We start from the raw sequence: 68,721 nt of genomic DNA on the forward strand, positions 1-68,721 counted from the left end.
AGGTCAGGCCCTGGGATGTCATCTCCCCCCCCCCCAGATGTCTCTATTATATCTGCTGCCTTCGTCTTCCCGGGGCTTCACAATCCGCCTTTTGTTGGCCAAGGTCCCCACAGTTATCATGTTATGGGAAGCTGGGGTGAGACCGGGTGGGGAGGGGGGGAAGCCACTGGGGAGGGGAGGTCCACCAAGGAGAATGAGAAGGTGGTGGGGAGGGTCTTTGGCTCAGCCCCTGCATCTGCCCGGCTGCAAAGAGCCAGCGGAAGGAGACCCTTCCCCTCCTTCATTTACCAAGGCATCAATTCCGGGGGGGGGGTGTCTGCCTTCCTCCTGCCCCCCCCCAGGAGAGGAATACAGGCAGTCCTTGACTTACAACGGAGCCCCCAAATTGATGTTGCTTAAGTGAGAAATTGGTTAAGTGATTTTTTTTTTTTTTTGGCTCGATTTGATGACTTTTCTTGCCCCCGTTGTTAAGCAAAATGCTGCTGTGGTTAGAAGTTAAAACTTAAGTTGTTAAATAAGTAACGTGGTTGTTAAGGTAATCCAGCTTCCCCCATTGACTTGGCCAGTCAGAAAAGGGGATCGCGTAGCCCTGGGACACTGTGATGGTCATAAGTAGGAACCGATGGCCAAGCATCTGAAGGTGGATCGCGTGACCTCCCGGGGATGGTGCAACGGTCGTGAGCATGAAAAGTGGTAGTAAGTCACTTTTTTTCAGTGCCGTTGTCACTAAGCGTGGTTCAGTCAAGGACTACCTGTGTCACTCAAGGCCTCCATCATTAAATAAAGAACAGGTTGTCTTTGACCAGGGGTAGGCAACCTTGGCTCTTTTATGACTTGTGGACTTTAACTCCCAGAATTCCTGAGCCAGCATGAGGCAAACTTTGGCTCCTTCAAGACTCGTGGACTTCAACTCCCAGAATTCCTGAGCCAGTTGAGGTCCACGAGTCATAAAAGAGCCAAGGTTGCCTACCCCTGTCCTTTACTTACGACCCATAAGGTAGCCCAAAATTTCCATCGCTAAGCGAGACATTTGTTAAGTGAGCTTCGCCCCATTTGACGATCTTTCTGGCCACCGTGGTTAAGCGATTCCCTTCACTTTCGGGCTACCCGGTGGTGGTTGAGGTCCTGCTGTGTTTTGCCTTCCAACACACGGAAGTGACCTTCCTGTCTGTCGCTTTTTCAACTGTTCGTTCTTGCTGCTGTTTAGCATTCATTGAATTGGCTTTTTTAATGCTTCATTTATTTATTTATTTATTTTAAAAAGCTCAATAAAACCCAGAATTGCAGGTTAGATATTTTTGCTACCTCCCTGATAGTTATCTTGACAGGATATAAAGATTTCAAATGAATAAATAAACAGATAATTAAGGCCTGGGCACAGCACATTTTTTTATAATTTAATTTATAAAGCCTATTAGTGGCTTCTGGGCTTAAAACACACATATACCCCAACACACATATACGCACGCTATGCGCCCACACACGTCATTTTAAGACCCGTCTTTGCCTTGACAGCCTAACTCTCTTTCGATGTGTCTTTTGTCTGTTGCTTTAAAGCAGTGGTTCTCCACCTGTGGGTCGGGACCCCACTTGGGGTCGAACGACCATTTCACGGGGGTCGCCAAACAACGCAGTCTGCCATTTTTTCCCCCCTTTTCCTTAGCTGTGCTACTCCCTTTTATTCTATTGGCTTTTGAAAGCCAATAGAAGAGACTCTCTTGAAGAGACTCTAATTCTATTGGCTTTCAAAAACCAATCGGAATTGTCCAGGCTGTCTCTGCCCTGCTGAGCCCGCCAAAAGTCCCAACAGTGCTGCACCAGTTGAGTAGTCCTTGACTTACGACCGGTTGAGTAGTCCTCGACTTACGACCGGTTGGGGGTTGTGGCATTAAAAGGGTTGAGAACCACTGCTTTAAAGGGATCTTACCCAAGCCTAGGGATGTTTTCTGGCTGGGAATCGTGGGGCTGGTAGTCCCAATGTCTCCCTGGGGAGAGGACCAGGTTGGATCTGGGCCAGAGTAAGGTTGGAGGTGAGGACAATGAATGGGTCTGCTCAAAACCAAGGATGCGTCTGAAAGTGAGAATAGCAGATAGGAAGGTCAAAAGCACAAAGGAAAGTCTGTTTTTGCACCAGACTCAGCAAAATTCAGCTATTCTTCTGGATTCACCTAATAGATGTCATTAATCTGATTTTAGAGCAATGTTTCTCAGCCTTGGTCACTTTAAGCAGTATGGACTTACAGTTTAATGTTGCCAAGGTTGAGAAACACTGCAAGTTTGCAAACCTAGCTGGCTGAGGAATTCTGGGAGCTGAAGTCCAGCCAGTTTACTTTTGCAGACCTAGCTGGCTGAGGAATTCTGGGAGTTGAAGTCCGTCCAGCTTGTTTGCAAACCTAGCTGGCTGAGGAATTCTGGGAACTGAAGTCCAGCCAGCTTACTTTTGCAGACCTAGCTGGCTGAGGAATTCTGGGAGTTGAAGTCCACCCAGCTTAAGTTTGCAAACCTAGCTGGCTGAGGAATTCTGGGAGTTGAAGTCCAGCCAGCTTAAAGTTGCCAAGGTTGGAAGCTCTACTTTAGAATGTAGTGTGTTTTCCAGTCCAATCTCCACAGTGGCAGCAACAAACTCACAAACAAGGCAAGAAAGCCCGTCTCCTTTTCCTTGCGTTGATCCCCTGACCTTCAAAGGTAGCTTGCTCTTAAACTCGGAGATCCCTTTTAGCCCCGGCAGCAAATCCAATCTCTTCAAACCCCAGAGAGGCTTCCTGTTTTTATAACACACAGCCCCGGGTAGGAAACAGCATTAAGAGTTGTGCTGCAGGGCACAAAACCCTTCCAGTTGCTCGGTTGCATCTGTTAAAAGAAGCTCCTCGTTCGTTTGCTTTTCTCCCTTGGAGCGCTACTACATCGTTCCTGGCAGCCATCCTTCCTCCAGGGAGTCCGCCTTGGGCGATGTAAATAAATAGCAAAAAGGGATGTATAGATCTTGCCTTTTCATTGCTGGTCACCTCCACCCGAGGCCGAGGTTTCATCTTCCAGTAAGCCTGCATTTTTATCCCTGCGGAGAGATCAACCAGGTTTCCCAGCTCCAGGGGCGCATCCTTCCCAAAGGTGCAATAGTAATAGTAATAGTAGTAAAGTTGGAAGGGACCTTGGAGGTCATCTAGTCCACCCCCCTGCTCAGGCAGGAAACCCTACACCATTTCGGACAAATGGCTGTCCAGTCTCTTCTTAAAAACTCCCAGTGTTGGAGCATTCACCGCTTCTGGAGGCAGGCTGTTCCACTGGTTAATTGTTCTCACTGTCAGGAAGTTTCTCCTTAGTTCTAGGTTGCTTCTCTCCTTGATGAGTTTCCATCCGTTGCTTCTTGTCCTGCCTTCAGGCGCTTTGGAGAATAGCTTGACTCCCTCTTCTTTATGGCAGCCCCTGAGATATTGGAAGACTGCTATCATGTCCCCCCTTGTCCTTCTCTTCGTTAAAGTAGACATTCCCAATTCTAGCAACCGTTCCTTATATGTTTTAGCCTTCAGTCCCCTAATCATCTTTGTTGCTCTTCTCTGTACCTCCAGGGGTTAAAGTATTAATACCACTTTATGAAACGTTAGTAAGGCCACACCTGGAACACTCGTTTTGGTCACTGCATGGCAAAAAAGAGAGGTTGAAACTTGGGGAAAGTGCCACTAAGATGATTAAAGGCCTGGAGACTAAAAGATGGGAAGAACAGTTGCAGGATTTGGGAATGGCCAGTCTAGAGAAAAGGAGGAGTAGGGGGAGAGGGACATGATAGCAATCTTCCAATATCTGAGGATCTGCCTCAAAGAAGAAGGGGTCAAGCTATTCTCCAAAGCACCCGAAGGCAGGACAAGAAGCAACGGATGGAAACTCATCACGGGGAGAAGCAACCTGGAACCAAGGAGAAATTGTCTGACCCTGAGAACAATAAATCACAACAGAGTTGGAGGTCATCTAGTCCAACCCCCTGCTCAGGCAGGAAACTCTCTACCGTTTCAGACAAATGGTGGTCCAATCTCTTCTTAAAAACCTCCAGTGTTGGAGCACCCACAACTTCTGGAGGCAGGTTGTTCCACTGATTGATTGTCCTCACAGTCAGGAAGTTTCTCCTTAGTTCCAGGTTGCTTCTCTCCTTGGTTAGTTTCCATCCGTTGCTTCTTCTCCTGCCTTCGGGCGCTTTGGAGAATAGGTTGACCACCCCCCTCTTTTTTGTGGCAGCCCCTCAAAATACTGGAACGGGCAAAGGAGACAGAGGATTCCTGGCACCTTGACTGAAGCCACATTAACCTCCAAGGTAGGTTAATAATGGAGTCAACCACACACACATACACACACATGTTTCTGCTCCGTTTCGGCTTTTTCAGAAACCCACCTGGAAGGCACCAAAGCTACCAGAACCGGTTCCAAGTGTCCAGTTTTTCTAATTTGGCTTTTCTTGGGAGCCAGCAAGTTTTACCTTTTGCAAGTGAGGCTGAAGTTTTGGGTATCAAGAGCTCGGACTGCGGTCTGTAGATGGGCCTAAGAGATAGCATGGTTTCCAGGCGCCCCCCGGTGGCTAGCAGGAGAAAAGCAGCCTGTTCCTAAAACTCGACGGTGGTCGTCCGAACTAACTCTGGACCCCGATGTTGGGCGAGAGTACTTGGGGGAGGAAGAGTTGTGAGCCTGGTGACCCAAAGCAGCTTGTATATGAGGGGGGTCCTTGGTGGTCTCTGAGCTTGGTTGTTTTCTTGCAGACGTTTCGTGACCCAGCAAGGGAACATCATCATTGTTGAAGATAGTAGGGGTGTGGGGGGGGAGGAGGGGAAGGAGGAGGAAGAAGAGGAGGAGGAGGAGGAGGAGGAGGAGGAGGAGGAGGAGGAGGAGGAGGAGGAGGAGAGGAAGGGGGAGGAGGAGGAGGATTGGGGGGTCCTTGGTGCTCTCTGAGCTTGATTGTTTTCTTGCAGACATTTCATGACCCAACTAGGTAACATCACCACTGCTAAAGGGAGTGGGTGGCTGTGGAGAGGAGGAGGAGGAGGAGGAGGAGGAGGAGGAGGAGGAGGAGGAGGAGGAGGAGGAGGAGGAGGAGGAGGAGGAGGAGGACGACCATGGGGTCCTTGGTGCGCTCTGAGCTTGGTTGTTTTCTTGCAGACATTTCATGACTCAACTAGGTAACATCATCATCTCTGCTAAAGACAACAGAACATTTTGTGACTTCGCAACACAAAGGATGGCCAACATCCAAACGGCTCTTGCAGGCCCAGAGATAAATGTCCTATTTTCTATCAGTTTGTATTTGGGCTTTCTCTGAATTCCCCCCTTATCCTTTACAAGCCATGGTTTATTGCTTTGAAGAGTTAGGGCAGTCCCAGTTAACTGGGGCTGAAGCCATCAACTGTGGTTTAATTCAAAGGGCCAAGGAAAGCCTGAAGCAGAAGTTCCATGAAATGGCAATTTAGCCACCAAAGACCTTGGATGCTCTGGGCCCGATGGAACGCAGGGCTGTTGTGAATGTCAGAATGTCGCAGGGTAAAAAAAAAAGGGGGGGGGCTCCCAGCAGGAAGGCGGGAATCCAAATATAAGTTGACGGGCTGGTCCTTTGATTACAAGAAGGAAAAGCTGATTAAACCACGTTAAGCGGGATTAATGTGCAATTTGTTGAGATCCACTGAGATTCTCCAGAGTTTAAATGATGCCCCAGAGTCTTATTGCCCTGTTAATATGGGAAATTAAAGAAAAAGAATGGGGGAAAAAAAATCTGTTCACAGTTTCATGGGTATTTGGGCTGGAAGAAAGCATTCCGCAGCATTTAAAGCCTTGGTTTAATTTATTTTTAAGTTTGGCTGGAAATCCCCAAATCACCCCTTTGGGGCACAAATCAGATCCATTGCCAATTTATCACCTTGGAGAGGGGGGGGGGGTCTTCTTCTCTAGAGAGTCAGCTCTGAAAGCGGTCCCCGTCTTGCCTAATTCTATGTGACACCCATGACCAAAAGACTACCTCCAGGATAGGCAGTTTCTCCGCCTTTAATTGGGGACATTTCTTCCTTAATTCTCTTTAATTAGACAAATTGGCCGTGGCCTCCAGCAGTGGCAAAGAGGCCCTAATGGTGGAAGTCGGGAGGTTAATAGCAGCTAAAAATAGCTCCTGGATAAGGGCCCCGGAGTTGCAACGGGGAGCAAATTACATTCTTTCGTACTAAGAGGTGGAAGGGTGGTGGCTTGTGAAGTTCCGGAGGGCATGTTGGGATTGAACCCAATGCTCCTCGTTTTCCTGACGGCCAAGTAAACAGGCCATCTTCTCAAAAGTTTAGCCGAACGGCTAGCCAAAGTTAGACAGGTGCATGTTGGCTAGCCAAAGTTGGGCATGTGCATTTTTTTGAACATCCAGAGAGGTTTACGTAGAGCTCTCTCTACATGGGGTTGACCAAGTGGGCCTCCTCACTAGAGCAATGTTTCCCAACCTTGGCTGGGGAATTCTGGGAATTGAAGTCCACCCATCTTAAAAGTCGCCAAGGTTGGGAAACAATGCACTAGAGCAGTGGTTCTCAACCTGTGGGTCGCGACCCCATTTGGAGTTGAACGACCATTTCACGGGGGTCACCAAACAACGCAGTCTGACATTTTTTTCCCCCCTTTTCCTTAGCTGTGCTACTCCCTTTTATTCTATTGGCTTTTGAAAGCCAGTAGAATAGACTCTCTTGAATTGAGTCTAATTCTATTGGCTTTCAAAAGCCAATAGGAATTGTCCAGGCTGTCTCTGCCCTGCTGAGCCTGTCAAAAGTCCCATTCTGCAAACGGTGCTGCACCAGTTGAGTAGTCCTCGACTGACGACCGATTGAGTAGTCCTCGACTTACGACCGGTTGGGGGTCGCGGCATTAAAAAGGTTGAGAACCACTGCACTAGAGCGATCCTATCACTTTTCGGGATCTGGACGCTGTCTCTCTGTGGATGCAGCCTAGGACTCAAGCCAGGTCTGACTACAGGCAAATCCTTGATTTACAACTATTTGTTTAGAGACCGTTGTAAGTTATAACAGTACTGGGGGGGGGGAAGTGACCTGCGACCCATTTTTTGCACTTAACAACTGTTGCCAGGTCACACGATCAAAATGTGAGTCTCTGACAAACTCTAACTCGCTCTCTGAAATGATAACAGGGTGAGCATCGGAAAAAAAGATTAAAAAAACCCCAGTTTTCCTTTGCAGAATTGTCCATACCGCATCTACAGCTGAATTTGGAACATCATTTGACGGCTGTGGCTGGGAGGACCTTTGCACAAGTTCGTCTGTTGCACCAGTTGCGACCCTACCTGGACCGGGAGGCTCTCCTTACAGTCACTCATGCCCTTGTCACCTCACGTCTGGACTACTGCAACACGCTCTACCTGGGGCTACCCTTGAAAAGTATTCGGAGACTACAGTTGGTCCAGAATGCAGCCGTGCGAGTGATAGTGGGTGCTCCTCGATACACCCACGTTATACCTATCCTCCGTGAGCTGCACTGGTTGCCTATTGGTCTCCGGGTCCAATTCAAGGTGTTGGTTATTACCTTTAAAGCCCTATATGGCTCAGGGCCAGGCTATTTGTGAGACCGCCTACTATCTCATAGTTCCCTTCATCCAGTTAGATCCCACAGGCTGGGCCTCCTTCAGGCCCCGTCGGCCAAGCAGTGCCATTTGGCGGGGCCGCGGAGGAGGGCCTTCTCTGTGATGGCGCCCACGTCTTGGAATCAGCTCCCCCCCCCCAGAGATTAGGACCGCTCCCACCCTGTTGGTTTTCCGCAAGTTGCTTAAGACCTGGCTTTTCCGGCAGGCCTGGGGTTTTATAAAATCTGACCCCTGGATGACTGTTCTTGTACTGTTTGTTTTGTCATGTTTTATGGTGTTTTTATTGTTAGCCGCCCAGAGTCCTGCGGGAGTGGGGCGGCTTATAAATTTTAAAAATAAAATAAAATAAAATAAAATAAATAAATCTAGTAAGTAGGAGATTTTCAGCCGGAAGGCAGAAAACCATCACAACCGGTGGCCGGCCCATCCTATTGCAAACTCTTCAGGATGATTGTTATATGTTGCCTACTTTAGAGCCATACGGCCGTGTTTTTCCACCTTGGCAGTTTGAAAAGAGATGCCTGGCCGGCTGGGGAATTCTGGGTGTTGAAGTCCTCCCACTTGCAAGGTGGAGAAGCCCTAGGCAATGGGACAGAAGCGAGGCAAAGCCCTCCTTGATTTATCTCTGCCATTATTTGCCTTCCTGGGAGACTTTCAGCCCTTCGTATTTCTGCCTGAAAAGGAGGCCACCAGGTGCTGTCCTCCGCCTAGCGGAAGGCCTCTTCCCAGCCACCCCCCCACCCCAGCCACCCCTTATCTTTGGCCAGAGTCGTGATGGATTAAGGCAGGGACAAAGAACCGACTCCTGAATAGAAACGCGTCTTTGTCTCCGAGGGTCCCCGGAGCAACGCAGCATCGCTATCTACTGGTTTGAGATGCAGCGCTGCTGTCCAGTGATAAAAAAAAAATTAAAATTAAAAAAAAAAAAAACAGGCCCCTGGAGCCGGAGGCCGCTGCAGAGATCCTGTCCCGACAACAGCCCGGCTGGCTCTGGATACAAAAGAGACAGCTTCGCCCTGGGAGCGGATCTCAGGAGTGGCGTCTGCAGGACTATGCTGGGATCGCCTGCAGGACCCTGGACAGCTCCTGCCGGCCGGGGGGGGGGTGGAGCGAAGCCGAGAGAGCCCAATTCAGCCTTGCAGGGGTGCGAGGGGGGGGGTTCAGGGGTGGGGGGTCCGACCAGAATTGCTGCTCTGCTCTCCACACCACCCGTGTTTTCTCCTCTGCCTTCCAGTGCTGGGAACGGGGATACCAGCTGCTGAGCTGGCCGCCGATCTCTTCCCCCCCCCCTGCAAAAACTAGTTCTTGAATGGAATAGAGCTGGAAGGGACCCTGGAGGTCTTCCAGTCCAGCCCCCTGCTCGAGCAGGAGAACCTATGCCAGTGGTTCTCAACCTTTTTAATGCCGCGACCCCCCCCAACCGGTTGTAAGTCGAGGACTACTCCACCGGTCGTAAGTCGAGGACTACTCAACGGGTGCAAGCACCGTTTGCAGAAGGGGACTTTTGGCGGGCTCAGCAGGGCAGAGACAGCCTGGACAGTTCCTATTGGCTTTTGAAAGCCAATCGAATTAGACTCTATTCAAGAGAGTCTATTCTATTGGCTTTCAAAAGCCAATAGAATAAAAGGGAGTAACACAGCTAAGGAAAAGGGGGGGGGGGGAAATGGCGGACTGCATTGTTTGGCGACTCCCGTGAAATGGTCGTTCGACCCCAAATGGGGTCCCGACCCACAGGTTGAGAACCACTGACCTATACCATCTCAGACAAGTGACTGTCTAGTCTCTTCTTGAAAACCACCAGCGATGGAGCGCCCACGATTTCTGGTGGCCAGCTGTTCCACTGGTTGATTGTCCTGTCAGGAAGTTTCTCCTTAATTCCAGGTTGCTTCTCTCCTTGGTCAGTTTCCAACCATTGTTTCTCGTCCTGCCCTCTGGTGCTTTGGAGAATAACGTGACCCCCCCCCTCTTCTTTGTGGCAGCCCCTCAGATACTGGAAGACTGTTATCGTGTCTTCCCTATTTCTTCTTTTCTTTAAACTGGCCACACCCAAGTCCTGCAGCCGTTCTCCGTACGTTTTAGTCTCCAGGCCTTGGATCATCTTAGTTGATTTTCTTCAGAAGTGTCACCCTCTGGCCTCACTTGCGAGGGGTCCACTGTAAGGCAATCCACAGTTTGTGTTTGTGTGTCTGGGTGTGTGTGTGGATGCTCAGTCATGCTGGATTCCCTGCTCCTATCCGGAGGGGCTCCTTCTGCATCCAGAGGTGCCGACTGAGACCCGTGCAGAGCAGGGGGAAGTGGGGGTCCCGCTATCTGAGCTTCCCGTTCTTGCTTGGTCCCCAAGTCTTGCCCGGAGACACTCCTCAGAGGCGTCACAAGGGGTCGCTATGAAGAGAGGCAACACACACACACACGCACACACAAACACAAACACACATCTCTCTGCAGCCTATAGAGATAAAAAAGGATAGAGCTGCACACTCAGTTGCTTTCTCAGGATTACTCAAACGCCCAGAATTTCCCAGCCAGCTTGCTTTAAGATGGGTGGACTTCAAGTCCCAGAATCCCCCAGCCGGCCTGCTTTAATACGGATGGGGCATTCCAGAGCTTGCAGTCCATCCGTCTTAAAAGTCACTGAGGCCGAGGAACCTTGCTCTAAGCTTAACATCTTGTAATTTCTGTTTCTAAAGAGGGCAAGGTTGGTGTCTGCAGAGAAGTTCCACCAGGACCGAGGCGAAAGTGAAATGTTTTCCAGCTATGCAGTCTCCCAGTCTGGAAAGGCGGCAGAGGGTGCCCACCAGTGAAGCGTACCTAATCCGGAGCCCTTTCTGAAGCCGGTGGGTTTCTGGAACGACCGGCGGTGCCCAAAATAACCCAATGAAAAAGAATAGCAAATAGCCTGCCTGGACCCAAACATTTATTAAAACAAAACCAAATTCCGGAAACGACGAACAAACAATCAGAATCTCACCTGCCCTGCTGGTAAGGATTCTTAGTTTCTCTACCGCTCACATTTCTTTTTTTTAAACGGCGACCTCCTTGTTTAGTTTCACTCTGTAACAATTCCCAGCATCGAGATACGGAACTGCACCATCCGAGAGAGGATCGGGATAAAGAAGTACAATTTTTAGAAAACAGAAGGGAAGGGAAACCGGTGGCCTAACCGTAATAAAATACCCTAAACGAATTCAGGTTTGTAAGCGGCCCGAAGTCACCTCACGGTGAGCTGGGCGGGAAACAAAACCTAATGAATAAATAAATATAATAAAATAACAAGATCCGCTCCTGACTTGACCGTTCCACCCTCAACGGAAAAAAGATGCTTCAGTTGCGGTTCAGGAGGCTGTGATAGTTGGCTGCTTTGGCGGTGCCAGTTTATAGGTATGGTACGGGAGGGAATGGATGATTTTGGAATCCTTGGCAAGATTTGCTTTGCGAAGGCCTCAACCAAACAATTTGCTCCTCGGCAAAAGACAAATATCTGCCGTCTCGCTGCCTGGCACAATCTGCAGATGCGTGGCGCGGCCTGTCTGGGTCCCTTGGCCCCAAAATCAGACAGCTGGCGCTTACTATGTACAAGTAACGGTGAGAAAGAATCCGATCTTTCTTGGACAGTTGCCACAGATGAAGGATAACGCACGCAGGCACCAGAAAACCGCCCGATCCGATGAATTTGGCAAGTCACGGCGGGTCTACTGTGTCCCATGGTGGTGTGGCCCCTTTCTGGAGTGGATGTGGGAGGAGAAGGGGATATTAATGCTGGGATCCCCCTGACTGAGATCAGAAGGCAGCTTTTGAAGGGAGCTTTGACTGCTGAAGGAAGAGGAGAAGGTGAGGCTGGATTCTGGTAAGAAAAAAGACACAGGGAACAGACACCGGAGTTAAGAATTCGCTGGCAGAGCTGGCTCCCAGTTGCCTGTTACTTATAATTTTGGAAAGCCACCCAGTTCCATAAAGGTGGCCTAGAACGTGTAAAAGAGTCAGATTAAAAAACAAGAAAAGAAGAATATATATCCCATATTGCACTAACATAGGATAAAATCATCCTACGAAGCAGTTGGGTCTAGTACAGGGGTAGGCAACCTTGGCTCTTTTATGACTTGTGGACTTCAACTCCCAGAATTCCTGGGCCAGCCTGGCTCAGCTTGGAAACCTCTCCCTTTCCCCTCAGCATGGCTGGCTCAGGAATTCTGGGAGTTGAAGTCCACAAGTCACAAAAGAGCCAAGGTTGCCTATCCCTGGTCTAGTAGTTAAGATCCCGGGCTAGAAATCAGAAAACTGTGAATTCTAGTTCCACTTAAGGGATGAAAGCTGGCTGGGTGATTTTGGGCTAATCACCAAGTGGTTGTGAGTTCTAATCTCACTTGAGGCATGAAAGCCAGCTGACAGGAGAGAGCTGTGGTGGCACAGTGGTCAGAAGGCAGTATTGCAGGCTAACTCTGCCCACATCCAGGAGTTCGACCCAGACCGGCTCAAGGTTGACTCCAATCCTTCCGAAGTCGGTAAAATAAGGACTCAAGATTGTTGGGGGAGTGATATGCTGACTCTGTAAATAATAATAATAATAGTAGTAAAGTTGGAAGGGACCTTGGAGGTCATCTAGTCCAACCCCCTGCTCAGGCAGGAAACCCTACACCATTTCGGACAAATGGCTGTCCAGTCTCTTCTTAAAAACTTCCAGTGTTGGAGCATTTACTGCTTCTGGAGGCAGGCTGTTCCACTGATTAATTGTTCTCACTGTCAGGAAGTTTCTCCTTAGTTCTAGGTTGCTTCTCTCCTTGATTAGTTTCCACCCGTTGCTTCTTGTCCTGCCTTCAGGTGCTTTGGAAAATAGCTTAATTCCCTCTTCTTTATGGCAACCCCTGAGATATTGGAATACTGCTATCATGTCCCCCCTTGTCCTTCTCTTCATTAAACTAGACATACCCAATTCTACCCAATGCTGTAAAGCATTGTGAAGCGGTATATAAGTCTCTGATTGCTATTGCTAGAAGCTATGGGAGATGGACAACCCCCTCCGATAACTCGTGCAGTAAGGGCACGGAATATCCTAAATCCCAATTCTAGGACGGCAGGGGAGAAGAGCAGAAGATAGGTGAGATCCTGTGGACTTCAGCAGAAATGGACCAAGCAGAGTCATGTAGCGAGAAGAATCGGCGTTTCCTTCTTGACCCAGGGCGGGAAAGACGCAGCTTGAGCAAGGTGCCAAGGGCCAGGGAAGCAGAGTTGACTCTGGAGACACAACGCCCCACCTTCTCAAAGGTCCCTGGCGAGGCATATCGGCCACAAGTGGCCTCAGTGGCCGTCAAGCTCAAGATCACCTTTTGGTTGGCTGTAGGGTTGGGTGCAAGGTCAAGGAAACAGTCCAAAAAGGCCTCTCCAGAAGGACTGGACACTCACCAGCCCGAAATGCGATGACTTCCTCCAGTTTCCGCACCAGCCTGTTGCAGTGCTGTTTAAGCCAGGGAGCCACTACGTCTACTACGATGTACAGAACGACCAGTCCGATCACAGTAGCCATTGAAATCTGAGAGAAGGAAAGAGAGAAAGAAGGAGGGGAGGGGAATTCTTCAGCTAAGCTGGGACCTCCGCCCCCTTTGTCATTTTCTGATTATCCTGCTGGCCCAGGAATGCTCAGCCTTCCTTTTAGTTAGAATGGGGAGAAGAATTTGGGGTGGGGGACACACACACACACACACACACACACACACACACACACACACACCAGGTGAGATCTGGACAGACCCTTTCGGTCGTCTGAAAGCGGCTAAAAATCTAATCCTGCTAACTTGCCTCAACAGGAGCGTGTCATTCTGAAGGTGGCTAATGGCCTAAGACAGGGGTAGGCAACCTTGGCTCTTTTGTGACTCGTGGACTTCAACTCCCAGAATTCCTGAACCAGCATGGCGTAGCTTGGAAACCTCTGCCTTTCCCCACAGCGTGGCTGGCTCAGGAATTCTGGGACTTGAAGTCCACGAGTCATAAAAGAGCCAAGATTGAGAAATACAGGCCTAGGCCAGGGGTAGGCAACCTTGGCTCTTTTATGACTCGTGGACTTCAACTCCCAGAATTCCTGAGCCAGCCACGCTGAGGGGAAAGGGGGAGATTTCCATGCTGAGCCATGTCGTAAAAGAGCCAAGGTTGCCTACCCCTAGCCTAGGCCTGTATTTCTCAACCTTGGCCACTCGGAGATGGGTGGACTTCAACTCCCAGAATTCCTGAGCCAGCATTTATTTATTTATTTATGAGACTTATATACCGCTTTAAGTGCAAGCACTCTCTAAGCGGTGTACACCAGTAAGCAATGTATGTATATATATTTACATTGCCCCCAACAATCTGGGTCCTCATTTTACCTACCCCGGAAGGATGGAAGGCTGAGTCAACCTTGAGCCGGTGAGATTTGAACCGCTGACCTGCTGAACACAGTCAGCTAAAATGGCCTGCAGTACTGCACTCTGACTGCTGCGCCACCTCAGCATGGCTCAGCTTGGAAACCTCTGCCTTTCCCCTCAGCGTGGCTGGCTCAGGAATTCTGGGAGTTGAAGTCCACGAGTCATAAAAGAGCCAAGGTGGCCTACCTCTGGCCTGGGCCCAGGCCGCTTTATAACTTGTGGACTTCAACTCCCAGAATTCCTGAGCCAGCCACGCTGAGGGGAAAGGGGGAGATTTCCATGCTGAGCCATGTCATAAAAGAGGCAAGGTTGCCTACCCCTGAGGCTAGTCAAAGCCCAGCTATCTTACCTTCATTACATACAGGGCACGGTCAGGGCTGAGACGCAGGCCGTGGATGTGAATGATGAACTCCAAGGCATAGTCGCAGTAAGTGGTTTGATCCACCCCCCTGTGGAAGCAGACAAGACGGGAGACAGGTGGAACACCGGAGCAACGCATCCATCCTTTTTTTAAAAAAAATTCCCTCTCGACACAGAGATTACATCTCAGTGCAGGCTCTTCCTAGTTTTCTCAGCCTTGGCGACTTTAAGAAGTTCGGCTTCAACTCCCAGAATTCTGGCGCAAAAGACTGAATCCACACATCAAGATCCAACAGAACCAATTTACTGCTAATCAGGCCTATGCAGAGGAATCTTCCCAGCTAACATTGAGCACCTGCTTGGAGTTAGATCAGGGTCAATGGAATTCAAGGGAGAGTTGGACTTAGTTCATTCGTGGCTGCGTAGAGATTCTAGGCTGATTCCTCTTTTAATTCCGCCCTCAGGTTCTGCCACGTCTTAAAATTACTGAGGATGAGAAACATTGTTCTGCATAATTAATCCAATAGATTCCAGATCGTGGCCCTCAACTCTTGCAGCAGGCTAATAATTCAATAACGAAACGCTACACACCAGATGCACACGCGCACCCACACAATCCACCCTTAGAAAAAGCTCTCCCGGGCAATCTGGCCTGATTTTACCCCGCTGAGTAACCCATTTCGCAATCGCAAGTACCTGTTGGATACTTTTATCACAAAGTAATAATCGGGAGCAGCCATACTTTGGGGGACGATATCGTAACATGGAGAATCTTTTTGACAAATCCACCTAAAAGGAAAAAAAAGAGAGGATTTGCGCCAAGCAAGATCATACGACGGGCTGCTTCATCTCTCTCCGGGTGGAATCCCGTTTTTTAAAAGATTGGTTTGGGATGGGTGTGCAATCCAGTAGGGGAAGTTAACAAGGAAGTCTGTGTTGAAGGAGTCCTGAATGGAGACAAGGCAGGATTTGCACGTGGCTCTGAACTACAAAGTATGGCACCCTGTGTGAGCTAAGCCCTTTTCATTTATCCCACAAACCCAAATGTAAAATCTTAGGTTAAAGAGAACCCAATCTGTGGGGTCCTTGATGCTCTCAGAGCTCGGGGGTATTCTTGCAGACGTTTCATTACCCAACTAGGTAACATCATCAGTGCTAGAAGGGAGTGGGGGTTTCGATCTCTCTTTATATACAAGTGGCTTTCCTTGCCAATACTGGTGGGGGCAGGGCTTTTCTCTTTGACAATTCCTTGATTAGGGAACTATTTAATTAGGGAGCTACCTAATTAGCAAACTTTAGCTGTTGGAGCCTGTGGTACTCTCTGATCTGGGTTGCTTTCCTGCAGACGTTCCATTACCCGACTAAGGAACATCATCAGGGCTACAAGAGAGTGGGGTCTGCTCTCTGTTTATAGACTTGTGCTGTCAGTGTTGGTGGGAGAGGTCTTGGTGGTTCCCTAATTAAGCTGTTGTTTAGAGTTTGATGGTTGGTCTGAGTTGGTAGATTCTTGATTGGGGTGTTGTTTCCTTCTTGATCGTTGGTCTAGCCCAGGGAGAGGAAACCTTGGCTCTTTTATGACTCGTGGACTTTTAACTCCCAGAACTCAGGAATTCTGGGAATTGAAGTCCACAAGTCATGAAGGGGCCATAATTCCCCCATGCTGGCTCAGGAATTCTGGGAGTTGAAGTCCGCGAATCATGAGGGGGCCATAGTTCCCCCATGCTGGCTCAGGAATTCTGGAAATTGAAGTCCACGAGTTATGAAGGGGCCATAGTTCCCCCATGCTGGCTCAGGAATTCTGGGAGTTGAAGTCCTAGAGTCATGAAGGGGCCATAGTTTCCCCATGCTGGCTCAGGAATTCTGGGAATTGAAGTCTGCAAGTCATGAAGGGGCCATAGTTCTCCCATGCTGGCTGAGGAATTCTGGGAGTTGAAGTCCACTAGTCATGAAGGGGCCATAGTTCCCCCACGCTGGCTCAGGAATTCTGGGAGTTGAAGTCCACGAGTCTTGAGGGGGCCATAGTTCCCCCATGCTGGCTCAGGAATTCTGGGAGTTGAAGTCCATGAGTCATAAAAGAGCCAAGGTTGCCTACCCCTGCTCTAGCCCAATCTCTATCCAAGCCTCTTTCACTGGAGGGGAGAATACGGAGAGTCCGGTCAGAAACAGATCTGCACACCCCAAACAGATAGCACGTCTTTCGCAGTAGAACTTACACAATTCCGGAGTTGGTTCCAGAAAGGACTGGAAAGCCTTCGTCGTTGGTTTGATTAATTTCTATGTCGGCTCTCGCCCATATCAAAGCGGACTCGTTACTAGGGAGATTCAGATCGAGACAGCTGGTCTTCGCAAAGGTCTACAGGGGAGTCGAGAGCCCCTTCCCCCTTTTGCAGCAGATCCCCCACTCCCTACTGCCCCACGCTCTACGTGGGGCTACCCTAGAAGACTATTCGGGAAGCTACTGCCGGAGCAGAACACAGCGGTGTGCACAGTTGGGGGGGGTAGGGGGGGCGACGGCTACACGTATAACACCGTTTTGCACGAGCGGCACTGGTTCCCCGTTTGCTTCAGACCGGGGCTACGCAGCAGCCTGGTGGAAAGTCACCTGTTGGTGTTGTATTTCACGATCTCTTCCTGAGTGAAGTATCTGATGTTGCTCTGCGAAAAGGCCCCTCCGCCAATGATGCTAAAGAGGTAGCTGTCAAGAGAACGAGGAAGAGGAAGGGGATGTTATGCAGTCCTCTTACACCAGTGGTTCTCCACCTGTGGGTCGGGACCCCATTTGGGGTTCAACGACCATTTCACGGGGGGTTGCCAAACAACGCAGTCCGCCATTCCCCCCCCCCCCTTTTCCTTAGCTGTGCTCCTCCCTTTTATTCTATTGGCTTTTGAAAGCCAATCGAATAGACTCTCTTGAATAGAGTCTAATTCTATTGGCTTTCAAAAGCCAATAGGAATTGTCCAGGCTGTCTCTGCCCTGCTGAGCCCGCCAAAAGTCCCATTCTGCAAACGGTGCTGCATCAGTTGAGTAGTCATCGACTTACGGTTGGGGGTCGTGGCATTAAATAGGTTGAGAACCACTGTCTTACACAATCCCCCTTTTGGTAGAGAGAGAGAGAGAGAGAGAGAGAGAGAGAGAGAGAGAGAGAGAGAGAGAGACCTAGAACTAAGGAGAAACTATCTGACAGTTAGAACAATCCATCAGTGAAACAACCTGCCCCCAGAAGGTGTGAATGCTCCAACACTGGAAATTTTTAAGAAGAGACTGGACAGCCATTTGTCTGAAATGGGATAGGGTTTCCTGCCTGAGCAGTGGGTTGCACTATGACCTCCAAGATCCCTTCCAACTTTATTATTATTATAAAGAGAAAGAGAAGAGAGCCAGCCTTGATCCAGTCTTCTTCCCCTTTGCCCTGGACACCCCCTTGTGAAGCAGATTAGCTCTTGAGGACACATGCCCCTGTCTTATTGCCCAAACCCCAAGGGCAATGCCCGGAGGGCCCCATTCTCCACCCCGCTCCCAATTCTCAGCTCTACCAGGCCTGAGACCCTTCCCCCACCACGCTTACCTGCCATGGAATTGTCCCGAGTCGCCTGTCACCATGTCTTGGATCAAGAAGGATGGGAAGAACACTGCAAGGAAAACAAGGAAGTGTCTTGCTTCAAGCTGCCAAACTAGAGTAGACTGGAACACAGCAGGGGTACTAGCAGCATTCCCAGCCTGACTCTGGAAAGGTTTCCAGCAGGTGATTGGCTCAAATCCAACACCAAGCCTTGAAGCTGGCTCTGGAGGAACTGGATTCACACATTTTTGCATCTCATGGAGGAGGAGGAGGAGGATTGGGGGCTCCTTGGTGCTCCCTGAGCTTGATTGCTTTTTTGCAGACGTTTCATGACCCAACTAGGTAACATCATCACTGCTAAAGGGAGTGGGTGGCTGTGGAGAGGAGGAGGAGGAGGAGGAGGAGGAGGAGGAGGAGGAAGAGGAGGAGGAGGAGGAAGAGGGGGAAGAGGACCGTGAGGTCCTTGGTGCTCTCTGAGCTTGGTTGCTTTTTTGCAGACGTTTCATGACCCAGCTAGGTAACATCATCAGTGCCAGAAGGGAGTAGGGTTGCAGTGTGGAGGAGGAGGAGGAGGAGGGGGGGGGAGGAGGAGGAGGAGGTCATCCAAAGCCACTTACCATCGCTGAAGAAAAAACAGGGCATTTCTGGATCTGGCTCAACACAGTCAAAGTAGCGCTTGTTCTTCTCCGTGGTGTAATTCTTTGTATACGTGATGTCAAACGCCAATCTCTTGCCTGGGGGGCACCCAATATAAATCCCCATGGTATCAGTACCCTGCGGGCCAACAAAGAAATAGGTGAGCTATGAATTTATAAACATTCATGTACAGAATCCATTTTACAGATGTTCCAAAGTAATGGTAAAAACAACTCAGATATGAACGGTAGTGCATGATCGGAAGGGAGGGGATAAATACTTCCAAAAAACAGAGGGAGAGAAATATTTATACAGTTTCAGGATGGGGTTTTAGGTCAGTGTCCAGAATTGAGAAGAGGGTTGGACTGGAAAACCTCCAAGGTCCCTTCCAACTCTACTATACTGTTACTACCAAGTTCCTCTATGGCAGGGGTGTCCAAACGTGCAGATTTCAGCTCCCAGAATTGACCAGCTAGGAGATTCTGGGAGTTGAAGTCCACAAGTCTTAAAGTGGCCAAGCTTGGATAACCCTGCTCTACGGGAAGAAATTCTAACTGGGCAGTCTTGAAGATCGGATATCCATTTTGTTACTCATTTTATTCTGTATTTTACAGCACGCAGGTTATTTTCCACCGCTTTCAGGTTCAATTGTTTAGAATAAATCAGTCCTTCTGCGTCGTCTCCTTGCTGTTTGCCTGTTGGAAGGAAAAGGCAATGGGAAAGAAATGAAATTCCTTCTCCGGGAATTCATATTACCTTCAACTGTGGGGCCAGGGTTGTATGGTGATAACAGGACATTTCCGAACGGACAATCTAAGAAAAGTGGAAAAAAGCAGAAAGAAACAGTTTCACCAGCCACAAGTAAGTCAGAACAGGCCACTCTTCGGTAGAGGTGAGAAGTAAAATGGCTGCAGATTGAATGGTTATGGCACTAGGGTAGAAGCTGGCAGCTGCGAGTTCTAGTCCTGCCTTAGGCATAAAAGCCAGCTCCGTGGCTTTGGACCAATCACCAGGAGACTGGGAGTTCTAGTCCCGCCTTAGGCATGAAAGGCAGCTGGGTGACTTTGGACCAATCACCAGGAGACTGGGAGTTCTAGTCCCGCCTTAGGCATGAAAGCCAGCTCTGTGGCTTTGGACCAATCACCAGGGGACTGGGAGTTCTAGTCCCGCCTTAGGCATGAAAGGCAGCTGGGTGACTTTGGGCCAATCACCAGGAGACTGGGAGTTCTAGTCTCGCCTTAGGCATGAAAGGCAGCTGGGTGACTTTGAGCCAATCACCAGGAGACTGGGAGTTCTAGTCCCGCCTTAGGCATGAAAGGCAGCTGGGTGACTTTGGACCAATCACCAGGAGACGGGGAGTTCTAGTGCCGCCTTAGGCATGAAAGCCAGCTGGGTGACTGGGGTTGGGGCAGTCACTTTTCCTCATCCCAACCCACCTCACAGGGCTGTTGTTATGGGGAAAATAAGAGGAAGAAGGAGTACTAGGTATGTTTGCCATCTTGAGTTACTTAATCTAAAGTGATAAAGGGGGGATGCAAATCAAATCAATACATTAGTAAACCAAAAAACAAAGCTAACATATATCGAATAGCGATACGTAGATTTTTGGAACTACTGTCAACTCACCTTTAAGCCAGCTGAGCTTTTCAAAAGGTTCTTCCCACTGAGCTGCTGTATTGGGTACTTCCCATTGTCTTTAATGGTTACCTGTTTTTTTTTTTGGGGGGGGGGAGAAGTCAGGTGTAGCTTAAATTGCCTAAATAAAGATGCTGATTCTTTCTGTCGTTCTCGAACCAGGCGCCAACGTTCTATACCATTGTTTCTCAACCTCATATATGGGTTCCAGCTCCTAGAATTCCCCAGCAGACATGGGAGCTGAGGTCCACCCATCTTAAAGTGGCTGAGGTTGAGAAACAATTGCCCCACACTAAAAGAATAACAGAGTTGGAAGGGACTCCATACCCACACTGGAAGAGACTGGACAGCCTTTTGTCTGAAATGGGGTAGGGTTTCCTGCCTGAGCAGGGGGTTGGATAGATGACCTCCAAGGTCCTGTCCAACTTTATTATTATCCCCTGCTCAGGCTTACCATTTCAGACAAATGGCTGTCCAGTCTCTTCTTAAAAACTTCCAGTGTTGGAGCATTCACCGCTTCTGGAGGCAGGCGGTTCCACTGGTTAATTGTTCTCACGGTCAGGAAGTTTCTCCTTGTGGACTTCAACTCCCATAATTCCTCAGCCAGGCAACTTTAAGTCCACAGGTCTTAAAAATTGCCATGTTTGGAGATGCCCTGCCCTGGGAAGCAACCACGCCATTGGCTCGGTCATCTCTAGATGATAGGAAGTGGTGGGGATGTTCGTTCCAAGTTCAATTTTGTAGGTAATAATAATAATAATAATAAAGTTGGAAGGGACCTTGGAGGTCTTCTAGTCCAACCCCCTGCTCAGGCAGGAAACCCTACACCATTTCGGACAAATGGCTGTCCAGTCTCTTCTTAAAAACTTCTAGTGTTGGAGCATTTACTGCTTCTGGAGGCAGGCTGTTCCACTGATTAATTGTTCTCACTGTCAGGAAGTTTCTCCTTAGTTCTAGGTTGCTTCTCTCCTTGATTAGTTTCCATCCATTGCTTCTTGTCCTGCCTTCAGGTGCTTTGGAAAATAGCTTGACTCCCTCTTCTTTGGGGCAGCCCTGAGATATTGGAATACTGCTATCATGTCCCCCCTGGTCCTTCTCTTTGTTAAACTAGACTACCCAATTCTAGCAACCGTTCCTTATATGTTTATCCTCCAGCCCCCTAATCATCTTTGTTGCTCTTCTCTGTACTCTTTCTAGAGTCTCAACATTTTTTTTACATCGTGGTGACCAAAACTGGATGCAGTATTCCAAGTGTGGCCTTACCAAGGTGTTTGATAAGCATGTTGCGAAACCCAAATCCCCAACTGCGCAAGGAAGGGAGACATATCAATAAACGAATAATCTACAGACCTGCAGGCTAGGGCAAATGAACAATTATCTGGGCTTACGCGATATAACACCGATCCTCTGCTGATGAGTTCCTGCCTCTGCAGTTCTGTCTGGACGTACTCGGGATGGGCCAAAATGATAGCCAGCCAGATATAGTGGAGGGAATTTTCTTCGGCCGTCTCTCCCACTGTAGGCAAAAAAAGCACAACGGTCGAGGATGTGCGTGCGTGCGGCACCCACAAACACCTACACACGCTGTCTGGGACCTTCTCACTCTCCAACGAACCGTCTGGGACCACGCCAAAAGCAAAGGCAGAGAGAGAAATGGCCCCTTCTGTTCCCAAGGCCATTCTACCGCTACATTGGGTAGGGAGGAGAAAGAGACAGGTATAGTCCTCGACGTAGGACACAATTCAGCCCAACATTTCTGTGCTTAAGTGAGACGTTTGTTAAAGAGAGTTTTTGCCCTCATTTTATGGCAAAAATGGCTATAAAACGGGCAGGGGGGGAAACTAACCTAATAACTGACTTACTTAACAATGGGAATTTTGGACTCAGTCGTGGTTGTAAGAACCTGTACATTTAAATGCAGTAACTGAGGAACAAGCGTTAATATCTTGAATCGTACACAGATAAAACAGGTTAGGCCTTCTAGATTAAGCAAAGACAGAGAGACACAGACCCTTCACAGACACAGACAAACCCACATTCCCCCACCCCAAATAACCAAGGTGAAACTAACCAAGCTCTGCACCATCCATAAATGAAGACTTTAAGTCTTCTTACTGATCTAACTAAGCAGCTAGTAGATCCAACTAAGCAGCTAGTAGGTTCAACTAAGCAGCTAAGCAGTTAGATCTAAATAAGCAGCTAGTAGATCCAGCTAAGCAGCTAGTAGATCCAGCTAGGCAGCTAGTAGGTTCAACTAAGCAGCTAAGCAGTTAGATCTAAATAAGCAGCTAGTAGATCCAGCTAAGCAGCTAGTAGGTTCAACTAAGCAGCTAAGCAGATCTAAATAAGCAGCTAGTAGATCCAGCTAAGCAGCTAGTAGGTTCAACTACGCAGCTAAGCAGTTAGATCTAAATAAGCAGCTAGTAGATCCAGCTAAGCAGCTAGTAGATCCAGCTAAGCAGCTAGTAGGTTCAACTACGCAGCTAAGCAGTTAGATCTAAATAAGCAGCTAGTAGATCCAGCTAAGCAGCTAGTAGATCCAGCTAAGCAGCTAGTAGATCCAGATAAACAGCTAACAGAATTCAACATCACAGCTAGGTTAAAACACGGATTGCCTTCTTGGTTTTTATTTTTCTTCTCCTGTGGCTTTTAATCTTGTTTTTAAGTTTTGTTAGCCGTCCAGAGCCATGAATCTGAGCTGGGAATTCCTATAAATTGAATGAGGGAGGGAAGGAGAGAGTGAGGGATGCTCCCCCCAAGGAGCCACCAAGGTCCTTACGGCTCTCTCGGGCTGTCCTGATGGTCAGGAAGACGTTAAAAGAGTAGGCTGTATTCTTGTCCAGGTAGATGGTATCGGGTACATCGTTATCCGGCATCAAGTTGTAAATTTTGGCATAGTTGGCCATGTCAACATAGATGCCCCCCAATGATTTCCAGTTGCTTGCCTTATAGTTGAAATATTCCTGGGGGGGGGGAAAGAGGGAGAGGGAGGGAGAAGCCAAGTAAGTTCCAGAAGGATCGATTGTATGGTTCACCTTTACGTTCTTTTGTGGTCACGAAGCACAAGAGAACAGGAGAATTTAGCAGCCTCCCACGACAACCCAACCCACAACTACACTGTTGTTGCACGTTTTACTGTTTTCCCATCATTCCAATTTTGCGGGGCTTGGAAAGAGGTTTTAAGTAGTGCAAAGGCTGAGAAAGGATGTGCAGGGTTTTGTTTTTTCCTTACGGCCTCTTCTTTCTGGTTCTTCCACCAGCGCCAGGTGGGGTCGTGGACGGGGTCTGCATAAGACTGAGGAGACAAGATGAAATGATTAAGTGAAGATGTAATATATCACCTATTCCAGCTCAAGTCTATTACTGTTATGTAGGGGGCCTATATCAACAGTATATTAGTTTTTAAGGGCTTCTATTTTTGCCCTGATCATTTTTTAATTTTTTTTCTTTTTTGTTTCTTTTCACACTGCAATCTAACACAGGTGGTCCTCGGTTTACAACAGTTCGTTTCGTGACCGTCTGAAGTTACACCGGCCTTGAAAAAAAGCGACTTATAACCATTCTTCGCACGACCGTTGGAGCATTCCCCCATAGTGACGTCATCAAAATTCGGACCTTTGGCAACTGACTCGTATTTATGACCGGGTCACACGATCCCCTTTTGCGACCTTCCGGCGAGCCAAGTCAAGGGGGGGGGGAAGCCCGGTTCCCTTTACAACTGTGTCACTAACTTATCCACTGCAGTGAGTCACTTCACAACTGTGGCAAAAAAAAAAAAAGTCGTAATGTGGGGCAAAGCTCATTTAACGAATGTCTCACTGAAAAACAGAAATGTTGGGCTGAACTGCGGTCGTTAAGTCAAGGACTACCTGTGTTTCACCCACACCCACACACCCCTTCTCTCTGTGTTTCTTTCCACCCAGCGGGTTGTCAGAACGGGACGCCTCCCTTTTTGCAGAGACGTCCCACGAATTTCTCCCCAAAGGCTGCTGCAGTGAGCCCGGAGGCCAGGCCACGCGTCTCCCCAGCCACGGACGACCCTTCCCGTGCCCGGAAAAAACGGATTCGGTCCTCACTCTGTGATAGGAGGTGTGCAGCTGAAGCAATTGGTAGACCAGGCCCTGGTAGACGGTGAGCGACCTCTCATCGTGGAATCCGGATTTCTCCATGACGTCTGGAGGCGTGGCCCAGTAATGCTCCACTCGAGTAAAGCGCTGTGGGTGTGGCAGATCCAGCACGCGCAAGGCAGCAAAGGGGCAACGGTGGGTGAACCGGATGTAGTCTTTCCCGCTGGGGAGAGAGAAGCCGTGGCCCCCGTTTGGCAGGCCTTCCGAAGAGGAATGCTACAGTAGGGGAGGCACCGTGACTGGCAGGGTGGAGGAGGGATCAAGGGCAGAGCTAGTCTAGCATCACTGGGGAACCACAAAAGGACTAGAACCGACCCCAACCTCAGAGAGTTCCTGGGAACTTTATCTATCGGTTCCCAAGAGAAAGCTGTCCAACTGGGGAGACTCCCATATTATACGCAGAATGTAATAGAGTAGTTAGTGGGAATTCTGCACCTGTGGCTCTAGTCCTGCCTTTGTCGTGAAAGGCTGGGTGACTTTAGGCCAAGCACCAGGAGACAGTGAGTTCTGGTCCTGCCTTTGTCATGAAAACCAACTGGGTGGCTTTAAGCCAATCACTAGAAGACAATGAGTTCTAGTCCTGCCTTAAGCGTGAAAGCCAGCTGGGTGGCTTTAGGCGAATCACTAGGAGACAGTGAGTTCTAGTCCTGCCTTAGCCATGAAAGCCAGCTGGGTGGCTTTAGGCCAGTCACTAAGAGCCCGACCCCCAAATGGAGAACCACTGCGGTAGGCAAAGGGGTGAAGAACAAGACCTGTTACGACACTCAACCACATTCACCGACTTCCCTTCAGCTTCCTCACGTGCTTTTTCTCTGCGGATCGTCCTGGTTTCTCAGGGTGGGGGTGGGGGGAAACGGGGTCCACTCTAGACGAAATCTAACATCCAGCTGTACTTGCTGAGAAGGGCCAACGGAGGGAGGAAGCCCAGAAGTGGTCAAAGGAAGGAGAGCAGGGCCAGGGCTGTTCCCCAGCAGCCTTTCTTCTCCCGTCGGTTGGCTCCGCCGGACGCTGGGAAAAAAAGGCCGAGTCGCTGGTCTCCCACTCACTTGAACGTCATCTTTTTGTGAGGTGTGCTGATCAGCAGATCGTACGTCAGGACGGTATCCTGAGGGAAATCCCTCTTCAGGAGCCTTTCTTTGCCAGGACCAGCTACCGTATAAACCAGCTGCAAAAAAAAAAAAAAGAAAAAGAAAAAGGACGCTGATTTAACAACAGCAGAGGCAAAAGACAAAAGGCACAATCTCCACCTCGCTTTTGCCTTTACGGGCAGTCCTTGACTTGCATAGAGAAATCTAACTCCTTCCGTTCCCCACCCTCCAGCCAGAGCTGAAGAAGCTCCTTGGAGGAGAAGCGAAACCTCTTCAGAGAAAAACAAGGAAGTCCAGTGGCCTCATGGAAAAAAAAAAAAAAGCACCTTTGGGATAATGATGACCTGGACGACGGAGAATCTCCACGGACAAATCCATAAGGACCTTGCCAGACCCCTTTGCTTCTGAGGAACTTCCCGGAGGCCCCACATTGGCCTGTCTCACCCACCTCGTGCAAGCCTTCCTTGTTGTAGAATATGCTGACGATGGCCTGTTTGGCTGACTGGGGGTATCTCGTAGACCCTCTCATCGTTTGGAGAGCAACAAACTTATTCCAGGCATCCGAAGGATAAACCTTTCTAAATGCTATGCCGTTTTCATTCGACACCCAGAGCTATGAGGAGAGGGAGAGAGAGAGAGAGGAAAAAAAAAAAAGGGGGGGGGGGAGATAATTCATGCAAAACTATTTGGCAGACACATATCTGAGCTAGAAGATAAGAGATTTAACAACCCCAGATTTGGAGACTAAGGGCATTATCCTGAAGGAAACCCCTCTTCATCATTCTTTATTGGCCACGAATATCCTTGATATAAATCAGCTGCCAAAAAGAAAAAAAAGAGAGAGCCCAGCGAAACGGACACCGGTTTAACAAACATAGATTCAAAGACATAAGTCATATTCTTTAGTTCTTGGCTTACAACCGTTCGTTTAGTGACTATTCTGATTCTGATAATAGACTTACCTCCTCCCTGTCTGTCACAACAGCAAAAGGCCCTTTAAAAGAGAGAACAAAATCCTTGATGGGAGAGTCACTTGGGAAATTGGAAAGGTAGATGTAATTCGTCATATCTTGGCTGGAAAGGAAAGCAAAAAAAAAAAAGGGGGGGGGAATGCCGTCATTAGGTTGACCAGTGGGCCAACTTCAGTTTGGAGAGCCACTTTGGGATAATGGTTAAAATGCTGGCCTAGAAATCAGGTGACTGGGAGTTCTAGTTCCAGTTCTTGTCTGGCCTCAGAAGGTAAAAGCTGGCTGGGGGACTTTAGGCCAATCACCAGGAGTCAGTGAGTTCTAGTCCCGCCTTAGGCATGAAAGCCGCCTGGGTGACTGCTGAAAGAACCGTATTGAAATGAGTCTGAGAATAGAATAGAATAGAATAGAATAGAATAGAATAGAATAGAATAGAATAGAATAGAATAGAATAGAATGTTGAGACTCTAGAAAGAGTACAGAGAAGAGCAACAAAGATGATTAGGGGACTGGAGGCTAAACATATAAGGAATGGTTGCTAGAATTGGGTATGTCTAGTTTAACGAAGAGAAGGACAAGGGGGGACATGATAGCAGTATTCCAATATCTCAGGGGCTGCCATAAAGAAGAGGGAATCAAGCTATTTTCCAAAGCACCTGAAGGCAGGACAAGAAGCAGCGGATGGAAACTGACCCAAGGAGAGAAGCAACCTAGAACTAAGGAGAAACTTCCTGACAGTGAGAACAATTAATCAGTGGAACAGCCTGCCTCCAGAAGCAGTAAATGCTCCAACACTGGAAGTTTTTAAGAAGAGACTGGACAGCCATTTGTCCGAAATGGTGTAGGGTTTCCTGCCTGAGCAGGGAGTTGGACTAGATGACCTCCAAGTCCCTTCCAACTTTACTACTATTATTATTAGAATAGAATAGAATAGAATAGAATAGAATAGAATAGAATAGAATAGAATAGAATAGAGAATAGAGAAAATAGAATAGAATAGAATAGAATAGAATAGAATAGAATAGAATAGAATAGAATAGAATAGGGAATAGAATGGAGTGGAGTGGAGTGGAGTGGAGTGGAATAGAATAGAATAGAATAGAATAGAATAGAATAGAATAGAATAGAATAGAATAGAATAGGAGTTGGAAGGGACCTTGGAGGTCTTCTAGTCCAACCCCCTGCTCAGGCAGGAAACCCTATCCCATTTCAGATAAATCTCGTCCTTCTTATATTCCTGTTTGGTTCCACTGGCTAAATGACCCCTTCTGACTCTGTGACAGTTCACCCTAGGAACGACAAGCTTACCTTTGCAAGATCACGTTCCCCCAAATATAAAAAGCCTTGCTGAAGGGGTTGTAAGCCAAGCCTCGTGCGATCAGGCGTTTTTTGGTGTACACCTCGGTGCCCAGGAGCATCACGAACCCTTTATCAGAGGCTGTTGAGGAGAAGAGAGAGCTGCCAAAAGGTTTTCCGCAGGGTTTGCAGGAAGACTACAAAAGAAAGTAAGAGCCATCCCTTCTTCCTCTCTTTGTTTGGTGTCCCCCTGTTTATCTCAGGAGCATCCCTCATTTGAAGGCTGCTCTTTCTGAACCTCAAGTCCACCTTACTGATTAAAGAGAATATTTGCAGCTCCGGGTTGAACTGGGGTGTGTGTGTGTCCTTGGTGCTCTCTGAGCTTGGTTGGTTTTTTGCAGACACTTCATGACCCAGCTAGGTAACATCATCAGTGCTAGAAGGGAGTGGAGTTTGCACAGAGGAGGATGAGAAGGAGGAGGAGGAGGAGGACTGGGGGATCCTTGGTGCTCTCTGAGCCTCTTGTTTCCTTGCAGACTTTTTTTAAAAATAAGTTTTATTGGTTTTTAAAACATAAATCACCTGACAGTTGGTTAACCGTGAGTTTGCTTGCTTTACATTTGTAAAAAAGAAAAACCGTTGACAATTGATTTCTATCATTCATAATCCACAAATTCAAACAGACGTTTCTTTTCTTTAAAATATTCGCTCTGACAGATCCCATCATCTAAATCAGTGGTTCTCAACCTTTTTAATGCCGCGACCACCAACCGGTCGTAAGTCGAGGACTACTCAACCGGTCGTAAGTCGAGGACTACTCAACTGGTGCAGCACCGTTTGCAGAATGGGACTTTGGGCGGGCTCAGCAGGGCAGAGACAGCCTGGACCATTCCTATTGGCTTTTGAAAGGCAATAGAATTAGACTCTATTCAAGAGAGTCTATTCGATTGGCTTTCAAAAGCCAATAGAATAAAAGGGAGCAGCACAGCTAAGGAAAAGGGGGAAAAAAATGGCGGACTGCGTTTCTTGGCGACTCCCATGAAATGGTCGTTCGACCCCAAATGGGGTCCCGACCCACAGGTTGAGAACCACTGATCTAAATACTTAATTTTCATTTTAATATTTTAATATTTTTCCTTTGATCAGTATCTTCCTTGATCAATGTATTTTGCTGAATCAGAGAGTTTTTCCATCTATTTTCCCCCAACCAATTATACAATTTGTTCCAGATTTCATAATATTCTGTTTCACTCTTATCCTGGAGTTCTAACATCAGCCTATGCATTTCAGCACAGGATCAAATCTTGTTTATCACCTCTTCTTCTGAGGGTGTCTCATTATCTTTCCATCTCTGTGCAAAGACTAATCTTGCTGCTGTTCGCATGTGTAGTAATAGGTGTAGGGATCCTTTATTATATCCATCCTTAGTAATACCCAACAGAAAGAGTTCTGGCTTTAACTCGATACTCTGCATTAGTATCTCTTCTAGCCACCGTTTTATCAAATGCCAAAATGTTTGTACTTTTGAGCATTCCCACCACATATGGTAGTAGGTCTCTAGCGATTCTTTGCATTTCCAACATTTCGGTGAGGTCTTTTTGTCCAAGTTTAGCTAATCTCACAGGGGGAAGGTGCCACCTATACGTTGTCTTTGTACACAGTAGCTAATGTGAGCTTCCTATTCCTTTCCCATAATTCTTGCCAGTTATCTAAATCCATACCATAACCAAAAATTTTACTCCCAATTAACATTGTGCCTTTTTCCTCGCAGACTTTTCACCACCCAACTAGGTAACATCACCAGTGGGAGTAGGGCTTGCTCTCTTTTTTACATGCTAGCGGCTTGTCCTGTCAGCGTGGTCCCTTGATAAAGCTGTTGTTTACTGTTACACATTCAGACAAACAAGCTGACAGCATGGCCGGCTGAGGAATTCTGGGAGTGGAATCAACACATCCTAATGTTGTCAAAATTGGAAAAACCTGCATTAAGCAGGGGCCAGAAATGCACCCTCTCTGTTGCAGCACCTTCACTCTGGAACAAAATTTCCTCTCCCCCCCCCCAAAAAAAGACCCAGATGGCCTCCATTTTGCTATTGTTTAGAAAAGCAGTGAAGACCTGGCTCTTCTCCCGGGGAAGAGGGAGGGAGACGCCCCTCCCTCCTTTTTCACCTGCTCTGTTATTTTTGCATCTTTTCCTTGGTTCTGTTGGAATTGGATTGTTGTGAGCGGCCCAAAGTGACTGAGAGTTGGGCGGCATAAACGTTGAATCGACGGGTGTTACGATGTTTTGTCACAGAGTCGGCCAGACGTTTGGACTGGGTTGGGCATTCGTATCCACCCACCGCATCCCTCCCAAGGACCAGGTGAGTTTCGTAAACCGCGAGCAGTATGGTTCTTACCCTTAGGTACATGGGAAGGGATGTGATACAGTGCTTGAAATTTTTTGTACTCTAGAAACGGAAGAAAGAGAAGCAAGGTCAGAGTGTGAACACAAACACGTTTCCTGACAGTGAGGACAATCAACCAATGGGACAGACGTTGCCTTCAGAAGTTGTGGGAGCTTCACCACTGGGAAGCTTCCAAGAAGAGTTTGGACTGCCATCTGTCAGAAATGGGGTAGGGTCTCCTGCTTGGGCAGGGGGGTTGGACTAGATGACCTACAAGGTCCCTTCCAACTCTGTTATTCTAATTCTATTCTATTCTATTCCGTCTTTATTCTATTCTATTCTATTCCATCTTTATTCTATTCTATTCTATTCTATTCTATTCTATTCTATTCTATTCTATTCTATTCTAATTCTATTCTATTCTATTCTGTCTTTATTCTATTCCATCTTTATTCTATTCTGTTCTGTTCTGTTCTATTCCATCTTTATTCTATTCTACTCTACTCTACTCTACTCTACTCTACTCTACTCTCTCTATTCTACTCTATTCTATTCTATTCTATTCTATTCTATAATTCTATTCTGTTCTGTTCTATTCTATTCTATTCTATTCTATTCTATTCTATTCTATTCTATTCCCCTATTCTATTCTATTCTATTTCTATATTCTGTTCTGTTCTGCTCTGGATATACATAAATAGTTTAGAGTCCCAGTTCAACAGCCAGCCATGTAGTTTTTCTCCCTAGCCTGGGGAGCTGGCAAAGATAGTATTGACCGTGCTAATATCGAACAACCTCTTTTCCCACATGTCTTGAAAGGGTTGCAACTAATCCTGCATTGTACAGGTAGTCCTTGATTTACAACAGTCTGTTTAGTGACCATCCAAAGTTGCAACAGCACTGACAAAAGTGATTTGTGATCATTTTTCACACTTTAGCTGACTGTGTTCAGCAGGTCAGCAGTTCAAATCTCACCGGCTCAAGGTTGACTCAGCCTTCTATCCTTCCGAGGTAGATAAAATGAGGACCCAGATTGTTGGGGGCAATGTAAATATATATATACATTGCTTACTGGTGTACACCGCTTAGAGAGTGCTTGCACTTAAAGCGGTATATAAGTCTCATAAATAAATAAATAAATAAACTTGCAACCGTCCCGGCCTCCCCACGGTCACATGATCCGAATTCAGACGCTTTGCAACTGACTCACATTGAGGATGGTTTGCAGCGTCCCGGGGTCAGGTAAGCCCCTTTTGTAACCTTGCGACAAGCCAAGTCACAACCGGGTTACTAATTTAGGAACCGCAGGGATTCTCTTAACCAGAAAGGTCGTAAAATGGGGGCAAAGCTCACTTAACGAATGTCTCGCTTGGCGACAGGGAGGGTGGCCTCCATTATGACCCTACATCGAGGAGTAGGCGTAAAAGGAGTCGAGCATTATTACCTCTGTCGTATGAAACGACGAAGGATGCATTGGTTGACTTCCGCATCACCAGCAAATGGAACTTGTTCTCATGTGTCAGAGAGGCCCATAAGATGGAGCAGGCAGCTCCTGCAGAAAAGAACAGAGAGGTCAACATTGGGAGAAATGCGTGGAAGTGTGTAAGGCCACACCTGGAATACGTCATCCAGTTTTGGATGTAAAAAAACACCATGTGAAAAAGAGGTTGAGATGTCTAGAAAGAGCGCAGAGAAGAGCCACAAAGATGATCAGGGGACTGGAGGCTAAAACATATAAGGAACGGTTGCTGGAATTGGGTATGTCTAGTTCAGTGATTCTCAACCTTTCTAATGCCGCGACCCCATAATACAGTTCCCATGTTGTGGTGACCCCCAACCACTTATATATCACCGGGTGCCAGGGGCGTGGCCAAAGAAAAGGGGGAAAAATGGCAGACAGCCTTATTTGGCGACCCCTGTGAAATGGTCGTTCGACCCCAAATGGGGTCCTGACCCACAGGTTGAGAACCACTGGTCTAGTTTAATGAAGAGAAGGACGAGGGGGGGACAGGATAGCAGCGTTCCTGTATCTCAGGGGCTGCCCCAAAGAAGAGGGAGTCAAGCTCTTCTCCAAAGCCCCTGAAGGCAGGACAAGAAGCAACAGGTGGAAACTCATCAAGGAGAGAAGCAACCTGGAACTAAGGAGAAATTTCCTGACAGTGAGAACAATTAACCAGTAGAACAACCTGCCTCCAGAAGTTGTGAATGCTCCATCACTGGAAGTTTTGAATGGACAGCCTTTTGTCTGAAATGGTGTAGGGTTTCCTGCCTGAGCAGGGGGTTGGACTAGAAGACCTCCAAGGTCCATTCCAACTTTATTATTATTTATTATTATTGTTGTTGTTGTTGTTGTTGTTCTTGTTGTTATGTTAGCACTACAGAAACCTTTAGTATTTCTTTTATGAAAAGTTAATGGCAGAAGAACCCAACTATCAGCCAATGTAGGATCCATTGCTCAGATCTTAAGAGTGAGGAATATGCTGACCAGTTCAACGGGGCAAGTAGTGTCTTCGTATGGGTGGGTCCAGAGTATCGGAATCAGCTCTGTGGCATGTGTGGCAACTTCAACGGTGATGCTTCTGATGATAAAGTTTTACCCTCTGGAGACAAAGCTCTGAATGATGCACCCTTTGGAAAAGCTTGGATATTAAACACCAGCTGTGCACGGTAGGATGACCCCTTTTTCTCCCCCATCTGAAAAGCTAGAGCACCCTGGAGTCACCACCACCATCATCATCATCACCACCACCACCACCACTACTGCTATTACTATAAATGAACCCATCCCAAAGTCTTGCCACCTCTTCCCAAAATCTCCACAGCAGCTGAAGCCCACAGAAACTAGCCGGAGGGAGGGGAAGGCCACTTTTTAAACATAGAAAAGGACTTTGTTATTGTTATATTATGTTATTAATTGCGAAGTCGTGTCCGACCCATCACGACCCCATGGACAATGTTCCTCCAGGTCTTCCTGTCCTCTACCATCTTCTGGAGTCCATTTAAGTTCACACCTACTGCTTCAGTGACTCCATCCAGCCATCTCATTCTCTGTCGTCCCGTTCTTCTATTGCCCTCAATCTTTCCCAGCATTAGGCCCTTCTCCAGTGAGTCCTTCCTTCTCATTAGGTGGCCAAAGTATTTGAGTTTCAACTTCAGGATCTGGCCTTCTAAAGAGCAGACGGGGTTGATCTCTTCTAGGACTGACCGGTTTGAATGCCTTGCAGTCCAAGGGACTCGCAGGAGTCTTCTCCAGCACCATAGTTCAAAGGCCTCAATTCTTTGGCGCTCAGCCTTTCTTATGGTCCAACTTTCACAGCCATACATTGCAACTGGGAAAACCATGGCCTGGACTATACGCACTTTTGTTGGCAGGGTGATGTCTCTGCTTTTTAGTATGCTGTCTAGATTTGCCATACCTTTCCTCCCCAGGAGCAAGCGTCTTTTAATTTCTTGGCTGCAGTCCCCATCTGAGGTGATCTTGGAGCCCAGAAAAATAAAATCTGTCACTACCTCCATTTCTTCCCCATCTATTTGCCAGGAATTGAGAGGGCCGGATGCCATGATTTTGGTTTTCTTAATGTTGAGAAAAGAACTTACTGAACATTAAAAAGCAGATGCTCCTTCTCTGTTGCCTTAGGGAGGCACTTGCCTTCACAACTCCATCTGAAACAAAAGCAAAAACAGGAGGAACAAAACAGTTCTTCCTTCCTTGGGCCTCTACGTGCTGTTCTGCTGTTCGTGGTCTCATGCCTGGCAAAATGCTGCCATGTTATCTTACAAGGGGGAAGGTCTGTGTCTCTCAGGCAGGGCCCTGTCCACTGGAGACGGAGCCCGCACAAAGTCTAACACGCTACCTTTGCAAGTGATAAGGAAGAATTCCCCATCCTGAGCGCCGCCGCCCAGGGCGATCACGTATTCGCTGTTATTGTAAGGGAAAAAGACGGGAACGAGCTTCTTCACGCAGACGTTGTTCAAGATGCGTGTCCACAGTTCTGAAGGAGCAGCAGAGTGAGACAGAGCAGGTGTTAATAGCACTTTACCAGACCTTGGTAAGGCCACACCTGCAATCCTGCATCCAGTTTTGGTCGCCATGTTCTAAAAAAAAGTGTAGAGACTCCAGAAAGAATGCAGAGAAGTGCAACAAAGGTGGTCAGGGGTCTGGAGGATAAAACATATAAGGAACGGTCGCTGGAGTTGGTTATGTCTAGTTTAATGAAGAGAAGGACGAAGGGGGACATGATAGCAGTCTTCCAGTATCTCAGGGGCTGCCCCAAAGAAGAGGGAGTCAAGCTATTTTCCAAGGCGCCTGAAGGCAGGACAAGAAGCAACGGATGGAAATTAATCAAGGAGAGAAGCAACCTAGAACTAAGGAGAAGTTTCCTGACAGTGAGAACAATAAATCAGTGGAACAACCTGCCTCCAGAAATTGTAAATGCTCCAATGTTTTTAAGAAGAGATTGGACTACTACTGGACTATTGCTATCATGTCACCGTTCCTACTTTTCTTGAGATTAGCCAAACCCAAGTCCTGCAGCCGTTCTTCGTATGTTTTAGTCTCCAGGCCTTTGATCGTCTTAGTTGCTCTTCTCTGATTTTTTCCCCCCAAGGTCTTAACATCTTTTTAGTAAGAGGTAAGTAATAGCAATAGAGATTTAGATTTATACAGTGCTTTACAGCCCTCTCTAAGCAGTTTACATAGTGGGCATCTTGCCTCCAACAATCTGGGTTCCCATTTGACCGACCTCGGAAAGATGGAAGGCTGAGTCAACCTTGAGCCGGATCGAACTCCTGACGGTGAGCATAGTCAGCTTGCAATACTGAATTCTAACCACCGTGCCACCACGGGTCTTGAACCCCCCCCCCCAGGATTCAAGTGGACTTTACTCCAATTATGGGGAAATCACACTTTCACATGTAATTACAGATCACTCAGTCCCTAGGACAGTGTTTCCCAAACTTGACAATTTTAAGGCATGTGGACTTCAGCTCCCAGAATTCCACAGCCAGCGTTGCTGGCTGTGGAATTCTAGGAGTTGAAGTCCACATGCCTTAAAATTGTCAAGTTTGGGAAACACTGCCCTAGGAGGATCTTAATAATGCGTGGAGTAAAGCAGGAACGCGAGGGATCAAGTGGGTTGAATGGACTCTCTGGCAGAAAGCTGTTGATTTTTTTTTTTTTTTTTTTTACTGATTATAGACCTTCCTTGTAAGACCACGCTGGCAGAAACTCCTGGAAGATCGCGGTGGGCGGGGGGTGGTGGTGTTAAGCTGACCTACCAGATCCTTTGGTTTCTAGGTGTAAAATTGGATAATGCCCTGTAAAGTAATAGACCAGCTGATTTTGTCGGATGAAAAGAGTGCTTTCGGTAGCGATGGTATCTACAATGGAAGAGGAGAACATTCCCTGCGGGCATAAGACGGAGCCGATCCAGCAGCTGTCGATGCCCACCTGCAGCAGAGCAGGAGACAAAAGGCGAAGAGCCCGGTGTGCTGGGTGGAGACGGGCCATCCCTCGGTCTGCTCCTCCCCCACGGCGGCAGGCAGTCCTCGGCTTACGGCCACAACTGAGCCCAAGGTCTCCGTCCGTAAGCGAGAGAGTGGTCAAGCGAGCTTTGCCCTCACTTTACGACCTTTCTCGCCACCGTCGCTAAGTGGATCACTGCCGTTGTTCAGTTTGTCACAGGGCCTGGCTTCCCCTCTGACTTTGCTGGTCAAAGAGGGATCGCCTGATTCCCCGGGACGCTGCGGCCGTCCCAAACGGGAGTCGGTCGCCAGTGGTCTGAATTTTGATCCCGTGACCGTGGGGAAGGCTGCAACGGTCATTGCAACGTGTGAGAAACGGTCGTCGGTTGCTTTTTTTTTTCCTCCCCGAGGGATGTTGTAACAATGGAATGGTCACTAAGTGACCTGTTGTAAGCTGAGGACTGCCTGTAGTGATCTCTTTTTTCCCTCCCTCTTTACCTCTATTACGTGAAATGTATCAAAGCTCGTATCTGAAATGATGACGACTTTCTTCTCCGGGATCCCTCCCAGGATCAGCACGGGGGCTTGCTGGTGGGTGGCCCACAAAGGGCGCGACGGGTCCTTCAGCCCAAAGATTTTCTTCAGGCTGTACAACTGTACTCAACCAGAGAGGGAGACAAAAGAAACGGTCAGCGCTTGCCCATCAACAGAAGGTTGAATTCCACGATGTGAAGCCAGAGGTGTTTAGGGACTGGAGCCTAAAACCTATCAAGAACAGTCGCTGGAATTGGGTACCTCTTCAAACCTGGCCCTTTTATGACTTGTGGACTGAGGGATCCTGGGAGTTGAAGTCCACGAGTCATAAAAGGGCCAGGTTTGAAGACCCGCGGTCTAGTTTAATGAAAAGCAGGACCAGGGGTGACGGGATGGCAGTCTTCCGGTATTTGAGGGACTGCCACTAAGAAGAGGAGGGGGTCAACCTAACTCTCCAAAGCCCCTGAAAGCAGGAGAAGAAGAAGCAATGGATGGGGACTAATCCAGGAGAGAAGCAACCCGGAAGTAAGGAGAAACTTCCCGACAGTGAGAACAATTCGTCAGTGGAACGACTTGCCTCCAGAAATGGCGGGTGCTTCCTCACTGGAAGTTTTTGAAGAGACTGGACAGCTACTTGTCTGAAATGGTATTGGGCTTCCTGCCTGAGCAGGGGGTTGGACTGGAAGGCCTCCAAGGTCCCTTCCAGCTCTGTTAAGCCACAGATTCTAGTTGGATCACAGCACTCTTGGCCCTAAGCGAAGCTCAACTGCACCTATTTCCAACTGGGGTCAATTTTCTATGTGTGAGGAGATGGGAAGAGTTGGGTCAGTTTGGTTTGGTGGTGGTTAAGAAGCTGGGTTAGAAAACAGGAGACTGGGAGTTCTAGTCCTCTAGTCCAGTGGTTCTCAACCTTTTTAATGCCGCGACCCCCAACCGGTCGTAAGTCGAGGACTACTCAACTGGTGCAGCACCGTTTGCAGAATGGGGCTTTTGGCGGGCTGAGCAGGGCAGAGACAGCCTGGACAATTCCGATTGGCTTTGGAAAGCCAATAGAATGAGACTCTATTCAAGAGAGTCTATTCTATTGGCTTTCAAAAGCCAATAGAATAAAAGGGAGTAGCACAGCTAAGGAAAAGGGGGAAAAAAATGGCGGACTGCGTTGTTTGGCAACCCCCGTGAAACGGTCGTTCGACCCCAAATGGGGTCCCGACCCACAGGTGGAGAACCACTGCTCTAGTCCTTCTTAAAGGGATGGCTGGATCGATGGGAGATTCGCAATCATCCAGGTCATAGTTATCCCAAAGATATCTTCAAAGAAAAACAGGGAAGTCCAGTTGCCTCATAAAAAAGCATCTTGGGGATGGCTAGATGCACGACTGAAAGCAACTGCAGCAGCAACCTTTGTCCAGGGCAGGGGTCTTCAAACTCGGCCCTTTTATGACTCATGGACTTCAACTCTCAGAATTCCCGAGCCAGCCATGCTGGCTCGGGAATTCTGGGAGTTAAAGTCCATGAGTCATAAAAGGGCCGAGTTTGAGGACCCCTGGTCCAGGGAGAAGCAAAAGAGGCATTTGACCCGTCGAATGCAAGCCTGCTTATGAAGACCCCTGGCTCTTTCCAAGCTTCCTATGTCTACATTTGCAAACCCAAGACCCACAGCAAGTCACCTTTTTTCCAATCCTGAATCTTTCCGATCTCTCGGAAGGTTCCATGTATCCATTTATGTTAATGTAGAACCTAGGAAGAAGAGGATAAGAGGAAGCGTCTGCATAGGAATATTGCCTTGACTACGTGTATGAATAACTTGTCTGCCAGATCAAATTAGACTGCTGTTGAAGGAAAAGTCTTCATCGGGGTTCAGTCCAAGCCGGGAATAAACAACATGGCGACTGCTTTAGAAAGAAGGTTGCAGTTTATTGACGAGGAGAGCCAGACAGGAAGATGGCTCTGGAAGAAAAGAGTGAGCACATGTAGGGAGTGGGTTTTTGTACCCTCTGGAGCCTTTTGTTTGGAGTTGTTCCTGTGGCATGAACTTTGACCTGAGTCTGAGTGTGCCCTTTGGCATCTGTGGGGTTAATCCTATTATGTCCTGTCTTAAGAATTTGGGTGGGGTGTGTAGACTTTAGGAGACTTTGTCTTCTTAATCTTCTAGCTTCAACCTTCCTGAATTATTTACATCTGTATTTCTACAGAGCTGGCTTCTGCTTCAGGGAGGGAGACTTGGGGCTATTAAGAAAACTGGGCATGCTTTTCTGCCTCTTTAAGATCCTTGGAGAGTTAGGGTAGTTTATAGAGAGGTGCCGCTTGGGCATTTCCCCTATGCTGCGTTCATGTGTTTGAGAGGGATGAGAGGGGAGGAAGGTGCAGGGAAGAAGTAGGATGGTAAGAGGAGAAGGGGAGGGGAGAGTAGGAGGGGAGGAGAGAAAGAGGAGGGAAGTAGGGAAGGTAATAGAGAGGGTGGACACGGCCTGGAGGGAATGGGCAGGCGGTACCAATGGTTAGGAATTTATTTTATCTTGTGAATTGAATTGCATTTTGTACGAATAAATGGAAAATTTAAAAAAAAATTATTAAAAAAAAAAAGATCCTTGGAGGAAATATATTTTTCTTCCCTTTTTAATATTTCCTTCTCTGGGGGGGGCTGACTTCCCACACTGTGATATGGCAGTTGGGTCCAAGAGAGCTGCAACAAAGGAGGGAGGGGGATAAATGGGGGAGAAGGGAATCGAGCAATTTAGAATAAAATGGTCTTACGACCACAGCGGGAGACCTTCCGGAAAGGGAGGACTCGGAAGGTTTGGTTCCAACAAAGTGGTTTGAGAGGCAATTTGATCTAGTGGTTCAAGCAACCGGGCTAGAAAGCGGACGACCGTGAGATTCTAGTCCTGCTTTAGCTATGGAAAGCCAGCTGGGTGACTTCCGCCAGGAGACGTGAGTTCTAGTCCCGCCTTAGGCCTGAAAGCAGTCGGGCGAGTTTGGGCTAATCACTAGGAGAGGTGAGTTCCAGTCCTGTTTTGGCCACGAAAACCAGCTGGGTGACCTTGGGCCAGTCGCTTTCTCTCAGCCCAACTCACCACACAGGGTTGTTGTTGTTGTTGTGGGTCAAACAGGAAGAGGGAGGTGTGTTGGGATTTGTTCACTGCTTTGAGTTATTTGTAAAAAAAAAAGATAATAAATGTGGGATAAAAACAAACAAACAAACAAATAAATGGCGTGTAGAACGAATTCCTTTGCTAGAAGCTTTTAGCAACAGGGATGGCTAGAAAGACCATTATCCCCAGCCTCTGCTTACCTCCTGTTGAGTATAGGGAGCCCAAAGCCGTTAGTCCTCACCAGAACACGGGTCACAACACTACCGTTCAGGAACGGCATTGGAGCGAACCAAAACATCTTGCAAACTTCCTCACTATCACAATAGTCTGAATCTGGAGAGACAGAGGGTAGCACGTCACACAGCCTGGGCTGCTTCCTGAAACACTTATGTGAGCAGAAATCTGCTCTGTATTACGAGGCACGATTTTTACATTCTTTTCAGAAGGATGTTCTACATGTAGCCCTCGACTGACAAGCAGTTCATTCAGTGACCACTGAAGCTTACAACGGCACTGAGAAACGTGACTTATGACCGTTCCTCGCAGTGATGACTTCTGCAGCATCCCCATAGGGTCCTGTGATCAAAATTCAGATATTTGGCAACGGCTTTACGTTTATTGCAGGGATCCCCTTTTGTGACCTTCTCACAAGCCAAGTCAATGGGAAGTCAGAGTCTCTTAACAACCTGGTTACTAACGTATCGACTGCAGCGATTCACTTAACAACTGTGCCAAGAAAGGCCGTAAAAGGGGGCAACGCTCACTTAAGAAATGTCTGCCTTAACAATGGAGGTTTTTGTTAAGTTGTCAGTAAGTGGGCAGACTGATTGCCACAGGCTTGTGGCAGACAAGTGACCCACCAAGTGAAGTCACCCTTGTCTTTAATTCTGGCTGATGCAGGTAGTCCTTGATTTACAGCCATTCGTTTGGTGACCGAAGTTACAAGAGTAAGTGAAAAACAAAAGGCTGCCCACCGATCCTTGCACTCACAATGACAGCATCTCCACAGTCCTGCGATCAAAACTGGGGAGCTTGGGAACCAGCCTCTATTTATGACAGTTGCAGTTTGCCTTGGGGGAGGAGTTAGGTGATACCCATTTGTGACAACCCCCCCCAACTACTTCTGACAAGCTAAATCAATGGAGGAAGCTGGTTTTGCTTAATGACTGCATGATTCATTTAATAACTGCAGCGATACGCTGAACAACTCTGGCAAAACAGGTCCTACAATTGGGCGTGACTCGCTTAAGGACCATCTTGCTTAGCAACGGAGATCAAAGGCGCAAGTTAAAAAGAAATCTGGGTTTATACCCCGACATGCTAATCCCAAACGGAACATCCCACTTTGAGGGGGGGGGGTGAGCCGTGCCACCTCTCCCAAATGTCAGCAGCTAATTCACTTTGAGCACGGGCCATCGGAACTGGGAAAGGAAGATTTTAAGGGGTCAAACCGGATCAAAGGTGCCCTGTTTTTCGAAGACCACGAAGGACACCTGGTATGTGGGCAGGAGGGAAGACCCTTTTCGCTTCTCCAGCCTCGCCGGGCCGAAACGCTCCCTGCACCAAACCCACCGTTCATCCGGTGTGGGGCGGTCATCATTTCGATCCGTAAACGTTCCTGTTTCTGGCGCACGGGGTTGACGGGTTCTTCAAAGGAGACCCTCACGATGGGTCTCAGTCCACTGTAGTGGCCCACCCGGATGGCCATCTGTTGGGTCTGGAAGGAGAAGGGCAAGCAATTCTTTTTTTCTTTGTTTGTTTGTTTGTTTTTATTGCTGTAAGCCTAGCCCCCCTCCCCGTGGCGAGGTGGTGGGTAAATAATACCTTGAAGAAATAATAATAATTCTAAGCAAATGAACTCGGAGGACTGGGTGGTGCTGGCTTCCTACAGCACCGGCAGGCCCACTCCAGACGTTGGCCCCCCTACCCTTCTCCAATTACTGAAGGGGGGGGCATTCAATAGCAACAGTAGAAGCAATAGCAATTGCATTTAGACTTATATACCACCCCACAGCTCCGGGGCCTATATGCAATGTAGACGTACTCTCTGGGCGGTTTACAACGTAGAAGCCTCATTTCTATATTGCCCCCAACAATCTGGGTCCTCAGAAGGATGGAAGGCTGAGTCAACTTTCAGCTGGTATGAAGAGACTGGACGGCCACTCGTCTCAAATTGCATAGGGCCTCCTGCTTGAGCAGGGGGCTGGACTAGAAGACCTCCAAGGTCCCTTCCAGCTCTATTCTGACGGACTAAAGCAGGGCCCTGCCAAACCTAATTCCTCTCTGTCAAGGAACCCTGACCCATTACGGGCACGTTTCATCCTTACCCGATAGATGCAAAATAGAGTTACTTTCAGGAAGTATGGAAATCCATAGTAACGCTTTAAAAAAAGAAATAAGAGTCATTTTCAGAAGTCTTTATAGGATATCAGACACAGCACTGTTTTTTTCGTAAGACTCGTGAGAGCTGTTATCATCTAGATCTCCCGTGAGTAATTCACCAAATTTCCTGACTGTCAGAACAATTAACCAATGGAACAACCTACCTCCAGAAGCTCTGAACGCTCCAACACTGGAAGTTTTTAAGAAGAGACCGGACAGCCATTTGTCTGAAATGGGATAGGGTTTCCTGCCTGAGCAGGGGGTTGGACTAGATGACCTGTAAGGTCCCTTCCAACTACATCATCATCATCATCATCATTATGTTACTATTATTATTTCGCATTTCTGAATTGCCCATCTATCTCAGTTTGATAGATAGCTAGATAACTAGATTATAGATAGATGGATAGATAGATAGATAGATAGATAGATAGATAGATAGATAGATAGATAGACAGACAGATAGATAGATGATAGATAGATGATAGATAGATGATAGATAGATAGATAGATAGAGAGACAGACAGAGAGATTTATTTATTTATTTATGAGACTTATATACCGCTTTAAGTGCAAGCACTCTCTAAGCAGTGTACACCAGTAAGCAATGTATATATATATATTTACATTGCCCCCAACAATCTGGGTCCTCATTTTACCTACCTCAGAAGGATGGAAGGCTGAGTCAACCTTGAGCCGGTGAGATTTGAACCGCTGACCTGCTGAACACAGTCAGCTAAAGTGGCCTGCAGTACTGCACTCTAACTGCTGTGCCACCTCGGCTCGAAGATTTGGATAGATACAGAGAGAGAGATGAAAGAGATGAATGAGTGATGGATGGATATATACGTAAATGATGGATAGATGATGAGAGGATGGATGAATAAATAGGTATGTAAAAGATGGATGGATGGATGGATGGACGGACGGACAGGCACAGATAGACAGATAAAATCAGGCGCAAGTCACTTAACAATTGCTTAGCAGTAGTAACCCTAACTCTAACAATCGCCTTGCTTAGCAGTAGATATCCGTCCCCACTGTGGTTACATATGTGGTCTACCCATCTATGTTGTGTAAAAACAAGAATTCCCATTTGCCTGTCTTGTGTCTTCCATGCTTTAGTCAGGATCCTCGCAGGATCTAGGAACAAAATGCTCTTTTCTGCTCTCCTGTCTTTCACGTACTCAAAGGTACTTACTGCATCTTTGTCGTTGGGATCTACCGGTGAGTCTTTGAGTTCATGGAAGATGGCGGCCACTTCGCGAACTTCTTCCTGGTTGATGAAGCTGCTGGAGAGTCCCATGAGATTCGGGGTGTCAATGAGGGAAGTAAACCACTTGCATTGTCTCAGCGAGAGGCAAAGCTTCAGTTGGAGGAGGAGAAAAAGCAGGCTGGGCAGAAAAGGTTGCCACATCACGGACGCTTCTGGCCAAAGAAACCTAGCAGGAAGCAAACAAACCCAGCGTTCAGACGTTCATTTTGATAGTCCCTTTTCAAAAAGTAGTCCTTGACTTACGACCTCGACCGAGCCCAAAATTTCTGCCGCTACGTGAGATGTTTGTTAAGTACGTTTTGCCCCATTTTACGACCGTTCTCGTTAAGTGAATCGCTGCAGCGGATCAGTTAGTAACCTGGCTAAGTGAATCTGGCCCTCCCACTGACTTGGGTTGTCAGAAGGTCGCAAAAGGGGATCGCTTGATCTTGGGACACAGTCATGGTCATAAGTATGAACCGGTTGCCAAGCATCTGACTTTTCATTACATGATCTTGGGGATGCTGCAAAGGTTGTAACAGTGAAAAACTGCCCTAAGTCACATTTTTCAGGGCCGTTGTAACTTGGAACGGTCACTAAATGAACAGTTATAAGTCGAGGACTTCCTGTAATAAACAGAGAGGCTAAATATGAGACATTTTGGCTGGCTTGCTCAACATTGGATCAAGCAAAGAAATATTGGAGTAGGATTCACATCTTAACACAGAAGATTCTCAAAGTGAATATAAAGATAAAAGCAGAAACTTTTCTTCTGGGTTTCATGGAAAAAGACTTGGAACCGTCTTTTTCCATTAAAAAGAACCACACTTTGATTCCTACAATGGATGAATGGTTGCAAACGTTGAGGGAGTTAGCAGAGGTGTCCAAATTGACTGCTTTAATCAAAGAAAAAAAAACATACAATTACTTTTGTTTCGACTTGAAAACTGCTTCCGGACTTTGTGCTTCAGGTGGAAAAAAAATATGAAACTTTAACTTGGGGTTTTACCAATTAATAGGTGCGCTGTTATAGAAATGGCTAGTTTATATTATTATGAAGAAGTAAAAGGTTGAGGTTTGATGTTATTACCCTATTTATGACCATTTCTCAGAGTTACCACCTTTGCAGTATCCCCGTAGTCATGTGATCAGGATTCAGATGCTTGGCAACCGCTTCGTATGTATGACCACTGCTGTGTCCCGGAGTCATGGTTTTGCATCCTTTTGACAAGCAAAGTCAACGAGGAAGCCTAACAACCGTGTCACTAACAGCTGTCCTGTTTCACTTAACAGCGGTGGCAAGAAAAGTCGTAAAAATGGGGCATCATTCAACCGATGTCTCAAGGGAAACTGGGGGCTCCGTTGTGGTCGTAAGTCGAGGACTACCTGCACTTATTTTATTTATTTATTTATTTATGAGACTTATATACCGCTTTAAGTGCGAGCACTCTCTAAGCGCTGTACACCAGTAAGCAATGTATATATATATATTTACATTGCCCCCAACAATCTGGGTCCTCATTTTACCTACCCCGGAAGGATGGAAGGCTGAGTCAACCTTGAGCCGGTGAGATGTGAACCGCTGACCTGCTGAACATAGTCAGCTAAAGTGGCCTGCAGTACTACTGCACTCTAACTGCTGCGCCACCTCGGCTCATAATAAACTTATTATTAAGTTTATAAACTCATAATTAAACTTAGGTTTAATCCAGGGGTTTTCAAACTTGGCAACTTTAGGACTTGCGGACTTCAACTCCCAGAATTCCTCAGCCAACCCTGGTTTAATCTTTCTGGAGCCTCCACATATCCGGGCTGCAGAAACCACTAGAGGGCGGAAAAGAGGAAACTCTCTCTGCTGCCATTCAGCGGTCTCCCGAGCTGGTGCAGCTTAGAGACGGAAGCGCTGACGCGATGACGTCACCGGGCCCAGCGACGTCACCGGCCGTCACTGACATCTCCCCCTGAAACAGGAGACCTAGCTACTTCGACGCCGTGTCACGTCAAAATCACCTCCGATTGCCACGCTTTCCGCTTTAGTGAGGATGGGGTCTGCCCTGCCCTTTCCCCCCCCTTCCCCAAACCCCGCACCGAAACGCCGTTTAATCCTCCCCACACCTCGAAACTCTCCCCTCAACCGGCGCCAGCAGGCGGCGCGAGCGGTTGTTGTTTTTTAGAATCCGTTCAGCGCATGCGCCAAACTCCAGCCAATCGGGCGAAGCACGAGCCGACCGCCGGCTCCGCGCGCGCCGCCGCCGCCGTTGCCAAGGGAGACGCTACGCTTGACGGGCGCGGCCGTAAAGCGCGCTGGCGACTTGCGGCCTTTTCGCGACGGTCCCGCCGGGTGCAGATTCATGGCTTCGGCGGTGGCCATGATGGCGGCGGCCGGCGGCCCGGTGCTGAATGGGGCCGACGCGGCGGGGCTGAAGGAAGCGGCGGGGATGTACGAGCAGCTGCGGGCCGAGTGGAACCGCAAGAACCTCAGCTTGACCAAGTGCGGCGACTTGCTGGGCCGCCTTAAGGTGAGAGGAGGCCGGGGAGGGGGGGGGCTGGGGAGGGGGGGAAACTAGAAACCGCCTGGTGGGAACTTGGGGGGATGCTTGAAACTGCCGTCGGGGGGGGGGAGATTAGAAACAGACAAAACGGGGAAGCAGAACTTGGTGCCGAAGGGCTGAGCGGGGGAGGCGACGAGTAATCCAGGGATCCGGAAGCTTGAAGAAGGCAGCCCGGGTGACTTGGGAAGGAGGCTGTGGAAGATAGGCCGCATCTACGGGGGGGTCCTCGATTTACGACCACAGCGGAGGCCAAGCACCTTTCACCTGTTGAGTGAGACATTTCTTAAAGGAGCTTGGCCCCGTTTTACGACCTGGCCCACCACTGTTGCTAAGTGAAACACTGCCGGGGTTCAATTAAGGACAGGGTTGTTAAGTGAATTTGGCTTTTTTCCCCATTGGACTTTGCTGGTCAGAAGGTCGTGAAAAGGGGATCCCGTGATCCCCAGGACGCTCCAACTGTCATAAATATGAACCGGCTGCCGAGCGTCTGAATGTAAGTCCCGTGACCAGGGGGATGTTGAGACGGTCGTAAGTGTGAAAAACGGTCCTAAGTCACTTTGTATCGGTGCCGTTGTAACTTTGAACGGTCACTAAATGAACCGTTGTGAGAGGACTACTTCCATGGCATATGGGAGATCTGGGCGAAGAGGACGGGGGGAGAAACAACAGGGCCAAGAGACGCTGGCTGGCGAAGAAGCTCTTTTGCCGTAAGACCCAAATGGCCTTTCTTTAAAAGCGAGGTGCCTGTCGTTTTATTTCTCTAATTATTGTCCAGTAAATCGATTTTAATCTTGCTGTTATTTTAACCTAATTGTTGCTTTTATGGATTGTAAGCTGGAAGACAGATGGGCGGTGTCGAGGTTTAATAAAGAAAAGAAGGCCACTGTAAGGAATTTCACGCCGAGTGGCATACAGCGTGAAAACAAATCCTAAACCAAACAACAAAAAAACCCAATACAAAGTTAAAATACGAACATATATATCAATCGTGCTGTCTGACTTGGGCAGCTTTATGAATCTTTAAATGATAGATAAGATAGATAGGATAGGATAGGATAGGATAGATAGATAGATAAACTTTATTGCCATTTTTTACTGTGGGCACAATGGCACACACTAAAAGTGAAATTTAGTTGCTGGCTCTCCATAACACACATTTAAACATACTACATACAACATATTTATAGACCAGGGGTAGGCAACCTTGGCTCTTTTATGACTCGTGGACTTCAACTCCCAGAATTCCTGAGCCAGCCAAGCTGTATAGACCTACACCCTTATATATAACTAACATATAAATAGTAATCACTGTCCACCTGAATAGATACCAAACGGTGGCACCCTTCCCCCCCCCCCAACTGACCTGTAATGCTGAGGATGGAAAAACCAGAATAGTTTTCCTAAGAAGAGTTGGGGGAACCATCTTGTCTTGGGGAGGATTGTTCCACAGATCAGGGGCCACCACCAAAAAGAAAAAAGGCGTTTATAGAGCCGGTTCCAGAAAGACTACTCTCCCAAACGGTGAATACAACTTTATTAAAACTGATTTTTCTTTTGGATCTTTGAATTAATACTGTAAAGGGGTTCAGAATCCCTGAAAGTGGAGCAGCATGTAAGATATAGTAATAAACAAGCAAATATAAATGACATTTCAAACTGGGGAGGGAGGTGAATGATCCAGCTTGCTTGTTTTTTCCTGTATTAATTTCTCTGTTGAGTCACACGCTCCCTCCAGCCTAATGCTTCACCTCTGCTTGCAGCCAGAAGGAATCCTTGTTAAAGCAAAGTTTTTATCAGCAAGGGTGGATTGTCTCTGAAATTAGAGGCTCGGACTGTGGCAGCTGTCAGTGGTTCTGTTTGTTTGTTTATTATTAATACATTGCTATTTAAAAAAATATTTCATGTAGCATACAGGTAGTCCTCCATTTATGACCCTAATGGAGCCTGCCCATTAAAGTCGTAAGTCATGATGGTTGCAAAGGGGATCATCATATGATACACCCAATTTTACAACCTTTTTTTTTCTTGTTGCAGTGGTCCTTAATTGTTTGCTGTGGGGTGAGAACTACCTGTAACTTTTGAGGAGTCTGTTGTAACTTTGAATAGTCATTTAAGCGACCAACTGTACATTGGGGACTAGCCGAATGTGGAACTGAGATAACAGCTCCCCTTTACATGGCAATATCCGCTTTGAATTGTCCAGGACTGCAAACACTAGAAAGGGTCCTCGCTTTGTAACGTAGGAGTTGTACACAGGCTGTTCCTTTTCTTCTACTAGGAGAATTATGTCTATAGAGCATTGTTTCTCAATTTTGATTACTTTAGGATAGCAGGCTGGGGAATTCTGGGCGTTGAAATCCAGACACCGTGAAAGTTGCCGAGGGCGAGAAACATCGCTGTAGGGCAGGGGTGGGCAACTTGGGCCCTTTTATGACTTGTGGACTTCAACGCCCAGAATTCCCCAGCCAGCCTTCAATTCCCATGCTGGCTCGGGAATTCTGGGCGTTGAAGTCCACAAGTCGTAAAGGGGCCCTGGTTAGTTCCCCACCTCTGTCGCAGGGGATCGTACGCCATCGATGGTGTTTTCCGCCTTAGAGGAGATTGTAGTACATTGTGGGGAGCTTGATTGTCTGCAAGGTGGCTTGTTTGTCATTTCTCCTCTTGCCTTACAGTTGGCTCTGCTGGAGCTGAATTTCCTGCCCACCACTGGCACCAAATTGACTAAACAGCAGCTTATTTTGGCAAGTGAGTATTATGCAAGCCTGCACATAGCTCGATCGGATGCCTTCCAATTTTGGAAGAGGCCTCAGGAAATTCTGCCCTAATCCCTGAAATTCTGGCCACCAAGCTGAGCAGCGAACAGAATTGTCCTTCCACGTCAGAAAGCCTTTTTCCCTTAATGACCAAAAATAAGACCCAGATGGAAAATAAGCCCGAGCATGATTTTTTTTCCAGGACGCTCGTAATATAAGCCCCATCCCAAAAATAAGCCCCAGTTCTGGCTGTCAGCCAGATGGACTCATTTAATACTGTATTTTCCAGAATATAAGCCCTAATTGGAAAATTGATGGATCATGAGGTGCAGATTGGATTTTGGCTGAATTTTTGTGTAGGGTTTAAAATGCCTCACGTGACTCATTTTAACAGCACGGGGAAGACAGAGGTCACGCCTGTTATAATTCCATCCTGCTGGAACACAGGAAGTCATTGCCTATGACTTAATAAATATCCAGGTCATTTGTTCCTGCATCCTGGTCATTTGCTCTGAATTGACTGGTGGTCAGCGAGGTTTACCCACTGAAAGGCCAACTGTTGGCCCTGTGTTTTTTTGCTGTCCTTGCTTGTTGTGTCATTATTATTATTATGATCATCACACAGTCAGCCAGATGTTCAGACTGGATTTGGCATTTTGTGTACCTATCGAGTCCTTACCAAGGATTATTATTGTTGTTGTTGTTGTTTTTCATGCTCTGCCTGTTCTTATCTTCCCTTTTCAAGGAGACATTTTAGAAATCGGAGCCCAGTGGAGCATTTTAAAGAAAGACATCCCATCTTTTGAAAGATACATGGCCCAGCTCAAATGCTACTACTTTGATTACAAGTAAATATTTTCGCCTTTTTTTGAGGGAATGTTTTCTTCCCTCATGCGATCCCGAATGTTATAGGACAGTATAGAGACTGTCAAAAAAATAACCTGTCAAGAGTTGAGTCTAGGGCAGGGGTGAAGCTGCTGGACTAGGAACTGGGATACCATACGGTCTAGCCTTGCTTTAGGCATGAAAGCCAGCTGAGTGGCTTTGGGCCAGTCCCCTGTTTGTCAGCCCATCTCCCTGGATTATTGTGGTAGAGAAAATAGCATTAAGTAGACCACTTTTGAGTTGTACAAAATGAAAGCATCGTAGGAATCTAACATTAAGCAAGATTGGATGCCATTCTAGAACAGAGAAATGATAGCCGGGGGAGAAGCTCAAAGTTTGTGAAGTTGGGAGTTGTTAGGCTACCAACCTCCTTGTGATTTTTCCACACTATCCCTGGCACTGTGATCCCGAGTGCTCTGGCCAGCCTTCCCTTCAGGCTGGGTGTGTTCAGCAGCCCATTTGAACAATAGCTAGCCAACCTTTGTATGTTCTGTGGCTTCAGGCACTTGGGTGAATTTAAATCAGAGCACAGTAAGCCTTGGCAACTTTAAAATGTGTGGACTTCATCTCCCAGAATTCCCCAACCAACAGGCTAGAGAGCTTTAAGAGGCGTGGACTTCAACTCCCAGAATCCCTCAGCCATCATGCTAGAGAGCTTTAAGAGGCGTGGACTTCAACTCCCAGAATCCCTCAGCCATCATGCTAGAGAGCTTTAAGAGGAGTGGACTTCAACTCCCAGAATCCCTGAACCATCATTCTAGAGAGCTTTAAGAGGAGTGGACTTCAACTCCCAGAATCCCTCAGCCATCATGCTAGAGAGCTTTAAGAGGGCTTGACGTCAGTTGTTGAAGTCCAGAAGTCTTAAAGGGCCCACAGTTGAGAAACATTGTTCTATGCCAGGGGTCTTCAAACTTGGCAACTTTAAGACTTGTGGACTTCAACTCCCAGAATTCCTCAGCCAGCCCTCAGGGCTGGCTGAGGAATTCTGGGAGTTGAAATCCACAAGTCTTAAAGTTGCCAAGTTTGAAGACCCCTGTTCTATGCAAACAGGTTGCTCCCAGCTGCTCCATACAGTCCAAGACCCTTCAAGCTGGAGAGGATGTTAACTGCTGGAGGGGAGGGAGATGCACCCAGTTCTGTGGGAGTGGTGGATTTTGCTCATGTATTTTATTCTAGGCTTTTTGCCCACAGGCCCTCCGTCCTCACCACCCCCCTGTTGACATATTCCCCATCTCTCCTTGCTCCTACCTCAGAGACGAATTGCCCGAGTCAGCCTATAAGCACCAGCTGTTGGGTTTGAACCTCCTCTTCCTGCTGTCCCAAAACCGCGTGGCTGAGTTTCACACCGAGCTGGAACGCCTGCCGGCTAAGGACATTCAGACCAACGTCTACATCAAGCACCCTGTATCTCTCGAGCAGGTAACAGCTGCCTTCCATCTTTTTTTAATGGTGAATTGTTAAGGTTTTGTCGCACAATCAGCCAGATGTTTAGACTGAATTTGGCATTTCTGTCCACCTCTCGGAGCCTCCCCAAAGAGCTGGGACAGGAAGATGGGGATGTTTGATGATGCCAGAGCTTTGAGTTTCTGTAATGTACGTCTCCCCCGTATTTATTTTTATGTGGGAGACACTCTTTGATTCCTCTGACCTGTTACTTTTCCAAAAGGGCCCTAAACACATGGTTTCCTCAGCAGAGAAGAGCAACAGACGATTAGGGGCCTGGAGATTAAAACAGGTGAAGAACGGTTGGAAGAATTGGGTATGGCCAATCTAGAGGAAAGAAGGTCTAGGGAAGACGTAATAGCTGTATTCTAGTATTTGAGGGGCTGCCACAAAGAAGAAGGGGCCAACTTAATTTCCAAAGCACCCGAAGGCAGAACAGGAAACAATGGATGGAAACTAAGTAGAGAAAGAAGCAACCTGGAACTAAGGAGGAATTTCCTGACAGTTAGAACAATTATTCAGTGGAATGGCTTGCCTTCGGAAGTTGTGGATGCCCCATCACTGGAGGATTTTAAGAAAAAACCGGACAGCCACTTGTCTGAAATGGTGTAGGGACTCCTGCTTGAGCAGGGGGTTGGACTAGAAGACCTCCAAGGACCCTTCCAATTTTGTTATTCTGTATTCAGTATGCCTAAGGACTGCAGATGGAAAATAGAGCCAATCACGTGGCTAAGTTGAATGTTTGGCTGCTTCCATTCGGATGTGTACATGTATAGTTTTTATTATATAGGGTTAGGTCACCGTGAACTCGGAGAGCAAAATGGACATCGCCAACAATTTGGGAGTGCTTGGGTATGGTTAGGAGGGCACTGACTTTTCTAGGCTGCCCTATCTATGTTTCCTGGTAAAATACATGGAAAAATCCCATAGGAGGAAAATTCCACTTAGGGTTAGGGTTAGGTCACCGTGAACTCAAAGAGCAAAATAGACTTCGCCAACAAATTGGGAGTGGTTGGGTATGGTTAGGAGGGCACTGACTTTTCTAGCCTGCCCTATCTATGTTTCCTGGCAAAATACATGGGAAAATCCCATAGGAGGAAAATTCCACTTAGGGTTAGGGTTAGGTCACCGTGAACTCATAGAGCAAAATGGACATCGCCAACAAATGGAGTGCTTGGGTATGGTTAGGAGGGCACTGACTTTTCTAGCCTGCCCTATCTATGTTTCCTGGCAAAATACATGGGAAAATCCCATAGGAGGAAAATTCCACTTAGGGTTAGGGTTAGGTCACCGTGAACTCATAGAGCAAAATGGACATCGCCAACAAACTCGGAGTGCTTGGGTATGGTTAGGAGGGCACTGACTTTTCTAGGTGCCCTATCTATGTTTCCTGGTAAAATACATGGGAAAATCCCATTGGAGGAAAATTCCACTTAGGGTTAGGGTTAGGTCACCGTGAACTCCTAGAGCAAAATGGACATTGACAACAAATTGGGAGTGGTTGGGTATGGTTAGGAGGGCACTGACTTTTCTAGCCTGCCCTATCTATGTTTCCTGGTAAAATACATGGGAAAATTCCACGGATATTTTAACAGTTGCAAGCTACCCGGAGCCACCCATAAATTGGCTTAATCCATAAAATAATATCAAAATCCCCAAAGTGGGTCGATGAAAAACCCAGCCGTGTACATATTCGGGATGTGCCCCTCTCCGCCGGAATGGGACAACCTGGCGCGTCCAACTCACCTCGGCAACTCACAACTTGGGACAACGTGCTGTGGGACAGTTCAACCATTCAAAATTTTAAGTAGTTAAAATGACCTTGCCCTTGTTTCTGTTTTTGTCACTCAACGTTTCATTTTGGCATCCTTCCTTTAATGCAGTGTTTCTCAACCTTGACTATTTTAAGGCATGTGGACTTCAATTCCCAGAATTCCACAGCCAGCATTGCTGGCTGTGGAATTCTGGGAGTCGAAGTCCACATGCCTTAAAATGGTCAAGGTTGAGAAACACTGCTTTAATGACTCCGTTCTGCCATTTCTTGAATATCAGTGTAACTCTCGTGCAGCAGGGAACCACCCCATCTCCGCACCCCGTATCATCACCCCTCCGCTTGTTGTGAGACGGATTTCAAGGATGGTTTTGTTGTGGTGGTTGTGGTGATGGTTGTGTAATCTGTTCTCCTCTTCAGTACCTGATGGAAGGTAGTTACAACAAAGTCTTCCTGGCCAAAGGCAACATCCCGGCGGAGAGTTACGCATTTTTCATTGACATCCTGCTGGACACAGTCAGGTGTGTGTCGCTCCTTTCAGCTTGGGGGGGTGGGGGGGGCCCTCTAACTACAGGTAGTCCTTGACTTATAACAGGGACCATTCAAGGTTACAACGGCACTGAAAAAATTGCCTTACCACCCGTTGTTCACACTTAACGACCGTTGCAGCATCCCTGTGATCCGAATTCAGTCCCTTGGCGACCGGCTCACCTTTACGACGGTCGCAGCGTCCCCCGGGGGGTCACGTGATCCCCATTTGCATCCTTTTGACAAGCCAAGTCAAAGGGGGGGGAATCCACTTCAAGAGCCACGTTACTAATTTAACAAGGGCAGCGAGTCCCTTTACAACGGTGGCAATAAAGGTTGTAAAACGGGGGCAAAACTTGCTTCGCCAGTGTCTCACTTAGCAACGGAAACGTCGGGCTCAATCGTGGTCGTCAGCGGAGGACTACCTGTACAGGTAATCCTTGACTTACGACTACAATGGAGACCAGAATTTCCACGGCGAAGCAGGAAGACGTCCCGGAGTTTTGCAACCTTTTTTTTTTTTTTTTTTTGCGACAGTTTTAAGTGAAACTCGGCCCTTGTTAATTGAGTTGTTAAGCAAGGCCAGCTTCTTCCCTTAACTTGGCTGGCCAGGAAAACCAAGGATCCCGGGGAAGCTGCGATCATCCTGGTTACGTGCCGGTTTGCCAACTGCCCGAGAACCAGCCTTCCAGGCTCACGTTACGTCAAGGGGTGTCAGGTTTACAAGGCACGCTGACCAGGATCGGGTTTGACGGTGGCTGGGCAATATTTGTGCCTTTTGCCCAACTGTAAATCATGGTTGTTTACGGTCAGAGCCCTGCTGGGTTTTATCCTGGTTTTAAACGAAGACCACCATTGAGAAGTACTTCTGTGCCCAGCCTCTCTTTCCCTGGACCTCGTGGGATGCCCCCCCCCAAGCCTTTTCTGGGTTCGGGTCTCGGTGCTTCTTTCTCGGCTGGGGTTAATCTGGGTTCTCCCTCTCCCCCCCCCCAGGGATGAAATTGCCAGCTGCATCGAGAAGGCCTACGAGAAGATCCTCCTCAATGAGGCCACCCGCATGCTGTTCTTCACCCCCAAAAAGATGTCCGACTACGCCAAGAAGGTGAGGGCCGGGCTGGGCCAGGCGCTGGGAGGGCAGCTCCGCTGACCAGGGCCCAACGCTGCCCACGTTCCTCTCGAGCTGTCAGCCTGGCCGTGCGGATTCTGGAGCTGCTTTGGCTTCCTCTGTGGGGGAATGTCTTTCTTTTTCTCTTTCTTTTCTTTCTCTTTTTTCTTTTCTGTCTCTTTTCCCTGCCCTCCTTCCGGACGGCCCTTTTTCTCTTTCTCCTTCCTGCCTGCCTGCCAGCCAACTCTTTCCTCTCCTCTCCTCTCCCTTTTTCTTTCTCCCTTTCCTTTTCTCCTTCCTTCCTGCCAACCCCTTCCTTCCTTCCTGCCTGCCAGCCAGCCAGCCAACTCTTTCCTCTCCTCTCCTCCCTTTTTCTTTCTCCCTTTCCTTTTCTCCTTCCTTCCTGCCAACCCCTTTCTCCTTCCTTCCTGCCTGCCTGCCTGCCTGCCAGCCAGCCAACTCTTTCCTCTCCTCCATTTTTCTTTATCCCTTTCCTTTTCTTGCTCCTTCCTGCCAACCCTACTCTTTCTCCTTCCTTCCTTCCTTCCTTCCTTCCTTCCTTCCTTCCTTCCTTCCTTCCTTCCCGCCCGCCCGCCAGCCAGCCAACTGTTTCCTCCCCTCTCCTCCCTTTTTCTTTCTCCCTTTCCTTTTCTCGCTCCTTCCTGCCAACCCTACTCTTTCTCCTTCCTTCCAGTCAACCCCTTCCTTCCTTCCTTCCTTCCTTCCTTCCTTCCTTCCTTCCTTCCTTCCTTTCCTTTCCTTTCCTTTCCTTTCCTTTCCTTTCCTTTCCTTTCCTTTCTTTCCCTCCTCGCTCCCTCTTCCCTTGTGGGCAATGAGTTTTCCTCGGCTGCGTTGTTGGGCTCATCCACACAGCCCTCCATCCCTCAACTCACGCAGCTTCTCCTCCCCTTCCAGCGAGGCTGGCTCCTGGGTCCGAACAACCACTACTGCTTCACGGGGCAGCAGCAGAAAGCGGAAGACGCCACCATCCCCTCCACCGAGCTGGCCAAGCAAGTCATCGAATACGCTCGGCAGTTGGAAATGATCGTCTGAATGTGCCCTCACTGCAGGCTGGGACTGTGGGCTGTGGTTTCTCCTCCAGATTTTTGTTTTCTTGTGTGTGTGAGACTGTGTGTGTGTGTGTATGCGCGTGCCAGTTCCGCTCAATCTGGCAACCTTTTGTCTTAAAAACGGGAAACGTGGGAGCCCTCGGTGGTGAGGTCACTGTTTGAGTAAAGCTGGTAAGCCAGGCTGACCCACGTGTCCCGTTGAGTCATTTTGTTCCTTGATCCCAGGTGGAGAGAGATCCTCTGAGCATGGAAAGAGAAGCCGATTGACCTCGGGCTTTTTTTGACCACAAAGGGAGGGCGGAGCCTCCCTTTAAACCTGTTAAGTATTCAGGGCCAATTTATTATATGGTCATGACAGGGGTAGGCCACCTTGGCTCTTTTATGACTCGTGGACTTCAACTCCCAGAATTCCTGAGCCAGCATGGGGGAACTATGGCCCCCTCATGACTTGCGGACTTCAACTCCCAGAATTCCTGAGCCAGCATGGGGGAACTATGGCCCCCTCATGATCGGTGGACTTCAACTCCCAGAATTCCTGAGCCAGCATGGGGGAACTATGGCCCCCTCATGACTCATGGACTTCAACTCCCAGAATTCCTGAACCAGCCTGGCTCAGCTTGGTAACCTCTGCCTTTCCCCTCAGCATGGCTGGCTCAGGAATTCTGGGAGTTGAAGTCCACGAGTCATAAAAGAGCCAAGGTGGCCTACCCCTGGGTCATGAGTATCTGCAGGATTCTCTGGTTTTACCAGAAACACGGTTTCCTTTGCTGTCTGACCGGATCCAAATTAAATAGCTCTCCCAAGACTGGTAGTTGATTTTTCTTTTCTTTTCTTTTTTTTAAAATTAGATCATGCTTCCTTGTTTGTGGAAGACATTGAGTGGAATAGTTGTAGGTTAAATACTGTTCTTTTTTTCTACAAACGTGATCATCTTAAAAGCCACTTTAAGTTCAGGCTCTGCCGTGGTTTGCTTCTCTGCAGTTTGTAAAACAAGCCACGCTGGGCTGGGAGTCTACATCAGGAGTCTCCAGACTTTGGGTGATTCTAGGAGTCGAAGTCCACAAGTCTTAAAAGTGGCCAAGTTGGAGAGCCCTGCCCTACACTGGAATAAACCTAGATCAAACAGACCACCTTCCAGTTGAATGGGGTGTGTGATAATATGACCACAGTAGGAGGGGCAAACTCACTTGATGATTATTTGACAGTAAAGAAGACCTCCATGGTCCTTTCCAGCTTCTATTCTATTCTATTCTATTCTATTCTATTCTATTCTATTCTATTCTATTCTATTCTTATTTGTAATTCTATTCTATTCTTATTTGTAATTCTATTCTATTCTTATTTGTAATTCTATTCTTATTTGTAATTCTGTTCTATTCTGTTCTTATTTGTAATTCTATTCTATTCTTATTTGTAATTCTATTCCTATTCTGTTATTTGTAATTCTATTCCTATTCTATTCTTATTTGTAATTTTATTCTATTCCTATTATTTGTAATTCTATTCCTATTCTATTTTATTCCTATTCCTATTCCATTCTTATTTGTAATTCTATTCCTACTCTATTCCTATCTTATTCTATTTCTATTCTAAAGGGAACTGCAGTCCTGCCTTCTCCAATCTGGAAAGGCCAAACTGTCTTGAATTAAAATCTCAAAACTGTTCCAAGTCATGTGACTGCAGGCAAGGCTGTCCGGGAACTGTAGTTCTAGATTGCAGATAGTACGGACACACGTCTTCTAGCCACACTGACCTTTGTATCCCTAGTTCAGTGTTTCTCAACCTTGGCAACTTTAAGAAAGAGTGGGGGGACTTCAACTCCTGGAATTGCAGGAGTGGGCTAGTCTGGAGGAAAGTATGGCTACAGCATGATAGCCGCATTCCAGTATTTGAGGGGCTGCCACAAAGAAGAGGGGGGTCAGGTTATTCTCCAAAGCACCAGAGGGCAGGACGAGAAACAATGGTTGGAAGGTGATCAAAGAGAGAAGCAACCTGGAATTAAGGAGAAACTTCCTGACAGTGAGGACAATTAATCGGTGGAATAGCTTGCCACCAGAAGTTGTGGGTACTCCAGCGCTGGAGGGTTTTAAGAAGAGACCGGGCAGCCATTTGTCTCAAATTGTGTAGGGTCTCCTGCTTGAGCAGTGGGTTGGACTAGAAGACCTCCAAGGTCCCTTCTAGCTCTATTCTGATTGATTGATTGATTGATTGACTGATTGATTGAATTCCCCAGCCAGCGAGGCTGCTTAAAGTGCCCCAGTATGCTGGCTGAAGAATGCTGGAAGTCGAAGTCCACAAGTCTTCAAAATGGCCAAGGTTGGAGACCCCTGCAAAGGCAAAATCGCAACTCCCTGGTGGTGTACAAGGTTTATTGAGCAGGAAGCGTGGAGTAAGTAGTAGTTCAGTCCTCGTTGGCTAAGTGTTGCTGTTTGTAAGAATCCAGGCAGAACTTGGTCCCGGCTACCAAGGAGACGGCTAGCATGACAGTAGCAACCCAGGGAGGCTCCGTCAGGTGGTTAGCAGACGGGTTGAGCCTGGAAGGAAAGAGTGAAAATCAAAAGGGGAAGAATGACAAGCCCACTTGGTTGGCACCAGCTCGGCCTTCTTAGCAGCCACCCCTCCAGCGGTGCCCTGGCGAGGAGGCAGTTGTCCGGCCAAGGTGTTCGCAAACGAGTCTGAATGTCGGCATAGACCAGTGGTTCTCAACCTGGGGGTCGGGACCCCATTTGGGGTCGAACGACCATTTCACGAGGGTCGCCAAACAACGCAGTCCGCCATTTTTTTTTCCCCTTTTCCTTAGCTGGGCTCTTCCCTTTTATTCTATTGGCTTTTGAAAGCCAATAGAATAGACTCTCTTGAATAGAGTCTTTAATTCTATTGGCTTTCAAAAGCCAATAGGAATTGTCCAGGCTGTCTCTGCCCTGCTGGGCCGCCAAAAGTCCCATTCTGCAAACGGTGCTGCACCTCGACTTACGACCGGTTGAGTAGTCCTCAACTTACGACCAGTTGGGGGGTCGCGGCATTAAAAAGGTTGAGAACCACTGGCATAGACCATTGATGGCGAACCTTTTAGAGACCGAGTGCCCAAAAACTGCTCCACTACCCCTGTCCCTGCTCCGCCCTGCCCACTGGGCCACCCACCACATCCACAGCCTGCCACAGATCACCCAGGCAGCCCAGCACCGCCATGGCAGTCACGCCCTCCGCCCATGCCCCGCAGTAGCATCTGGGCACAACGGGGCGCAAGGGCAGAGTCTTGTCACGCTGCTCAGCCACCATGTCCTTGGTTGCGCTGCTTCGCGTGGGCCTCGCCCAGGGACGACTCTCCTCCGGGGGGGGGGCTGCTGGTGAGGAGGGGGCCGTGGGAGGAGGCGGGGCTGGGAAGACGGTGCGTGTGCCCACAGAGAGGGCTCCGAGTGCCGCCTCTGGCACCCGTGCCATAGGTTCGCCATCACTGGCCTAGACGTTGAAACAGGTAGTCCTTGGCTTAACAACCATTTGTTTAGCAACCATTCGAAGTTACAACGGGATTTTAAAAAATAACTTACAATCCATTCTGGCAGACGCAACTATCACAGCCATCCCTAGGTCAGGTGATTAAAATTTGGTACTTGGCAGCCACCCCGTACTTAAGAGTTGCGGTGTCTTTGGGTCATCCCACCCGCAGCTTCTGACAGAGGCAGTGGGGCAATCCAAAGTTGCTGAACAGTTGCGTGATTCACTTAACAACAGCGATTCACGTAACCACCATGGCATGAAATTCTGGTCTCGAATGTGGCCGTACGTGATGGGCCAGCTGTACAGGCCGCTTGTCCCAAGCCTAGGAATGCCGTTATCTTTGTATGCAAATACAACGCTATTTATATTAGAGCCGTGGTGGCGCAGTGGTTAGAATGTAGTATTGCAGGCTAACTGCCCACCGCCAGGAGTTCGATCCCAGCCGGCTCAAGGTCGACTCGCCCTTCCATCCTTCCGAGGTGGATAAAATGAAGATCCAGATGGTTGGGGGTCAAGATGCTAACTCTGTAAACCGCTTAGAGAGGGCTGTAAAGCACTGTGAAGCGGTATGTAAGTCTAAGCGCTAGTGCTATTGCCCGTCCTCCCTCCCAGTGGTTAGAATGCAGTATTGCATTCTAACTCTGCCCACCGCCAGGAGTTCGATCCCGACCGGCTCAAAGTTGACTCGCCCTTCCATCCTTCCGAGGTGGGTAAAATGAAGACCCAGATCATTGAGGGTAAGGTGCTGACTCCGTAATCCACTTAGAGAGGGCTGTAAAGCACTGTGAAGCGGTATACAAAGTGCTATTGTGTATATACATAAATACTCCCCCCTCTGTATTGGTGCCTATTGCCCGTGGCCAGCCTAGAAAGCCCATTTTCCATTTGCACCTGGCCACGGCACCAGTTCCTGCTCACCAGGCCAGAACGTTCTTGGGTAGCTTCCTTTGCTCCTGATGTTTGCAGTAGCATCTCCTGGGACACGAATCGGCAACCTGGAAAGCCGGCCAGTGGTGGACACGGGATCGGTCTACCTCCAGATCTCGTTCGGCACTAGGCTGGGTGGAAGAGGCGTCTTGTTCAAGGCTGGCGGGCTTGTCCAGAGGAAGGGATCGGTCCTGGACATATAATGAGCTACAGGTCAGCTGGTTTCTATCCTGTCCCAAGTGGCTAACAGAGAAATGTTCAGTATAGCTTCAGGCCTGCTATCTTATTTAAGAAAGCATTCAAACAATTAACAATTCTTTTTTTAAAAAAAACAAAACAACACACACAATTGGGTTCACCTCCTGCCTCGTCATGCTTTGTTTCACCCTGATGAATAGCTAAGATTCGTTGACTCGAGCGTCGCGCAGAGTTCTAAGCCATGATGTAGTCCTCAACTTGCGACCACAGTGGAGTACCAAATGGAGGTTGAGTTTGGCCCCATTTTACAACTTTTCTTGCCACACCGGCTAAACCGAATCCATGGCCGTTGTTCAATTTGTAGCATCATTGTTAAGTGAATCCAGGTTTTCCCCTGGACTTGGCTTGTCGGAATTTGGCAAAAGGGGACCCTGTGAATCCGGGAGACACGGCGACCATCATAAATGTGAGTCGGTTGCCAAGTGTCCAAATGTAAATCACGTGACTGTGGAGATGCTGCAAAGGGTCGTAAGAGTGAGAAATGGTCGTAAGCTGCTTTTCTCAGTGCTGTTGTAACTTTGAAGGGTCACTAAGCCACCTGTCGTAAGTCGGGGACTGTCATTTTATTTTAAAAACACCTGGCTAAAAAAAGTGCCTTCTTTGAAAGCTCGTGAACGGTGCCCTGGGCCGCAACCTTCTGAATCTCTTCACCTCTAGGGTTTTTTTATTTCTCATTGCTCCTGCTCTTTGAGTTGGGTTAAGCTGTGGGGATACGAAATAAATAAATCTCCCTTTCCAGTGTGCAAAAGATGAGATGCCAAATTGAGAATCCACCCTCCCGGGGGTTTAACCGAAACGATGCCTCTGGTCCCACCCTTGCAGCCGCAGGGGGGCCCTGTCCACCCTCCGGGGACCAAGGAAGCCCCAAATGTTTTCAAATTAGAAAAGGGGCCGTTTCTAAAACAGGGCTTTTCAACCAATGGTACAGGTACCACCTGTGGTACATTGGCACCTGGCAGGTGGCACACGACCATCCTAGAAAAATGGTAGTGGGGGAGGGGAATGAGCTGAACCGGTGGCAGCACCCCACAAGCCTGAGCGAGAGATGGCTGGAGCTGTAGGGCTGTCAGGGCTCAACGGAAGCACCAGGATCAGCGCCAGTCTCTAGCTGGAGCTCACCGCTGATCCTGGCGCTTCTGCTGAGCCCAGAAGAAGCGCCGATCAGCTGGAATATTGCAGCATCTCCAGGGTCTTGTGATTTACATTCAGATGCTTGGCAACTGATTCATATTTATGACAGTCACAGTGTCCCAGGGTCATGTGAAGTGACCAAAACTTGCTGCAACCACCCAGCAGACGGAGGGGAATAAAAACCAAACACCCTCCCATCCCACCCCCGCTGCCAATCCTCAACAGAAATGCTCACAACAATGAAAACCTTGGACAGGAGGAAGAGCGTGGCTGGGCGGGCGGGCAGGTGTCTTGCTCGGCTGTGGCTTGGGCATTTTTCTCAGTGCCATTGTAACTTTTTTTTTTGGTCATCAAGTTTTTGTCACCTTGCTAGGTGACTGGCGGTACTCGGATGTTGCCATATCCTAAAAGTGGTACCATGGGTGAAAAGGTTGAAAAGCCCTGGTCTAAAACATTCTTGATAGGAGGAGAGGTAGATAGGGGGATCGGGTTGGGGGAAAAACCAACAAACCGACAAAAAAAAACACCAAGCGTAGCTAAATCAACCGGACTCACCAAAGGCTCTCCGAAATAAAACGGCCTTGCAACCTTTTCGAATGGCGGAAAAGGAGGGACCCCGTCCAACCGCAGCTGGGAGTTCATGCCGAAAGGGCGGGGCCACTGCTTCGCGCCTTTCCCTTTCAACAGCTTCCCTTTCTGCTGTCCTGGAGGCTTAAGCTTCTCTTTCGATTTGGGAGCCGCCAGGTTTTGCTTGCGGACCTTGGGCCTCGTTTGCGGGGCGCTTGCCGGCACCTTCGGGTCTGCCGCGGGGTCCAACAAAGCGCACGCCGGGGCCCAGAGATAGATGGAAGAATTCGGCCGGACCTCCAGGGTCTCCTGGGAAGGAGGCTGACTTGAACCAATGAACTGCCCCGGGGGTGGATCGTTCCCCAGTGGAGCGACGGCATGCTGGGCGACGCTGGACGAGAGGCCCTTCACTGGGGACCTTTCCTTGCCCCCCTCTTCCAGACCTTGGGGCTTCCTGCAGGATCTCTGGGGACTCCCGTTGATTTCCGCCACCACGGCTTGGTCCAACAAGAGAGCGGTCACTGGTTGGGAGGCACCCCCGCCTTCTGCCCCTTTGCCCCCGGGGCTGGGCAGGTCAGTGCAGTTGGCTGCCCCTTCTTCTCCAGCTCCGAGCACCTCGTCCAGGATCATGTCGCTCTCGTCGTGCACTAGCCAATCGTATTTGGGGTCGCTGCTCAGGAAGGCTACCACTTGGGACACGGCCGTGCCAAATTTGGACAGCTTCTTACCCTGGCCTTTACGGCGCTGGGGGTATGGCGTCGGGGGCCGGGGCCTCTGCCATTCGGCCCGCTTGGGGTTGCTGGCGGACAGTTCCTCCAAGAAGGTGACCACCTGTTGGGTGGGAGTGGTCGGGGCCGATTCCTTGGGGGTGACCTTTTTAATGTGCTCCAAGAACAGCTGGCGGAGGGGAGAGAACTCGTCCGGATTGTTCCTCTCCGGCCCTTTGAAGCAGGGCAGCTTCTTGCCCGCCGTGCTGAGGTGCTGCAAAGCTTTGGGCAAGACGGGCGCGGGGCTGGCGGGCGACTTCTTCTGGGGGCACTGCTTCAAGACGTCGGCGTAGGAGATGCCGGAGGAAATGACGTTGGGCTTCTGCTTGACGATGCTGGGGGGCCACTGTCCCGGTTGGATGGTCACTCTGTAGAAGAGGTTCACCCCTTTGTCCAAAAATTCCTGGTAGATGGATTCATAATTGACCACCTCCGGTCCTGGAGCCTCCGTGTTCGCCTCGGTCTTGGTGTGGCTTTCTGGGGCCTGAAGCTTCTCTGGGGGGTTGTTGCAGGGGCTTACCCACTCCGTGGACAGTTGAGCAGCGCCGGCTGGCCCTTGGAACTTACCATCGCTCCCAAGGGGACCGTCCGACTGTCTGGTCTGCTCCTTCTCCTTCTGGCCAGCCCCCCACGACAGTGGGACCTTCTTCGCCCCTGATGGAGCAAGGCAGCCAGAAGGAACCGGCCTGAAGATATTCTTCTCATTGAGGGGTCTACAGCCAGACCCTCCCAGGTTGTCCTCACCCGTCTTCAGCAGCTCCACGTCAGGTATCGCTGCCCCCACCGGTTTCTTCGCCGAAGCCGGAGGGTCCGGCTGTTGCTCCTCATTCTCCACACCTTCCTTACTGCTCGTTGTAATGTGTTGAGTCCAACACACCTGAGTTTCCACCACGACCTTAGGAGGGTCTCCTCCTTGGCTGACTTCGGTCGCTTTTCCGGGCTGAAGTAGCATTCCTCCCGTGCTCTTGGCCAGCTGGGCGTTCTCTGCCTTGGCCTTCCCTCTGGTCGGAGCCTTCTTGGCACTCAGATCTTGGGGGTCAGGGTGGGGGGCTGCTGCCGGAGAGGGCCTGAGCACCATCTTCAGGCCTTTGGGGTCCTCTGGGAGCCCCGGTCCGCTGGGAAGGTCAGCCCTGCTCAGAGAAGCCAAGCCCCATTTCTCTGTCCCCAGGTCCTTGTCGCAAAGGCTGGCCTCCTTCAATCCAGCACTGACCGAGTTCTGGGTCCACACAGAAGACAGCTTGAGTTTTGATTTTTTGGAATGGTTCTTCCCCATCTCTGCCGTTCCGGTCTGCCGGTCCCCTCCCCCTGGCTCGCTGTTCAGCGTCTGGCTGACCCCTTTGTGTTCAGGGACTGGAGGACCAGGGGGCCGGCTGCCCAAACCATGTTTGCTTAATTCCCGTTCTGATTTGTTCGTGTCCGGGTTCGTTTTGTCCACCCCGTCTTTGACCGATTCTGATTCTTGGGTGGCTTCGGATTGAACATTGCCCATTATAGTCAGTCATCCTACGGAGAAAAGGAGGGAGTGAGACCCCAGGAGAGAAGGGGACGACAGGCGAGGCAGGGAGATGGGGGGCTAACAGGGCCCAAGGTAGCATCTGGGGTGGAATTCCAGGACTCCAGCTAGGTGCAAAATATACAGCAACCCAAGGATTCGGTTCACATGAATGTCAGCGTTTTTCAGCCTGGGCAGCTTGAAGATGGGTGGACTTCAACTCCCAGCATTCCCCAGCGACCTTTGCTTTGCTGGCTGGGGAATGCTGGGAGTTGAAGTCCACCCATCTTCAAGCTGCCAAGTTGGGAAACCCTGCTTTAAGAGAGGTAAGTCTCGACTTAACAACCGTTCCTTTAGTGACCACTCAAAGCTACAACGGCACGAGAAAAAGTGGCCTGTGACCGTTTATCACACTTAGAACTGGTGAGAACAATTAACCAGTGGGACAACTTGCCTCCAGAAGTTGTGGGTGGTTCATCCCCCGGAGGCTTTTAAGAATGTCTGGAATGTATAGGTCAGTGGTTCTCAACCTGTGGGTTGGGACCCCATTTGGGGTCGAACGACCATTTCACGGGGTCGCCAAACAACGCAGTCTGCCATTTTTTTCCCCTTTTCCTTAGCTGTGCTCCTCCCTTTTATTCTGCTGGCTTTTGAAAGCCAATAGAATAGACTCTCTTGAATAGAGTCTAATTCTATTGGTTTTCAAAAGCCAATAGGAATTGTCCAGGCTGTCTCTGCCCTGCTGAGCCCGCCAAAAGTCCCTTCTGCAAACGGTGCTGCACCAGTTGAGTTGTCCTCGACTTACGACCGGTTGGGGCTCGCGGCATTAAAAAGGTTGAGAACCACTGGTATAGGTTCTCCTGCTTGAGCAGGGGGTTGGACTAGAAGACCTCCAAGGTCCCATCCAACTCTTTTATACTGTTATTCTGACCCCATTCAGAGATGGAGGACCCTTCTGCACGGCTGGTTAGACCTGTCAGCAGAAGTAACCAAGGAGAAGATGCTAACTCCCCCCCCCCCAAAAAAAACCTCACCCCTCTTCGGGTGGGGGAAGGGAGGACATTTCTGTCCTGACCCCGCCCCCAGGAGGGCTGACTCTCTCCTTTCCCCGCCCCTTTCGCCACAGTTGCTCCACCCCGCACCCCCGGGGGGGGCTCCCAAATCACGCCCCTCCCCCTCACCGTCTGGCTTTGCGGCTGCTCCCGGACGGAGCTGGGGAAATGGAACGGGTGGGCGGGGCCGCAACGGATATAACGGGCGCCCCGCCCCCTGCCGCCCCCGCCCCACCCCCCACCCCCTTCTCCTCGCGACGTTGGCGGCGCCTGGGCTCCTTTGCGCCTCTCGGCCGGGGGAGAAGCGCCCTGCCCGCGCCTTGCAGCGCTTGGTCCTGTGCCTCGTTACGCAGCGCCGGCAGCCGCGCTTGGAGCTGGGCTGGCTTCGGTAAGCGCGCGCGGTGCGCGGTCGGAGCAGGTGGTCGAGGCGCCGGGAGCATCGTGGGGCAGCAGCGGAGAGGAGGAGGAGGGGGAGGAAGGGGAGAAGGAGAGGAGGAGGAGGAGGAAGAGGAAGAAGAGGAGGAAGGAGAAGGAAGAGGAGGAGGAAGGAGAGGAGGAGGAGGAAGAGGAGAAGGAGAGGAGGAGGAGGAGGAGGAAGGGGAGAAGGAAGGGGAGACGGAGGAAGGGGAGGAAGAGGAGGAGAGGAAGAGGAAGAGGAAGAAGAGGAGGAAGGAGAAGGAAGAGGAGGAGGAGGAGGAGGAAGGAGAGGAGGAGGAGGAAGAAGAGGAGAGGAGGAAGAGGAGGAGGAGGAAGGGGAGAAGAAAGGGGAGAAGGAGGAAGAAGAGAGGAAGAGGAAGAAGAGGAGGAGAAGGAGGGAGGAGGAGGAGGAAGGAGAGGAGGAGGAAGGAGAAGGAAGAGGAGGAAGAAGAGGAGGAGAAGGAAAAGGAGGAGGAAGAGGCGGAGGCGGATCGGGCATCCTTGCTTAACTCCATGCTGCGGCACCGCGCACAAGGAGAGGCTTAGAGCCAGCCGGGAAGGTGCGGGCGCCGGGGGCCGCCGCTTGAGGGAGCGCATCCCACAGGTGAGGCGTGCTCGGGGCCAGGTCCCTTCGGGTCGCCGGCCCAGCCACGGCGGACTCCGGGGAGACTCGGCCGCGCGTGATTCGGGCCGCGCGGGGAGCTAACCAAGGGATGGAGATGCGCCTGCAGCCCAAGGGGGGGGTCAGCCCGGGGGGGGTCCCGTCCTTGCACCTATGGCCTGGCGTTGCTTTCCAACACGGAAGTCCGGTGTGTATGGGAAGGCGGCCGGACTGGGGGGGGGCGGTCCCATCTCTTTGCATTGCTTTCCAGCACGGGGGTCCGTTGTATTTGGGGGGGGGGAGTTTTCCAACCTCCCTGCGTTGCTTTCCAGCGGGGGGGGGGGAGGTGGGTCCCAACAGCGTCTGAAGCCGCTGAGAGGCCCCTCTTCCTGCCAATGGGGTCGCCCCACTGACCGTGGCTTGTTGGCTGCCCTTTGCCCTTCCGCTCCTGGATGGGGGAGGGGGTCGGCTCCAAAGCACCCCCTCCAGAAAGGCTTGGCCAGGGCAGGGGTGGGGGCGGGCACGCCCTTCCTGGGCTTGGCCAGTTTCTGACTGCGAAGGAGGAATCAGCCGGCCGCCTCCGGCTCCGTGTCCAGACTTCCCCTGGCATCGGTTGTGGCGAAGCGCGTTTAGATGGCATCTCTGGCAAACAGATTAAGGGGAGGGGGGAGGGAGGGAAGCTTTTCCCGGCATACCTGGGACCGTTGTGATTCGTCATTGGCCGAGGGAGCTGTACATCTGGCAGAAGGTGTTCCCCCCTGCCCCCCCCCTGCTCCGCCTGGTGGGTGAGATCCAGAGAAGGAGCAGGTAAAGGAGATGGATGGGCACCAGGGATGCTCAGCCATTCAGCCACAGAAGCTCGCTGGGAGACGCTGAGACGGTCAGCCCGGCCTACTCTGCAAGGTTGTGGTGGTGGGGAACGTGGCACGAAGCGGCAATTGGTGTATTCGTTTTTGCTCTTATAGGCCCCCCCCCCAAAAAAAACCCGACTAGATTTTATTTTGTTGAATTGTAATAAAATCTCCTCTTTTTTCCCCCCCCCTTCGGCTGACAAGGTTTCATGGCTAGGCTTTAACTTTGCTCTGTCATAGTGGGGCAAAGTGTCTCTAAACATGTTTAGAAGGTTTACTCTCCCTCCGTAAATAGAGGCAGTCCTCAGTTTACGACCACAGTGGAGCCCAAGTTAAGCAAGGCAGTTGTTAAGTGAGCTTTGCCCCAGTTTACGGCCTTTCTTCCCACGCTTGTTCAATTGCCGCAGTTGTTAAGTTGGCCGCACGGTTGTTAAATAAATCCAGCTTCCCCATTGATTTTGCTGGACGGGTGATGGCAAAAAGGGGATCACATGACACCCCCCCCAGGACACTGCAACCATCATAACTGTGAGTCGGTTGCCAAGCATCTGAACTTTGGTCACGGGGGGGGTGATGCAACAGGCGTTAAGCGTGAAAAACGATCCTATGTCCAATTTTTTTTTCAATTGCCAAGTCACTTTTTTCAGGGCTGCAACTTCAAACAAGTCCTCCTCCACTTACAACAGTTCTTTTAGTGACCGTTCAAAGTTACAACGGCATGAAAAGGGCGACTCGAGGCCGTTTTTCACAGTGAACGACCTTTGCAAGCGTCCCCATGATCAGAATTCATACATTTGGCAACTGGCATGTACTTCGGACGGTTGCAGCGTCCCTGGGTCACATGATCAGCTTTTGAAAAGCCAAAGGTGGGGGAAAGAGAGGGTCAGCCCTCCGTGGAGATGCTGCGGCGGTCGTAAGTGTGGGAAAACAGTCATAAGCCCCTTTTTTTCAGTGCTGTTGTACCTTGGAACGGTCACTAACTGAACTGTCGTACATCGAGGACCACCTGTAGCGCCTCTCGCTGGCTGTGCTCACAAAATCCACCGCAGTATAACGGCAGCCGAGCACATTTTAGCCTAACCCAGGGGTAAGCAACCTTGGCTCTTTTAGGACTCGTGGATTTCAACTCCCAGAATTCCTGAGCCAGCTTAGCTTAACTGGCTCAGGAATTCTGGGAGTTGAAATCCACGAGTCCTAAAAGAGCCAAGGTTGCCTACCCCTTCTGTGGCTGCCGTTGCAGAGAAAGACGGAGGGCGGGAACAGTCACAGAACATCAGTTTAACCCCGGAGAGCAGGAAGAGGTGAGAAAGAAACTCAAGATCGCGAGAGGAAAACAAATTCTATCAGGTTTTCAAGATTCGGCTATTCTGATCTGCCGCAATAAAGCAGAATCCAGTTTGCTTGCGGAGTCTGATTCCTCTCCCGGCCTACCTCACAAGGCCGGCAGCTTTCCACGCCAACTGTGAGAGAAAGAGGAAGGCTACGGTTAGAACTGGCCGGGGATATTTCAGGCGCCAGTTAGGCCAGTGTTTCTGAACGAACGCCATTTAAAGATGGATGGATTTCAACTCCCGGAGTTCGCGGCGGGCTGGGAATTCTGGGACTTGAAGTCCACCCCTCTTAAAAGGGCGGAGGTTGAGAAGCACTGGGTGAGGGCGCATTCACAGGGGTGTGTGACAAATCTGCAAGGGGGTGAGGGTGATGCCAGCTCTTCCCAGTCGTTCCTGGCAGTGATTTTTGCCCTACTGCTAAGGAATTCTGGGAACTGGAGTCTGGACATCTGAAAGCTGCCCAGCTTGAGAAAAAAAAACCTGCGGTAGAGATCAAACAGATCTCGCTCGAGATCAAAGGTGTTGCATGAACCATTAGGGCAGTGGTTCTCAACCTTTTTAATGCCGCGACCCCCAACCGGTCGTAAGTCGAGGACTACTCCACCGGTCGTAAGTCGAGGACTACTCAACTGGTGCAGCACCGTTTGCAGACTGGGATGTTTGGCGGGCTCAGCAGAGCAGAGACAGCCTGGACAATTCCTACTGGCTTTGGAAAGCCAATAGAATTAGAATCTATTCAAGAGAGTCTATTCAATTGGCTTTCAAAAGCCAATAGAATAAAAGGGAGTAGCACAGCTAAGGAAAAGGGGGGAAAAAATGGCGAACTGCGTTGTTTGGCGACCCCCGTGAAATGGTCGTTCGACCCCAAATGGGGTCCCGACCCACAGGTTGAGAACCACTGCATTAGGGTGTGCATCAGTGGCCCTTCCTGGAGTCTCTCTTTAGATCTT

The 68,721-nt window shown here is 48.9% G+C and overlaps 4 protein-coding genes across 10 annotated transcripts in view; 2 read left to right on the forward strand and 2 right to left on the reverse strand.

Annotated features, from left to right (window-relative positions):
• Positions 1 to 10,503: 10,503 nt before the first annotated feature.
• Positions 10,504 to 45,034, reverse strand: CATSPERG (cation channel sperm associated auxiliary subunit gamma). 4 transcript variants are annotated; one of them, XM_039369160.1, is made up of 30 exons: positions 44,888 to 45,034; positions 42,719 to 42,959; positions 41,463 to 41,516; positions 40,708 to 40,852; positions 39,336 to 39,468; positions 37,711 to 37,780; positions 36,008 to 36,163; positions 35,324 to 35,495; positions 33,901 to 34,038; positions 33,644 to 33,709; positions 31,491 to 31,598; positions 30,059 to 30,109; positions 27,672 to 27,801; positions 26,358 to 26,469; positions 25,844 to 26,008; positions 25,354 to 25,472; positions 24,257 to 24,470; positions 23,413 to 23,475; positions 22,960 to 23,143; positions 21,569 to 21,696; positions 20,172 to 20,252; positions 19,302 to 19,358; positions 18,527 to 18,683; positions 17,916 to 17,979; positions 16,952 to 17,044; positions 16,563 to 16,661; positions 15,046 to 15,138; positions 14,339 to 14,438; positions 12,995 to 13,121; positions 10,504 to 11,438 (listed from the first exon to the last, which is right to left on the reverse strand). In XM_039369160.1, the coding sequence occupies exons 2-30, from the start codon at positions 42,932 to 42,934 to the stop codon at positions 11,287 to 11,289; spliced, it is 3,447 nt and encodes a 1,148-aa protein (XP_039225094.1). In that variant the 5' UTR covers positions 42,935 to 42,959; positions 44,888 to 45,034; the 3' UTR covers positions 10,504 to 11,286. The 4 variants fall into 4 exon arrangements, with proteins under 4 accessions (XP_039225094.1, XP_039225095.1, XP_039225096.1 ...); XM_039369161.1 differs by lacking the exon at positions 44,888 to 45,034 and adding an exon at positions 44,783 to 44,820; XM_039369162.1 differs by lacking the exon at positions 20,172 to 20,252.
• A 50-nt stretch (positions 45,035 to 45,084) lies between these two features.
• Positions 45,085 to 55,064, forward strand: PSMD8 (proteasome 26S subunit, non-ATPase 8). Its single transcript, XM_039369169.1, has 7 exons — positions 45,085 to 45,291; positions 47,997 to 48,069; positions 48,823 to 48,925; positions 50,216 to 50,381; positions 52,597 to 52,697; positions 53,698 to 53,806; positions 54,725 to 55,064. The coding sequence occupies exons 1-7, from the start codon at positions 45,124 to 45,126 to the stop codon at positions 54,860 to 54,862; spliced, it is 858 nt and encodes a 285-aa protein (XP_039225103.1). The 5' UTR covers positions 45,085 to 45,123; the 3' UTR covers positions 54,863 to 55,064.
• A 1,984-nt stretch (positions 55,065 to 57,048) lies between these two features.
• On the reverse strand, positions 57,049 to 64,737 carry GGN (gametogenetin). 3 transcript variants are annotated; one of them, XM_039369164.1, is made up of 4 exons: positions 64,701 to 64,737; positions 61,249 to 63,530; positions 59,296 to 59,495; positions 57,049 to 57,413 (listed from the first exon to the last, which is right to left on the reverse strand). In XM_039369164.1, exons 2-4 carry the CDS (start codon positions 63,514 to 63,516, stop codon positions 57,281 to 57,283), a joined length of 2,601 nt encoding a protein of 866 aa, XP_039225098.1. In that variant the 5' UTR covers positions 63,517 to 63,530; positions 64,701 to 64,737; the 3' UTR covers positions 57,049 to 57,280. The 3 variants fall into 3 exon arrangements, with proteins under 3 accessions (XP_039225098.1, XP_039225100.1, XP_039225099.1); XM_039369166.1 differs by lacking the exon at positions 59,296 to 59,495; XM_039369165.1 differs by lacking the exon at positions 57,049 to 57,413 and having other exon boundaries at positions 59,358 to 59,547.
• Positions 64,738 to 64,847: 110 nt separating this feature from the next.
• The window catches only part of SPRED3 (sprouty related EVH1 domain containing 3), a 29,006-nt gene continuing 25,132 nt past the window's right edge, over positions 64,848 to 68,721 (forward strand). For both annotated transcript variants that reach the window (XR_005559850.1, XM_039369167.1), the window contains exon 1: positions 64,848 to 64,959. The gene's annotated coding sequence lies outside the window, so the exon portion shown is untranslated. The remainder of the gene's footprint in view (positions 64,960 to 68,721) is intronic.

This window comes from Crotalus tigris, unplaced genomic scaffold (genome assembly GCF_016545835.1).
Source record: "Crotalus tigris isolate CLP2741 ecotype Arizona unplaced genomic scaffold, ASM1654583v1 scf7180000020990.9691751010:1144802, whole genome shotgun sequence".
In the NCBI taxonomy this organism is placed as follows: Eukaryota; Metazoa; Chordata; class Lepidosauria; order Squamata; family Viperidae; genus Crotalus; species Crotalus tigris.

Coding starts and splice junctions, on each gene's coding strand:
- CATSPERG (XM_039369160.1), bottom strand. CDS start 42,934: ATGTGGCAACCTTTTCTGCCCAGCCTGCTTTTTCTCCTCCTCCAACTG. Junction 37,781..39,335: donor CTCCCTATACTCAACAGGAG/GTAAGCAGAGGC, acceptor TCTTCTTCCTAG/GTTCTACATTAACATAAATG. Junction 30,110..31,490: donor CGTCGTTTCATACGACAGAG/GTAATAATGCTC, acceptor TTCCGTTTCTAG/AGTACAAAAAATTTCAAGCA.
- GGN (XM_039369164.1), bottom strand. CDS start 63,516: ATGGGCAATGTTCAATCCGAAGCCACCCAAGAATCAGAATCGGTCAAA. Junction 59,496..61,248: donor TTTATTTCGGAGAGCCTTTG/GTGAGTCCGGTT, acceptor TTATATGTCCAG/GACCGATCCCTTCCTCTGGA. Junction 57,414..59,295: donor CCCAAGAACGTTCTGGCCTG/GTGAGCAGGAAC, acceptor CTTTCCTTCCAG/GCTCAACCCGTCTGCTAACC.
- PSMD8 (XM_039369169.1), top strand. CDS start 45,124: ATGGCTTCGGCGGTGGCCATGATGGCGGCGGCCGGCGGCCCGGTGCTG. Junction 48,926..50,215: donor TGCTACTACTTTGATTACAA/GTAAATATTTTC, acceptor CTCCTACCTCAG/AGACGAATTGCCCGAGTCAG. Junction 53,807..54,724: donor TGTCCGACTACGCCAAGAAG/GTGAGGGCCGGG, acceptor CTCCCCTTCCAG/CGAGGCTGGCTCCTGGGTCC.